This window comes from Mercurialis annua, linkage group LG4 (assembly GCF_937616625.2).
Source record: "Mercurialis annua linkage group LG4, ddMerAnnu1.2, whole genome shotgun sequence".
Lineage (NCBI taxonomy): Eukaryota > Viridiplantae > Streptophyta > Magnoliopsida > Malpighiales > Euphorbiaceae > Mercurialis > Mercurialis annua.
This window is the reverse complement of record NC_065573.1, coordinates 22871791-22943879: the sequence shown is the minus strand read 5'-3', so window position 1 is coordinate 22943879 and position 72089 is coordinate 22871791. Positions and strand designations below refer to the sequence as shown.

Here is a 72089-nt window from a genome sequence, read left to right as displayed (position 1 = left end):
GAAATCAAGCGCTAACAGGAAATTGGTGCTACCACCATGAGGGTAGTCACTAGGACATCATTTTCATTCTAGTGCCGGCGCCAGCTTTCCTTTGTCCCTAGGACATCATTTTTCGGGCGTTGCACCTATTTTCGAGCAACTTCGAGCAGTATTTTGAATATTCAAGCTGTTGAAACATTTATATAATAGATAAATTTGGAAAGACGTACCTCAGACCAAGATTTGGTACAAATATGTCGTTCCAAGCGCAGCAAAAGCGGGACCTCTTAGCCCATCTCCAAACACGAAGTGTCCTGCATGACATGTCGGTCTAGATCCGTGCATGGCTCCTTGAACCTCCATCTTGGTGCTATAGGCAAATCGAAATAAAAATTGTGGCGATCCAAAATCTCGAGTCGAGACCGGCGTTGTGAAATGGGAATGTTAGCTCCGAAACCCGTAGCAAGCCTGAAAATATAATAAATTTTTTCTCTTGTCAAAACAAACTTTTATTCATAAGACAATTTTATAATACAAATGATCCCATTTACAAAACCATCAGAGTTAAAATACTTAACATTAATGCGTGGTTAATGAAACTCTAGTCTATTGTGGATATCTAGAATAAAAAGTATTTTTTAGGTCTTGCATAAAATGACTCCTAAGAAATAAAACTTTGGAACCTTGATTAATTGTGATACCTAAAAAGTTTGGAAAACAAGGTCAGTATAAAACTGAGTGAGCATAAAATTAAGTTATTGAAATTTTACTTGGATATGTAAAACATATACTTTTACCCCATTACAGGACTGGATAAATCTCTAATCCTTAAATCGTACTCATTTGCGTTTTACCTCACATACACACCAAATTAAATGTTCTAGTTGCAACATGACTACCAACAATCACTTATAAGCGATTTACAATCATAATCAAAAGGAACAAAGAAGGCATGTTCAATATTTTCAACATCTATAAAACTCATAATAACATGAACATCATATCAACAATTGTGATATCCATCTTTATAATAATTCACCGAACCCTAGGTCTGTAACCAGGATCATAACACTGGCTTATAGCCTAACCAAACTCTTTCTAAGCCACCTAACGGCTAACCTTTCTACTCATTAGCAGCCTCGGACCTTATCCCTTCACCGGCCATTCGTTCAAGACTTAGCCTGGTGTCATGCGCAATGACACCAATAATTTCATTCTCACATGTGCATATTTCTATCTCAGCACATAATCACAGGTGCATATTACAAACTCAGCACCTCTCGCATACATTATTATAGAGTGGCATATCACCAACATAGATATCAAATCATTTGAGCGCAATTCAATTACCATTTGGCCACCAACCATATCTCAACAACAAACACTTTCATATTTATCAAGTTAAATGATCGTCTAATAGTCAAAAAGCACATCACATTTATCAACAATGATTGTCCAATAGTGACAAGGCATATCACGTTTATCAACAATCAAATATTCATATAGATTCAAATCAACACCTTTTTTATTATAAACAACATTTAGATAAGCACCTTTTAGGAAAAAATTTCAAAACAGCTAAATAACTCATTTCAAATACAATTAATCTTCACATATTGAATATTAAAATAATAATTCAATCTCTATACCAAAAGCTAGCATATTCACTCACAAATATTTTCACATCACACATCGAAACCAATATAACTATATACTTTTACATTAAATATTTAATAATTGTATACCTTTACATTAAACATTTAATATATAAAATAATTATACTTACTTAATATTTAATTGTAATAGCATAAATTCACAGTTCTTTCGTTAATCCAAACTTAAGCGAGAAAATGGTAGGAGCACGACGAACCAAAAAGGACGTATTGGCTGAAACTTGAGTCACTGATTCGATGTGTTTTCTGGCCTAATTTTATAAAACAAAAAGGTAGAGTTGAAGAGGACGTCGATAGTTTCGATTTGATAAAAGAATATCAAATTTCAATATCGAAGTAGAGAGATATTGATCCGAGAAGCTCGATGTATCAAAACAGTTTTCAGCGTTTTCTATATATAAAGACATACATCGTCACGTGTCACTACGCATGTGAGATACGTGCCTCCACGTGTTGCTGCGCATGTGTGACATCTGTCGCCGCGTATGCGAGCCACGTGTCGATGCGCGTACGTGCCATGTGTCGATGTGCATGCGTGTCACATGTCGCTTCGCTTGCACGCCATGTGTCTCCTCGCTTGCACACCACGTGTCTCCTATGTCCTTAAAGTTTTACGTCTAAAGTTTTGTATATCGACGTTTTAATATTGGGGATTTGTCCGAAACTTTTAGCTCTTTATTTAAAGATGCATATTGATATATTAATTTCTTTTATTTTAACCTATATTTTACCAAATGCTTTTCCACACGCGTATTTTACTCGATATGAACGTTTATGTAATACCCCAAAATAATTAATTAGCTAATTGGACCACGTGTCCAGTTTTGAGTCGCGGAAGTGGCGATATTGGAAAGTTTTCCGATAAATAAGTTTCAAGTAGGTCGGTTTTGAGAAATTAACTATGAGAAAATTAAGGTTATATTTCAATTCTAAAGTTAGAGTTGGAATTAATAGGGAAAATGTCAAGAAAAGTCTAAAATGAAGTACAGGGACCAAAGTGGTAATTTAGCCACTTTGTGTCGAAAATAGAAATATTGGAATTTGACGGGAAAGTACTAATATCGAGATTTGTATTATTTATCGGATATAAATAATACGTATAAGTCGTAATAAAAGAGTTTATTGATTTAGCTATGGACTAAATCGTAGGAAAGAAAAGTTTGAAAGATAAATTGTAACAAGGAAAGAAAGAAAGGACCAAAACGGACTTTTAGCCATCTAATATAAGGATTATCATTTGAATGAAGGAAGGCATCAGAGAGTGAGGATCCAGAAGCTTCATTTTATATCGATCAACTTCGTTTCTTTACGGTTTCTTCGTTCGACGTCCGATTCAAGCGATTTTCGCGGCCATCTCTTCGGAATTAAATCCTCTACTGATCTTGAGCTTTATTTCAAGGTAAATCTTCGGATTTTTGGTGCTAAAAGCAAGTTTATAGGCTGTTTTAATGAGATTGTGATTTTGGATTGAAATTGATGTTTTCGGGTTTACTATGACGTTTTTGAAGAAACCGAGATATGGGTATTGAGCGTGGGTATGTTTAGCACGTCGGGATTGTGGCGAAACCCCGGAAAATCTGATTTCCGGGGCTGTGCACGTGGTACACGACCGTGTACCACGGGTGCACGAACGTGTACTGATGTACACGAACGTGCACCTAGCGAGGTACACGATCGTGTACTGAAGTACACGAACGTGTACTTCTCATGGTACACGAACGTGTACAATGAGTACACGAACGTGTACCCCTGAGGTGCACGAACGTGTACTCAGTTGCACGATCGTGCACCCGTCAAAATGCACAATGTGCACCCTAACTCGCCCCCACGCGTATACAAACTATAATTGACCTAAGTGTTTGACGTTTAGGGTAATTGGACGTGGAAAGACGGATTTCGGACTTTGAGAATCATTAATCTCGAGATTAGCTCGACGTTTTAGGTAAATTATAAAATGGAGAACGTCAAGGACGTTAAGCGATTCTCAATTATGAGAAATAGTATTCGCTAAGTCGTTTATACGACTAGAGATATTGAATACGTAAATAAGTGTAAAACAAAACTAAATCCTAAAACTTAAAAGTATTATGCGTATAAGAATATGAGAATCACGTCTAACTATTAACGATTTATCAGACGTGTCTGCGAGTAGTGAAGTCAGTAGAGGCGGACTAGCAAGAGCGTACTATCAGATCGATCATATCATTTCTTGGATTGCGGTCACTGTGAGTTGCACTTTACTTTCGTGTATTATCGATTAATATTATGTTGATATCATACTATATATATATATACTGTTTATATGCATCGCACTATATATATATATGAATTGTTGATATGCTACATGTTTTGATTAAGTTTTAATGTACGAGAACCTAGTATACGATCCAACGAAACTAGCTACCTATTGGGTGTCAATAGGCTGCGTGATCACCAGTAATCGAGTCAGTCTAGTGTGTCTGACTATAAGATATGATTTGAGATGCATGCATGGTTTGATTATGAAAACTATGATATGAATGCTATACGAGAGTGAACTCGGTTACAGTGTAACCTGAGCCCCGTATCTAGTAGGTTGGACCTACCAGTGGGTTGGACCCACCTCTTTGGGATTAAGAGATATGTTCTGACTGACGTGGTTGAACGTGAACGCTCCCGGGTCAGACTAATGGAATCAGTATGATTTGAATAATAGTGAGTTACGTTATGTTTCAGGATTATAGTTTCGAAAGGATCGAGTACTTGTTCATATGTATTTTTATATTGATATTGATTTGAAATGCGATGCTATGTTTTTAAAATAATACCGTTAGTAAACTGTGAACTCACTCAGTATTTCCCCAAATACTGACCCCTCACCTTTGATGTCTTTCAGGTGCTTAGCTTGTGGACTTAGCTAGAGACCAATTTTGAAGTCCATAAGTCAGCTGTATATGTTAGTTTCTGACTTCTGTGAGTGCTGCAGTAGTGGTCCTGTGTCAACAGAATAGTAGCCTAGTCAGCAGTTTATTTTGATTGTATATATCAACTGCTGTATTTGTCTATATGCTTTTTGATAGGCTACGTACGTTGTATGTGATCCACGGCCCCAGATGCCAGTGGGATGTTTGAAACACTAACTGATGTATATAGTACCGCGAGGCCAGTTCGTACAGGGTACGGTAACTAGAGCCCGCGAGGTTTTGAAACAGTTAGTGTACATATTCGGTTATATGTTATATATATGTATATATTTGCTTCCGTTGTTTGTTGTTATTTGTTTATATTATATTTGCGAAAAATAAATTGTGATTTTAGGCTTGCTACGGGTTCCGGAGCTACCACTCCCGTTCCCTAGCGCCGGTTGCGGCTCAATAAATTTTGGGTCGTGACAATGTTGGTATCAGAGCAGTTTGGTCCAGTTACCACTGCTAGAGTTGTCTGATTGCTTGTTTGACCGGGAGTATTTGTCAGTAAGTATACCTAGGAACTACTGCAGCAAGAGTTAGACCGTGGTTGTCTGTAATTGTGTTATGTGTGCATTAGTAGTACGTGGCATTACGCGCGCGGATCAGGACTATTAAGTTAGTAAGTGAATAGTATCTGTTTATACAGACGACTAAGGCAATTAAGTATGTGTTGCTTGTGCTAAGATATAGAAGGTGGTTACATGTTTGCAAATTATGATCGATTGAGAGGGTTAAGTATTTGTTATTCGCACTGAGATTGTTAAGTGATTATCTGCTTGCGAATTACGTGCAGTTGGATTAAATGCTAAATGTTTACAGCATTATATAAGCTGACTTTGGAATTGCGTGTGAAATGGGCTCAGATGGTTGCTTACGTTCGAAATTGTTTCTTTTCAGCATGTCTGGGCAAAGCGGAGCTCAGTCGCATGCTGATGAAGAACGGGAGGAAGCGCCTCCTATATTTCAAAACGGGTTTCATAATGAAGTAGGCGAACCATCTGGGGTCCATCAGAATGGATTCCACGCAAATATTAGAGCATCACCAGAGATATATCAAAATGGTTTTATGTCCGTGTCAGAGATAGGTAGTTCTTCTGGAAACAGAGTTAGAGAACATTCGCCGGAGATTGAATACGGCGAAGAAGAGGAAGAGGAACCGGAGGAAGATCCGGAAGAGGATCCTGAAGAAGATCCTGAGGAAGACGCCGAGGAGGATCCTGAGGAGGATCCAGAAGAAGAATTAGAAGAAGAAGCAGAAGAGGAAAATCCTCAGGAAGAAGAGTATGAAGAAGAAGAGTTAGATGAGTTAGACGTTGAGGAATACAGAGGTGACTATTTCTGGTCAAGTGTGCGGAGATACCGCAATTTGAGGGAAGATGCGGACATAGCTAATGGTCAGGCGCAGATAGCCCTAAATCAGGTTAGGAGGCAAATGCGTTCTTTTTCTAGAGGGATGTTAACTGTAGGAGCGTACTCTACTGATTTTCTGCGGATGGCAGAGGGAGTCCCTAATCTGAACGAAGACAATAGGACCATTAATCGTAGATATGTCAGGGGTTTAGGACCTCAGTTTGATGAGCTGTATGAGCACGTGGACGAACATTTCAGCACGCTTACTACAATGGCCCGTAGGATTGAAACAGAGCATGAATGGTCGGGTGATCCGATACGACCTTATTACTTTAGACGTGAGTACCACCCAGATTACGTCAGTACGTCCTCCAGAACTACAACCAACCCTTATTTTGTGCAAAGAGGTGGAAGAAACTCAGGTAGAACAGTTAGGGGCCGTCATACAGGCATAGTTATTAGGGAACCTAACGTTCCGCGTCAGGCACCCCCAGGTATTAGCAATTTATATGCTTTAAGTATTGTGTTTATGTGTTTGCATTATTGTGTTTATATAATTGCTGCATTGCATAGTGGAATGTCAGTAATAGGTTTTGCCTTTAGAATAATACCTCGGAAAGCGAGAACCTATAGGAAGCGTTGTAGTTAAACACGCGCCTAATAAAAGAACATATAAGCATAACACACAAAAACAATAATACAATAAACATCACAACACATAATTATCGCAAACGTAATTCCTATATTACGTTTTAGTATTTGAAGAAATAAATGGATTGCTTACAAGAAGTCGATGTGGAACATCGGCACTTGCGTTTGTATCTGACATAGAAGAGAATGTTGCAGAAGTGGATATGATGATTACAACAATATAGAATTTTGAACTTAATTGAGTTATCGGAGATATGGAGAAAGAAGTGATGTGACAGACGAACAGTCTGTAAATGACAGCAATACAAAAATATGACAGCAGTACAAAAATTTAAAATATACTCAATAAGTATAAAGAAAGCCGTTAATAGTCGCAGAGCGTATAATCTGGAGTAAGACTTACGATTTTATGAAGATTTTAACAGTTTTTATGATTTTTCAAGGTACAATTGTGCTCAGGCATCGCATATGACATTGCATAACCACGATAGGAATGCATAAAAGAATGATTTTCAAAATTTTAGATCATGCATCATAATTTTGTAATGGAAAAAGAAACTGCGATTTTGAGCAACTCCTTAGTGATGAGAGATATCATCACTCTGAGCAACAATTGTACTAATGATTTCAAACGATTTATGAAAAGTGATTTAAAAGAGCTGGCCAGCCAAAGGATGTTTTGAAATCTTTTGTTTGATGAGTGAACTCAGATGCGAAACTCTGCGACGAATAATAAAAGATTCTTAATAAATAAGAATAAGAGTCGTAAAATAAACCCCAATAACAGAACAAAGCCTTATTAACGATTAATTGCGATAAAACAAACGAGATTAAAGTAAAATTTGAATAAGGAAATATCGTTGGAGAGCATACGCGGTTAAGATGCGATGCACTGGCAATAACTAAGGATACAGTATTTATTCTTATGATAGAATAAAAGATGAAATGAGAAACAGTCATGTAGACGAAAGAAACGTAATGTAAACGCAAGAATGCAGGATATGATGATTATCCTTATACTGAGATAAGTAACATAGCGATCGAGAGACACCGGAGGAAAGAAATTGAAAGTATTAAGAACGAGAAGATGATACTATAAATGATGAACATGAAGTGATATTTAAAGGATATAACTTTATCAATATCAGTGTTCGAAGATACAGAAATAGAAAGAGAAAGGATACGAAATGATGAAGCAGACGATTTCGCAAAATGTGAAGGTGATTTTGCAAGATATGAAAGTTAGAAATTTGATAGATCAAGAGAGATAATGATGCTATATGACTGATATTAAGTGAAGTCACTAATATCAGCATTAAAAGTTATAAGATGTGTTAACAGAAAGGAGAAAAGTTAAATTGTAAAATTCTAGTATAAGGAGAAAGGCACACGTATAGGCATACGTGTCAGTAAATGTTAAGAATAAGCGGAAAACACTTCAAGAAGAAGATGAAAAACATAATAAGGACAAACTAAGAAATGATCGTAATTAGTATTGAGATGATACCTTGAAGAATGAGAATAAAATTACGAAGCTATTTGAAAGTAAGAAGAAGAAGTATAAGACGAGAGAGGAAGTTGATTATATAGTAGGAAGGAATGACGATTAAGGAAATAAGTAAGTTATTAAGGATCTACTGAATCCGTTTCGGATGAAAGTTAAAAATGAAGTTAAGCGAAGATTAGTCAAGAAGAAGGATTCTTAAGAAATTTAAATGTTAAAGGAACATATGAGGTCAACGTGAATAAGGAATAGTGACGTAAAGGAAGAACAATTTTGACAGACCAGTCAATAAGAAACTTGAGACGACCTCTAAAGTAGCAATTAGAGGGAAGTGAAAAGGATAAGAATTCGAATAATATTAGTAATCAAGAGCAACTGTATAAGCCATACAATCAAAAGTTACGTGAAATGAAACGTTTAAGATAATGATGAAGGATGAAGGATCACGACCAACGGAGCGACATGAAGTTCACAATAGCTTAAAAAAAAAAAGCAAAGAAAGGAGAAGTTGAAGAAAGTAAAGGAAGTATCAGGCTTAGTTACGTTAAGAGACGGAGAAGGTGTCAGACATAGTGCAAGTTGAAAAAGATTAGCTAATAAGAAAGGAGATGTCAGATGACAGTAGAGAGAAGTAAGAAACGACGATAACCAGTTAAGGAAGAAAGATGATATCGTCAGATGATAGCAAAGATTAAAAGTCGTAGATTGTGCTTATAAAAGGAAATACTCATAGAAGTACGAATGAAATAAGTACGTCATTAAAGGTGTAATCGATACGTCGTGACTATTCACGTATAAAAGAGACAAGTAGCGACTCGATGACGATTAAGAATGAGACAATAAAGTTGGAAAGTATCAAGTGAGGATTAATCGACGCTAATGATGATCAGGAAGATCACAACCAGTTATACAAGACGTCAGGATTACGATATCGGCGATACGCCTCGAGCCACACTATTTTAGAAAGATGACCAATAAGACAAAGGTAACAGTAAGAAGATTTTCATTTATGCTCCAACAGGAGATTACTATGAGCAAGATAGATAATCGATTAATGATGAGTACGAAGTCACAGCTATACGTGGAGAGCTAAGAGCTGAGTAAGAGAAAGGACATGACTGACGTATAGTAGTGAATAACAAGGAAGGTATAAGAATAATTGTAAGGTCCCAATAAGTTTTATGAAAATTCGAGGACGAATTTTTATAAGGGGGGAAGAATGTAATACCCCAAAATAATTAATTAGCTAATTGGACCACGTGTCCAGTTTTGAGTCGCGGAAGTGGCGATATTGGAAAGTTTTCCGATAAATAAGTTTCAAGTAGGTCGGTTTTGAGAAATTAACTATGAGAAAATTAAGGTTATATTTCAATTCTAAAGTTAGAGTTGGAATTAATAGGGAAAATGTCAAGAAAAGTCTAAAATGAAGTACAGGGACCAAAGTGGTAATTTAGCCACTTTGTGTCGAAAATAGAAATATTGGAATTTGACGGGAAAGTACTAATATCGAGATTTGTATTATTTATCGGATATAAATAATACGTATAAGTCGTAATAAAAGAGTTTATTGATTTAGCTATGGACTAAATCGTAGGAAAGAAAAGTTTGAAAGATAAATTGTAACAAGGAAAGAAAGAAAGGACCAAAACGGACTTTTAGCCATCTAATATAAGGATTATCATTTGAATGAAGGAAGGCATCAGAGAGTGAGGATCCAGAAGCTTCATTTTATATCGATCAACTTCGTTTCTTTACGGTTTCTTCGTTCGACGTCCGATTCAAGCGATTTTCGCGGCCATCTCTTCGGAATTAAATCCTCTACTGATCTTGAGCTTTATTTCAAGGTAAATCTTCGGATTTTTGGTGCTAAAAGCAAGTTTATAGGCTGTTTTAATGAGATTGTGATTTTGGATTGAAATTGATGTTTTCGGGTTTACTATGACGTTTTTGAAGAAACCGAGATATGGGTATTGAGCGTGGGTATGTTTAGCACGTCGGGATTGTGGCGAAACCCCGGAAAATCTGATTTCCGGGGCTGTGCACGTGGTACACGACCGTGTACCACGGGTGCACGAACGTGTACTGATGTACACGAACGTGCACCTAGCGAGGTACACGATCGTGTACTGAAGTACACGAACGTGTACTTCTCATGGTACACGAACGTGTACAATGAGTACACGAACGTGTACCCCTGAGGTGCACGAACGTGTACTCAGTTGCACGATCGTGCACCCGTCAAAATGCACAATGTGCACCCTAACTCGCCCCCACGCGTATACAAACTATAATTGACCTAAGTGTTTGACGTTTAGGGTAATTGGACGTGGAAAGACGAATTTCGGACTTTGAGAATCATTAATCTCGAGATTAGCTCGACGTTTTAGGTAAATTATAAAATGGAGAACGTCAAGGACGTTAAGCGATTCTCAATTATGAGAAATAGTATTCGCTAAGTCGTTTATACGACTAGAGATATTGAATACGTAAATAAGTGTAAAACAAAACTAAATCCTAAAACTTAAAAGTATTATACGTATAAGAATATGAGAATCACGTCTAACTATTAACGATTTATCAGACGTGTCTGCGAGTAGTGAAGTCAGTAGAGGCGGACTAGCAAGAGCGTACTATCAGATCGATCATATCATTTCTTGGATTGCGGTCACTGTGAGTTGCACTTTACTTTCGTGTATTATCGATTAATATTATGTTGATATCATACTATATATATATATACTGTTTATATGCATCGCACTATATATATATATATGAATTGTTGATATGCTACATGTTTTGATTAAGTTTTAATGTACGAGAACCTAGTATACGATCCAACGAAACTAGCTACCTATTGGGTGTCAATAGGCTGCGTGATCACCAGTAATCGAGTCAGTCTAGTGTGTCTGACTATAAGATATGATTTGAGATGCATGCATGGTTTGATTATGAAAACTATGATATGAATGCTATACGAGAGTGAACTCGGTTACAGTGTAACCTGAGCCCCGTATCTAGTAGGTTGGACCTACCAGTGGGTTGGACCCACCTCTTTGGGATTAAGAGATATGTTCTGACTGACGTGGTTGAACGTGAACGCTCCCGGGTCAGACTAATGGAATCAGTATGATTTGAATAATAGTGAGTTACGTTATGTTTCAGGATTATAGTTTCGAAAGGATCGAGTACTTGTTCATATGTATTTTTATATTGATATTGATTTGAAATGCGATGCTATGTTTTTAAAATAATACCGTTAGTAAACTGTGAACTCACTCAGTATTTCCCCAAATACTGACCCCTCACCTTTGATGTCTTTCAGGTGCTTAGCTTGTGGACTTAGCTAGAGACCAATTTTGAAGTCCAGAAGTCAGCTGTATATGTTAGTTTCTGACTTCTGTGAGTGCTGCAGTAGTGGTCCTGTGTCAACAGAATAGTAGCCTAGTCAGCAGTTTATTTTGATTGTATATATCAACTGCTGTATTTGTCTATATGCTTTTTGATAGGCTACGTACGTTGTATGTGATCCACGGCCCCAGATGCCAGTGGGATGTTTGAAACACTAACTGATGTATATAGTACCGCGAGGCCAGTTCGTACAGGGTACGGTAACTAGAGCCCGCGAGGTTTTGAAACAGTTAGTGTACATATTCGGTTATATGTTATATATATGTATATATTTGCTTCCGTTGTTTGTTGTTATTTGTTTATATTATATTTGCGAAAAATAAATTGTGATTTTAGGCTTGCTACGGGTTCCGGAGCTACCACTCCCGTTCCCTAGCGCCGGTTGCGGCTCAATAAATTTTGGGTCGTGACAGTTTATCCATTCATGCCTAATTATAGCTCCAAATATAGTTATATCTCATCTTTAAATTATAATTTATTTATCCCCTTAATATATTTAATTTATTTTAATATCAAACATGACACGTATTTCATCGGATTTTAAACGAAACGTGTTTCACACGTCAGATTCTTACGTGATAACATTGAGGGATGTTACAAATATAGACTTCTAATCTCGCCTATTTATTCACTTTCACACATCACACTCAACTTTAACACTCACTTGTAGATTTCTAATCAAATTTAGACTCTAGTTAACTGTAAGCTACCTCTAACCTCTATAAATAGTCATCTTAATTCACCTGACTAGAGGACGCACACATAACCCCAAAAAGAAAAGCACATAAACCCTAGTTTTGAAGAGAAATAGCCAAAACACACACCACCAAGCACACACACAGTCGATTTTCACCAATCAAACAAGCTAATATATACTTTAATTAGTCAAGAACATACAACTGCACATCGATCCTAAGTTAGATTATACATTTGGACTGCCAGAAAACGAGCCAAGGACTCATAACGGTACTTCTAATGATCCAATTCTTCTTTCCATCAATTTTTCCATGTTTATGCTAGAACTGCTAGGTCCCATATTTTAGGATGCATGTTTAGGTTGAGTTTCCGTAAATTGCCACAAACTGTATTTTTTCCATGATTGTCATACCATGACATTGGAAACATGTCTATGGTTATTTTTCAATATATTCATACACATATTTCACTTATATGTTGTTCCGGATCTTTGCCATGCTTAATTTTTGATACTTAGAACGCATGTTAGGATTTAAACTGCCATTGTTTGCCATACTTGTGTTTTTTCCATAATTGCCATGATTTTGAACTTAGAAACATGTTTAGGATGTTAATTTACTGCTTTTGAGCATATATTTCTAGTATGTTTATGCCCATACCTTTCCCTATGTGTTTTTTTGCTCGTTTTTGTATTATTTTTGCATGAAATCGAACAAAAAACGACAAACTCCTGCTAACCAGTCGCGACAGAACAGCCGCCACTCCGGATGGCGCCACTTTTCTTCAACTCCAGATGTCTCCAGATCTTCCAAACTCGATATAGATCTTATTTTTGTGTTTTTGAGTTCGTTTGAATTTATAATTGGGATCCGTTTGAGCCCACAGATTTGTAATCAGCTGTAGGACCTTATTTTATGTTGTAATGGGCCAGACACAATGTATTTCAGGATCAAAGCCATGCTCTATAATCTTCCATGCCAACCGGACCCTGAAGCTCAAGCCCATCATAGACCAGAATATTCCATAATCTATTCCAGGTTTTTTAAACACATAATCGACTACGGTTCAAACCAGTGGATCCGTATTGACGAGATAATGAACCTCCGTATTCTGAACAAATCCTGATTCCGATTACACAGACTATTACATGGCAGACGAGTGCTAGACACTCCGGTTCTATAAGGTTAAAAAGTATTCCTAATCTTGTATGCATATCCAACTGCCTTTGTGTATGTTTGTAATGTTTAATCGTCTTCCAAAGCATGTCTAGATCCAATATTAACAGGCTAATGAACTTAACCACACTAACTTAACTCTAAATCCAGCAAGTCCAGCAAATCATATTGAAATCATAAGATTGCCATGAAAATATAATAGAAGGTTGTATAGCCATTAAAGATTACTTAAATAAAATCAGTATCACATACACATCTGGTTTAGGATTTGTGCATGCAAAATGACTAAATACTCACCTCTGACTGCTACTTGTTACATGTCTCACATGCCAGTCCAGATCGAGTCATATACGCGTCTTACTTGTTTTATCGCTTTCCAGACTCGTTTACATTTCCAGCACATTATCCTATTGACTGCATGATTAAGATGAGATAACCATATATGTCATGTAAAAATGATGCGGTCGATAAGCCAAATACAAGAATTTTGATGTTGTACATCGAACCCGGTCTTTTGATCTGATGCAAGGTGGTCTCACCTATAAGCGTGAGAGATTTACTCAGTCGGTATAAAAGGCATTTTCTAGCTTATCTAGGTGGCAAATCCATTTTTCAAAACCTTTCCAGATTCGAAGTCAGTCATAAGTCTGGGCGAACGACCCCCCGAACCCCGTTCCGGTCATATAAACATAATGTACATATAGATAGTTATGAATGTTAAATTGTTGCATTTTTAATGCTCATGAGTTATGAATGTTAAATTGTTGTATTATTTAAATTTGATAACCATTCAAAAATATCGTACCTTTTTTTGGTCTAATGCTTTTAAAACTCCTGACCTTTTAGCCCATTTTTAATCCTATCCTGACATTGAAAAATCACCAATTTTATCATATTTTATATTTTTATGTTTCAATTATATCCTGAAATATTAAATTGATGTCTTTTTCATTTGAAAAAAATTTAAAAACATTCTCCATATTAAACATTTATTAATTATATATGTTTAAAATTTATTTAGATTTAGTTAAATTAATTTAAAATTTATATTAGTTTTAATTTGACTATGAATTTTAATTAATTTTTTAAAATAAAAGACTCATTTGTTTATTTTTTTTTGAATAAAAATAAATCTAATTTTATCTTTAGATTTAGTTAATTGAATGATTTCATCATATATGTAAAAAAACTATAAAAAATTGAAAATTAGGATACAATTAAAACAAAAAATGCAAAATAGAATAAAATTGATCAATTTTCAACTTCAGGTAGGATTGAGAAGGGGCTAAAAAGTCGGAATCTTTTAAGGCATTAGGCCATTGTTTTTATATTTTAAATTTTTAAAACATAAATTTAAATTTTACTATATTCATTTTTTAAATCGAAGTGGAAAATGTTTAATTTTTTCATTCCTATTGTTGCACTAAATAAAAAAAATCAAATCTACAAATACAATGGACACAAATTGCAACCAATCTCAAAAATTATACCCACCAATTTAAGAATATGCTCATTTTATTATATTTTAACATAATCAATATTCTTTTGGCCAAAAATAAAATATATTCCGAGCCCTTCTTTCTCCTCCGTCCGATCCGTCTTAAAATGCAAGATCATCAACAAGCACCGTCCAAATCTAACATTCCCGGCCCCATGTTTTTAAGTGGCCGTGTCTCTTAAGAACATGTGTCCAAATTCAGTTTTTTATCAACTTCTTTTTGTTATTTGTTCTGAACAATTTGGTGGGTTAATAGCATTTCGTATAAACATTGAAAGGCCATCACGCAATTACAATCTCCCACCTTTCAATTTCAGGTTTTTGTTTTTGTTTTTGGGTTTATATTTTTCTATTAGTTTTTTCCCATTTCAGTTCATTATTAGCACATTCAATTTTCTGCTTAGTTAATCCATTTCAATCCCTGCAAGTATGTTAATTTTTATATCAGATAATTTAGGACTGTTTCTGGGTACTTGCTGATATATTTTTATCTTTGTCATTCATTTTATTACAGGGTTTTTGTTAAAATTTGGGGTTATATCAGTAATGGATAGGCTCAAGGAACCTGCTCGTTTGATGATAGTTTCTGATCTTGATCATACAATGGTAGGTCTTTATTTTGTTTGTATTTTTATACCCTTGTTTTAGGATTTTGTTTATTACAGTGTGTTTTTGTTCTTGCAGGTTGATCATCATGACCCGGATAACATGTCCATTCTTAGGTTCAATGCGTTATGGGAAGCTCATTATCGTCACGATTCTCTGTTAGTTTTTTCGACTGGGAGGTCTCCGACGCTATACAAAGAACTGAGGAAGGAGAAGCCTATGCTGACACCAGATATAACTATAATGTCTGTGGGTACTGAGATCACTTATGGTACCAAGATGGTGCCGGATAGTGGTTGGGTTGAGGTACTGAATCAGAAATGGGATAGGGATATAGTCACTGAGGAGACAAGCAAGTTTCCGGAACTTAAGCTTCAGGTATAACTAGAATACTCTTTCATTTGGTTCTCTTATTGGAAGATTTGCTTTTGGTTTGTTGTTAATGCTCCAACTTGGGGAAATGATCTTAATAAAGAAATAAATGTGGTTTTAGTAAATTGTTTTCCGTATCATGAATCACCGAATAATGTGAACTAATTGGATTGTCCAGTCGGAAACAGAGCAGCGGGCACACAAGATTAGCTTTTATGTTGATAAAAGTAAGGCTGAGACGGTAACAAAGGAACTTTCAGAGATATTGGCGAAACGGGGGGTAAAATTTGAGTTTTGAAATGTGGAAAATTCAATGTTTGAGTTGCACTACTATTTTATCTTTGATATTACTTCTGAATCATCTTTTATTGTTTTCTATTAGCTGGATGTTAAAATAATTTATAGTGGAGGAATGGATTTGGATATACTACCTCAAGGTGCTGGCAAAGGACAGGCTCTTGCATATTTGCACAAGAAGTTTATCGCCAAGGGAAAATTACCTATCAACACTCTTGTCTGTGGCGATTCTGGAAATGATGCTGAATTATTCACAATTCCAGATGTCCATGGAGTTATGGTAGGATTTTACCAAGTTTTTTTTTACCATAGCTATTGATCGACTATGTTCGTCTGTTGGAAAATTGTGGTTGGCATTCCAAAGCAGGGTCATGTGCACGTCAAAATGTTTCCCTTTTTAACATTTCTTACTTGTGTTTTGGGCAGGTTAGCAATGCACAAGAAGAATTGCTGCAGTGGTATAATGAAAATGCCAAAAACAATCCTAAAATACTTCATGCAACTGAGAGATGTGCAGCTGGAATCATACAAGCTATTGGTCATTTTGGTCTTGGTCCAAACACTTCTCCCAGGGATGTATCGGATTTTTCAAACCATGAGCTTGAAAACATGACTCCTGGTAAAGCAGTTGTGAATTTTTTCTTGTTCTTTGAGAAGTGGAGGCGTGCAGAAATTGAGAACTGTGAGATGTACATGGCAAGCATGAAAGCTGATTGCGTATGTTTTCTATCCCCCTTTTCTCTCATTTCATGATTCTTAAGGTTGCATATATTTTAAAGATCCATTTCATTTTGTTCTCCTTTCTCCCTTGTTATCTCTCTTGTGTGATATGTATTTGCATATTAATACCTATTAGAGTCGTAAGCATAATTTCAGGGTGAATTTATTGTTTGGTAGGTAGTAGGTACATCTGAGTCTCAAAGCTATGTATATGTTTAAACTTAGGGTAGTAGAGTTATGGCGTGAAAATTGATATGGCTTATTAAGATAAATTCATGAATGCAAATTGTTTTGTTGCTTGTCATCTATTGGAGCGAGCTTTTTTCAAAGATGCTGAATTTTTTCTTCCAGGACTGCAGGATTGAAGTATTTTATTCATCTAATGGAATAGTATTTCTGTTAGGTCTATTGTCATCTTAAATATAATCTTCAAGATGCACATGTGTTTTACAGTCATCTGCTATTCTTCAGTTAGCCCAATTTGCTTTTGAGGGTTATGCATGATTTCCGTGTTTGTGGCCTACTGCTTTCATCTTAAGAAAGGTGATAAAGAGCAGCTACTATTTTTAAGTATTATGTTTATTTGCTTTATCAACTTCTTGCACTAAAGTTATAACTTGCAATATTTCGCATGGAATTTGGTTTTTGTGTTAAAGTATGTGTCATGGTCATTTCTTTTTATAGTTCTTGGGTCATTTTTTTATTGTGATTTTTTGCTGGTTCCTTTCATAAAAGCTTTACAATGTGTGGAAACTTGTTAATTGTGAGTTATGTACGTTTACATTGCATGTTGCCAGCAAGGCAATTGAAGCTGTCTGTTTTATACTAATTCGGTCATCCTCTATGTGGCGGCAGGATCCAACTGGTATCCTTGTTCATCCCTCTGGTGCTGAACTCTCTCTTCATGATGCTATAAATGGGATTAGAAGTCACTATGGTGACAAACAAGGCAAACCATATCGGATTTGGGTTGATCGAATTTTATCTACAAAAGTTGGTTCAGATAATTGGCTTGTGAAATTCGACCAGTGGGAGTCAAGTGGTAAGCCTTTTAAACAAAATGATAATGATGATGATATGTTCTTTCTGTTGTTGCTCTTTTATTTTGTGCTTTTTCTGATGAATTTTTTGCTAGACTGCATCTTTTTCATTTTTTTAAAATTGGTTATGCTATATTCTTCTACCTTCTATTTTCAAATGCTCGAGTCTTTTTGCCCCATACTCTTTGTTTATGTCTTGTCTATTGTTGTTGAAGACATTTGGAATATCATTTTATTGCTATGCATGTACTGAATGTTTTAAGTTAAACGCATAACACATCTAGATACGGAGTGAACTGTAGTCTCAAACACCATAATGGAGTAATAGTGACTTGATAAGACACATGGCTATATATTTTCTGTTTAATTTAAGAAAATGACCACGGGTCATTAGGTATTAGGGGTGTAAAATTCGGTACAAACTGAACTGAACAAAAATTTTGATTTTTTTTCTTCAAAATCAAACCAAACCAGTTTTATAAGAACCTTAAATATGTTAAAACCAGTCGTTTCAGTTGTTTTTTTGGTTCGATTTTTACTAAAAGTGAACTGAATTTTTTACTTTTAGAATCGAAGTGAAAAATTGATTGCTTTATAATTTTAAATCAATCCAAACTGAATTTTATTGGTTCGATCCAGTTATTTAGTTTGGTTTTTGAATATCCGTATTGGATATAAATCCTTTCATTGCCTCATCATGCTTTTCTTCTTTAGAATACCACAAGGTTGTAACGTATGAAATCTCTTAAACTTAGATCAATTCAAGATCTTTTAATATAGGTAGGCATTGTAATCATACACAATTTCATATAGCATAGATTTTGCGTATATCATGCTTGAATCTAGGTGAATGTAACTACTATCCTTCAGTTCCCAATCTCCTAAAAAGGAAGAAATTTATGGCAAGTGTAGCCATTTGAATCTGAATACTATTTGATTTTGGAATTTAGGCTAATAATTCTAGAAAAAAAGTACAAAAGGTCTCCTAACGTTTACCTCGGGAAACAAATAAGCCCTTTTAATTTTATTTCTCCCAAATACACCATCAAAATTTTACAAACGACTCAATCATGCTCTCTTATGAAATGGAGGTAGTGCAAATCGTTAACCCGTTTCATATGGAGTATCATTTAGCCTTTTTCAAAACTTTGAGGGTGTATTTGCTGAACGCTAAAGGAGATTTTACGTTTCCGAGAAAATGCCATGGCATTTTTGCCCCCTTTCTATATACCCATATTGCATTACATGTAACGAATATTTGAAGTCGCCCGCTCAATGTCAAGTTGTCGGCTAATACCTCCTTGATTATCTTTATTCTCCATAATGCGGTTATTTTTCAACTGTTGCAGGTGATGAACATGAAGGTTGTGTGAACACTGCTGTAATAAAAGTACAGGTGAGTATCGAGATTAATGATTCAGATTATGTTATAGTACCTGTTTATCTGAGACGATTAAATCGCTTTGGTTTTAGAATGCGGAAGCAATGTATCTGCACGTGCATCAGACATGGTTGGAAGGAGCAGGAGCTAAAGATCAATCAACTTGGCTCTTCTGAATTTTACTCAAAAGAGGAGATGGTTATAAGTTTTTCATTTACAATAAAATATTTTAATGATAATACATATTCCAGTTTAGTAATTTTTACTATCATCAACTCTGAAGAAGAAAATATGTGCACATATAGAGTACACAAGTTGTATATTTCATCTCTTCTTTAAGGCATGATTCTAAATGCAAGTGCATTTGGGTGATAATTGAGTACATTAATGAAGACATGATTTATTATATTCTACATCATATATTTTTCTTGCAAATGCGCTCAAAATTAAGGGAAAATTGGTAGCTTAGGTTACATATATTGTTTAAATTTTAGAATTTTATGTGTTTTCCTCACATTCTAGTATTATTCTTAAAAATAGTGTGCATGGATGTCTTATTATATCTTAACACTGTTTAAGAATAAGAGAGTATAACTAACGAATTTTAGGTCAAATGGTATAAACGCTGGACAACAAACTCTTCGGGTCCTGGATTTAATTTCTCCCACAAGCGCCCCCTTCCAATTATTAATAAAAAATAAAAAATATAGGAGAGTTTATGGTTTGGTTAATGTATTATTAAAATAGTATCCAAAAATGTATTTAAATAAATTTTTATCAATCTGATAACAAATATATTGACTATTAATTTATTTAAAATTATATGTTAAATTATTAAAAAAAATCATTTTGCTAAAGAAGTACTCTTAAGTTTTAATTTGAAGTGATAAAAATCATGTTTTCACTGAAAAGTGAATATATATATATATATATATATATATATATATTAATTTTGATTATTTATACTATTTGTGTTATAATTATTGACAACACAAACCAATTAAAGTAATTTAATTTTTTAATAAAAAAAAAGTAATCATTTTTTGAAAGCTAAAATCAAAGAGAGAATTACAGGTAGGTCCAGTAGTAAAATACAACAAGAGAAGGCAATTATTATACTACTAGTCGTAAGCCCGTGCATTTGCACGGAACAATTAGTATTAATATTTTAAAAATTTATTCATATAAAATGACTTAAATTTAGTATTTTATAACTTATAAAATAATACATAAATATTTTATTCAATTTTAAAAAAGCTAATGACAATTTCTTAGTAATCATAATTTTTTAAAAAGAAAATAAACATATTTTCTAAATTTAAATTTAAAAAAAATACTTATTTAGTATTATTCAAATTGGAAACTAATTTTTTTTTAAGAAAATGGAAACTAATTAGAATTATATATTAATCACAACTTTAAAAAATTAAATAAGTGTTTTATTTAAATTGATAACTCATGAAAATGCTCGTTTGATCCTCTCAATTACATAAGCATATAGATATAGATACATAAATAAATTTACTTTACTATTATGATATGTTTTATAAATAAATAGTATATACTTACATTTAATTATAAAAAGTAATTAATGTAAAAGAAATTAAACAATGATAAGTTTTGCTATCTAAAAATTCATATTCATTAGAAACATTCAAGACAAAATAAATGACTCATAGTAGAAATTTTAGTCCCTAAAGATAAAAACTATTGGGTGATCATTAAAAAGTTAATAAATGAAAATAAATATATTTAAAATTGATATCTATTAATTTGATCAATTTTTTTAAAAAAAAGTTTAACCACTTAATCGAATCAAAATATTTTATCAATCGATTCAAATTAACCAAAACCTTTGAGCCATCTTCACGACATTATTTGTTTTGTTGCTTATACTATATGTTGATTGTGATGAACCTGGTATATTAAAAAGCTATCACATTCAGACACAATAATTGTGTAGTATACCTATATTATATTATGTGTCTAATTAATATGCTTTAAGTAATTATACCATTCTAATAATAATTATTGTGTGTGCATAATCTTATAGTGATTTTTATACATGATCTGCATTTATGTGGAGAAAATAAGGATTATAATAGAATTAAAAAAAGATTATAAAACTATATAATTTTATAGTTTGAACTTTGAACAATTACATATTTTATCAAACTCTTCCTTATTCAACTAACTTTTATTTAAATTATAATCCTACTGAAATTAAACTTTTATTAATTATTTATTATTTAAAAAATACTTAAATAAATTGATCTTTTATAATAATAATTATCTATTAATAATAACTTTATTAAATTAAAAATTATTTTTCTAAATTTAAAACTCATGAAAATACTCTTTAAATCTGCCATATATAAATTACCAAATTCATATATCATATATATCTATGATTATCTAGTAACAACAACCTAAACAAATTAATATTTTATCTAAGTTGAGAATTCATAAAAATTCCAAGCAGTTAAACTTCCTTATAAATAGGTCTATTCAATTGCATCGTAAGTGTTACAAATATCAAATATCGTATAATATTTTTATTTGATTTTACAGGGAGGTTACAATGTCAAAATTGATTAACAAAATGAAACTCTTTAATTTGATTTAATTAAATTTGAAATTATAAAAAACTGTTGTTTAGTTTGATTTTATTGGTAAAAAAATTAATTTATTTTAAATTTAGAACAAAAAAATCAAATTCATTAATTTTAAAAGTTAATTCAATTCCCAACTAATTAAGTTTATTGGATGTTACTCGTCATTCACTCATCTCCATTATCGATGAATTTTCAAGTCTTTATTATGATACTAACACTGATGAAACCATTCTAAAAGGTACTTATTCTGGCAAAATAGTCAAGGGTAATTTTTGTGCATCTGCATGTCGATGGTATCAAAAATATATTTTAATGATCTTTCTTATTTGTAGATATGAGTTTGGAAAAATTATTGCACACAACCGTTGCGCTATGTCATTCGTGCAACAAACCAATTATGCGTTAATCATGTGGAAAATTGAATGATAAAAAAAATAAGTAATAATTAAAAAATTCCCTATCGCAAATGCTCATTGGCTTGATGTAAAAATAACGTGGCGCAACGGTTGCATGGGATAAACACTCATGAGTTTGTGTTCATCTAAATGGCGTCATTAGTTATTGGTTTGTGAACTTCACTTATGCTTCTGGCAAGAACAAATCAATTCACTTAAAGAAAGGTTCTTTTTCATTAGTTTAGTCATATTTTGAGTATCGGTAAATAAAAGGTGTGATAAAATAATAGTACCTGGTACATTTTAACCAATGAAATGGATCCAATTCCCAAAGAGTGAAGCTGCCTCTAGGGAAGCAACTGAAAATAGAATTGCACAGTAGAGCATAATAACAATTCATATGACAAATGTTCACCATACAAACAATTCATATGGCAGTTGATTTTTAATTAAAAAAAATCACACAGATATGGTGCACAAGCTCAAGTTGTATAATTATATTAGCTTACAATAAGTAGAAGTTCTCGTCGTGGTTTTATGAATAATTGATGTCGATGCACAGTTTATAATAAAACAACATAATTGTTATACAATGATATTCAATAGTTTATTGAAAAACAAATACTGCAAAACATAGTTATCTTAAACTGAAGAGGATAAACTTTATAGAAATATTAGCTTTAAAGATAGATATTACGTTAAAAATCATTAAAAATAATAAAATAAAATTAAGTATTTTAAAAAAATGGAAACTCTAAGCATCCATTGGTTCTTTCAATTATATAAGTATAAATAATAAATTTATTAAAAAAAAAATGTGAAAAAAATTATAATAGATAGACTAATAAAATAAAAATTTATTTTAATGTTAATAATAGATTATTTAAAAATGCTGAGGTTCTTCAATATTGATACTCTTTTAATAGTAATAATTTTTATATTAGGTAAAAATCAAATAAAATATAATGTTAAAATAATAAAAATTAATCAAATATTTTTATAACATGTGAGTTTGTCAAAATTCTAGATTAATTTTATTTTTTAAAAAAATAATATTCAATAAATAAATAATTTGTAAAAATTAGAAATTTTTATAAATTAATATATACTGAACACTATAAAGTGTAGAGGAGTTATACTTTCTTAATTGTTTCAATTGGAGTTGTTTCAATTAATTTGAAGGTATTTCTTATTTATTTCAATGAGTGATCATAAGAAGGTAAAAATTAGTTTTGCACCAAAACACAACTCTTCAGTATTTCAGAGTCAAAACCCATAAATGAAAAGTAATAAATATATATGAAAAGATTATATCATACCTTCAAATCTAAGCTATAAGCACTTTCCACTTTTCCCGTAACATACCACCTGATGATAAAAGTAAGCAAATTTTAGATTGCAATAATCAGGATACAGTGAGTAAAATATCCGAGAACTCAACAAAAGAATAAAACAAACTGTTTGAGTATTTAACTAACTAAAAGAAAACAATTGCCGTGATAACAAAAATTAATGAGCAAAAGTAAAATCCTAGAAATAACAATGCTTGAAATTATAACGTGAAAAGGAGAATGGATATTATGGTGGTATTTATATTGATATATTGGGTAGTTCATTTAGATTAGGTTGCTAAATGTCATGATAAACTCTAATTAAACTAAGTATTTTATAAAAAGTGGGAACTGATGTGATTATCTATTAACATTGAATTTTAAAAATTAAATAAAAATGAAGTAGTTTATAAAAATTGGAGACTATGAGAATTCTCTATTTTATGAGAATCAATGAGAGGCCTCCGTTGATCCTTTCAATTATATAAGTATATAGATAGATATAGACCCTACCCAGCAATTTTAAAATATTAATTACTTTAATATTGTTCAATTAATGAAGGTTTCTCATCATACACACGTATCCTTATTAATCTGCTGCTAAAGAAAATTAACTAAAAGGTGCATGCTCCTTTAGTAAGGAAGGAAAATTAACTAACAACTACATGTTCTCTAGCAAGGAACATAGATTTACATTAGATGATAGCACAATTAATACAAATAGTATATACATTAGTAGGCACGTATTCCATAAATCATTGGGAGGGGATCAAATCTGTAAGTATAGCACACTTGGTGAACAAAATAATATTAATTATTCACATTATATATTACCTCTACCGTACATATGACTTTGCTGCAAAAAAAAACAATTTTCCTTCTTGTGATATCAATCGCACCAGTAGAATAGAATTATTGAGTAGAATTATTGTTCATGTAAGTTCAAAATAGATCGGTAGAGTTTATATTAATTGAAATTGAAATGAAGCAGATTGTGTTTTACTTGAAAGTTATCACTTTCTCAACAACTAAATACTTATCTAAACCTAAATTAGATTAATTAGATTAAATAAATGTTAAAATAATTAATTTAAAATAAGTGTTTTTAAAAGAATGGGAACTGATGAGAATGCTCTATTTGGTGAGAATCGATGAGAGAGCTCCGTTGGTCCTCTCAATTATATAATATATAGATACATTAAAACTGAAGAAAAACGACATAATGCTTAAAACGACATATATCATGAAACGAAGAATAATGGGTGGAAATATAAAACAATAGAAACGCTTATATGATGATGAAGCAAAGCATAATAGGTGGAAGTATAAAATAATACAAACGACAATAATAGGATGAATTATAGATTACATCATATTCTAGGCTTTATTTTTTGACCACAGCCTGATAAGGTCAAAATATAATGGACAATTAACATATTTACTCCTTATTTGTATCATGAGTTACATTTCAGTCCTTAGAAATTGTTTTTAATGGTTTAATGGCTCTTGGAAAAGAAAAATTAAATTGTTATATTATGATATTTTACTATTTTATTATTAAAAAATATATTTTATCACTATATCAAAATAAAAATAATTTTTTTAATTTTTTTACAATAAATTTTATATTATTTTGTTAATTACATAGGTAGGTAAAATAATTGATAGGCTTTAAAAAAACTAAAATTATTAAAAATATTTATATTTTATTTTGTATTTTATAAAAATACATTTTTATACATGTTCTTACCCTGCATTTCATTAAAATAAAAATATAAAAATATATATAATTGATATAAATAAATAAGGAGAAAAATACAAGTTTCAGAATAAAAAAAAAATCTCCTCATAGATAAAAATTTTACTAAAAAACATGAGTTTTTTTTATTTCTTTTGATCACCAATTGATAGTTAATATTTTAAAATACAAGTAAAATATGAATTATATGGATATTTAAATACATATAAAAAGAGATAATAATGTTCAACCTATTTAATATGATCACTTTAAAAAAAGTATTAAAATAATTATTAATATAGATATATAAATAAAGAATAAAAACTTATATACAAATTTAAAGTAAATATCTTTCTATTACTAACATTTTGTATCATATTAGGTAAAAACAATTAAATAATTAAGTTACATATTTTTCTACAAAATAATATAAAAAAAACAATAATTATGTAAATATCAATTATTTCATTATAAACAAATTATAATTTTTAATTTATGCAAAAAAATACAATCAATATTAATGTTTTATATTTATCAAGAATAATTTTATAAAAATTGATGTTTTTTAATCGAATAACATACTCCGTCAATTTTATTTAAGAAAACTCACTTTTTTTTTCTATTTTACCTTTATTGATGGCAATGAAGTTTTTCATACAATTGCTTTTAAGATGACTATAAAAATTATAATTTGAAATACTCTAAAATAAAGATAAAATTTTAGAATAGGACATCTCAAAATAGAAAGAAGGACTCCTAAAATGAGACACATATAATATTTATTGAAATTACATTTAATCTATAATTATGTTGAAATATTATACTCCTAAAAGGAGTAGTATTTAATTTGATAATAATATGAGTCATAATAATTTAAATATATTAATATTTTTTGTACTTTAAAAATAATAAACTTTTATTGATGTTTTCCAAATGCAACCCTTATTAAGATGTAAAATTATATTTCTAATAAAATATTTGATTTATAAAATTAATCTTCTGTATTTCCAAAAAAAAAATTGGAATTCTCGTAACATTTAATTTTAAATAGCGTATTAATCTAATATTAATTATTTGACTGAAATAATTACTAGTAAAAGTTGAAAGCAAGAGAAGTAATTAAAATTTGAAAAAAACATAAAAAAAAGGGCCCAACCGGGTTCGAACCGGTGACCTCTTGATCTGCAGTCAAATGCTCTACCACTGAGCTATGGACCCTTAAGTTGTGAGCGACTGGAGCAATAGAAATATAAATAAATTAACAAGTTACAGTTCAGTTTTTATCCTAAGTACGAAACAGTTTTTCATAACTCGAATAATTCCCGCATTTCACTCTCCCATATCCCTCATTTCACTTAAATTTTCACATCACTATAACCAAACAATCACACAGTTATTACAAACACAAAAAAAAAATCTTTAAAAACCATTTTTTACCATCTTTTTTATTCTCCAAAAAACTTTGCAGATTTCTAAAAATCAATTGCATTTAAAGAAGAAAATTAAAAGCTTCAATGAGTGCATTTTATCAGAATATGTCAAGTACCCTGGACTTGCTTTCTGTTCGTCCATTACCATACAAAGCTTTTATCACACTCATTGCCATCTCCATCTTTCTTTTCATATCAACCCATTTTCATACTCACTCCAAGCCCAACCAATGCATTAAATATCATCATCGTCATCGTCATCACCACGTTTTCTCTAAATTGATGATTCCTGCCATGCCAATCACCTTAATGCTGGTTGTGCAGTGCTTAACTTGCAACTCAAGAAAGGGTTTGATGTGGTCTCAGTTTTTGCTATCTTCAAGAATTATGCCGTGGGTTGTGTTTGCTTTTATCCTTCAACTGCTTGTTATGGCGCGGTTACGGACAGTTATATATTCGAGATTGTTTGTTTGTGTTTGATAAATTTGCATTTTTTAGTTTACTGTATTTTTTTCATTATTTCTTTTGCATGTGTACAGTTTCTAGAATATAAAGATGGGTTTGTGGCTAATTATGCTATTTCATATTTATGTTTTTGTGAGGTTTATTTTTTTATTTTATGTTTTATATACATTGTGTATTATATATGATAATGTAATGATGCAGTGCAAACTTGATAACTCTGTAGATCTGTTGATTTATGAATTACAACTTTTATTGAGTTTTAAAAATTAGATACTCAAACAATTTGTTGATTGATTTAAGTATTTTTTAGCAGAAGCAAACCACGTCATATCTGAAAAGTTCTTACCTAGACCCGGTCCATGAAAAATTCATGGATCTATCCAATGAAGTGTTAGAGAAATGAGAAAAAAAAGAAAATAAAAAGAAAAAGAGAAAATTGTGTTAAATTTTCTAACGCCTCATTAGGTAGGTGTATGGAAAATTCATAGACCGGGACTAGGTAAGAATTTCCCATAAGATATTATCTATTTTCTATAAATCTTGTAGTAAAAGATTTTCTTATTCTGGATTAGATTTCTTTTTTCTTTCTAACAGCCGGATTAGATTTTTTAGAAATCTGGACTCTGTTTTTTTTTTCGCGATTTCTTCTGTATTCTTCCTTTTTTTTAGAGTCGTAGTCTTTAATATGCTTATTTTTTGTGTGTCTCCTGCGTAAGCTCTGGATTAAGGAGTTTTTTCCATTTCTCGTGGCCTTTCTAATATATTTTATTCATAAAAAAATACTTGCAACTTTGTCAATGTATGTTTTATTAATTAACACATAAGGTACGAAATAACAGGAGAGTGCATAGTTCAATATGCAGTTTGTTTTAACTCATCTCTGTATTCAGCAATATGCAGCCTTTAATTACTTGCTTTCATTAGATCATCAGTATCAGAAGAAGTAAAATAAGAGGATTCATCATCAGTATAAGAAAATGCGGATAAATTAATTTGATTCGAAACCTCTCTGAACATATAATCCAGCAGCATTTCAGAGAATACAGGTGAGAATATTTGATTGAAGACAAACCTAATATGATATATCAACACTTAAACAAAGAAATTGGAGTTCTTGCATTGTTTTTTGCCTTTCATCTATACCAGACAGGAAAGCCACAAAATGAAGTACTAAAGTGTTTCCTTGCCAATCCTTTCTACCATTTATTAATAATACTGATCTAGGTAGCACGGACAAGAACACGGATATATGGAAACGGGACACTTGGACACAGTGAAACGGGGTTATTTTAAGGTTTCATATGTAAAAAATGAAGTTTCGTGTCCGAGACGTCAAGTGTCCAAAATGTTTCCGAAAGGGGACACGTTAATTGAATAAAGTGTCTGTGCTACCTAGATACTGATAACCATGTCATTCGTTCCACTACATTTTCCTTTATCATTCTAGTCTATACAACCAATGCCTCTCCATTTGAAAGACTCAATGATCCTGAAATGAATAAACACAGTAATCTGTCAACAATCAACAATTCAACATCAAGCAATGAAAAGTGTTTGGTATTATTGAGGAGAGCTAGTTTTATACTGTAATTTCGAATTTTAGATATGGCATGTAGTCTAAAGATAAGGGCCATAATCTTCTGTTCATATATCAAAAATATTCTTTTGTTTACATCATTTTACTATCTTCAACAGCTGTATTGATAAGTAAATTCAAACTCTAAATTCAGAGTTGTGAGAACTAAAGAACTAACAAATGATTAAGAAGTCAATTAAGCACAATAAACTAAACTATACATTTTCTGTTGTATAACAATAAATCAATGAATAACCGGAGAGGCATAGAGTGCCGCATGAAGCAGATCATGATCGGCGTATTTGCCAAGCTTGCTCGTTTCTCCATCAGTCAAGGAAGAACCGAAAACAGATCCTGAATGCTCGTCAGAAAAGCTAAAACCGCAAGACTCGTCGTCACAGTCAGAGTCACACAATGTGACAACTGAATTCGTCGACTCTTCGTCCTCGGATTCGTAGACTTCATAATCACACCCAAGTCCTGATAAGAATGGATGATCTAATAGCATCTCAGAAGTAAATCTAAAAGCAGGCTTCTTCACTAAACATGCTTTCAAGAAATCCTTTGCATCCTTTGAAATCTGAGATGGAATTCTGGGTAATTCGTAAGGATCGCCAATCTTTTTCAGAATCTCAGCATTTGTGGTATCAACATCTGATGAATCCCAAACCTTGTTGCCTGTTAACATCTCAAAAACAATGCATCCGAGGGCCCAAATATCAGACGGAGTCTCCTGAATTCCATCCGCCACAGTCTCGGGCGCCATATACGAAGTAGTCCCTCCAATGTAAGAATTACTTCTCACAATTTTCTTCGCTAACCCTAAATCGCCAATCTTGGGAACAAACTGATCACCAACAGAGGAGACAAGCAGAACATTCTGAGGCTTCAAATCACAATGCACATAGCCATGAGTATGAATATAATGAATTCCTTTAAGAATAAACCTCGTGTACCGCTTGACATCAGATTCAGGCAACCCACGGCCACCGGATTGCTTGATCAGAGAAGCCAGGGTTCCGCCGGAAGCGTACTCTAGAAGAATATTATAGAACATAATTCCAGAGTGATCAGTTGTAGTTTCTTCACCAAAGCATTGAAGAATAAAAGGAGAATCATAAAGATTGTTGTAAACTTCCTTCTCCTTCTGCAATGAACTTGATTCTGAAACCTCCGCCGATTTAACCGCCATAATTGGAGGATAAACCATATTTCTTGATTTGGGTTTCTTCAAATTAGCAGTATAAACCGACCCAAATGCTCCTTTTCCGATCAAAGAACCTCTCCACCAAGAAATTCATGGTTATAAAAAGCCTCTTCTCCGTCCATCGCCGCCGAATCAAATTTCCTCTTCATGATTACTGACTCTGTGTTACTTTCTTCTAATGAAAATAAGCGAATTTTCTGACAACTGAAACTCTTATTAAACTGTCAAGCTGAAGAATGTAAGATCAGTATGTAAAATGGGGGAGATAGGGTTTTGGAATGGAATCCGAATTGGTTTTCCAACATCAAACTGGATTAGAAACTTGCCGCCTTAAAACCTGAATCTGTTATTGTCTCGTGTTATTCGTTTGTTGGTAAAAGAGGTAACTAAAAGCCCTATAGGATGTTTTATTACAAAACAGATACAAAATGTTTAAATTATTTCCAAAGAAACCCTCCAGCTCTAAATTGTTAGAGATCTCCAACGGAGAATGATAAATTCGCACCCTAAATGTGTAACTGTAAATTAAGTAATTAAAAGTTTTATTATTTTTAAAATTAATCTACTATTGCGTTTCAATAAAATAAAACTAGTATTAAGCTAATGTTCAAGTTTTTTCTCTCTTTGAGATAGTTTTTCTCTCTCTTCTTGAGAAAGTTTATTCCATCGTTTTTACTCTGAAAGCCATGGATATTAACATTTTATGTCAAAATCTATCCCTCTCAGATGAGGAAGATGAGTTTGTTTGTTGTGATTTGGGGACAAAGCAAGACTGGCGGGAGAACAGAAGGTTGCAAACTCGCTCATAGGCAAAGTACTCTCTACGAAGAAGGTGAATAGAGATGGCTTTATTGGAGCAATTAATTTTATGTGGAGGACTAAGGCACCGTTGAGAGTGGAAACGGTAGGAGACAATATCTTTGTGTTCCATTTCGGAGCACAGGAAGACAGAAGGAGGGTCATTGCAGGAGGTCCATGGAAATTTCAGGAACTTCTTATAGTTCTGGAAATACCAGAAGGGTTGGGAGATCACTCTAATATGAAGTTTGACAAAGTTCCCTTTTGGATTCAGATTCATCATTTAGCTTTGATGTGTCTGAATTCAGAAGCGGGGCTATCTCTAGGATCGCAAATTGGTGTAGTAGAGAAGGTGGATCCTGGAGCAACAAGAGACTGTATTGGAAAATATTTGAGAGTAAAGGTTAAGGTAGATATTTCTAAACCATTAAAACGAGGCTTAAAGGTGAAAGTTCAGGAAGGTGTTGTGGTGATTGCAGGATTAAGGTATGAACGACTACCTGATCTGTGTTATAATTGTGGGATCCTTGGCCACCCACTACTTGAATGTGGGGTGAAAATGAAGGGGGATGGAGCCTGTCACAAATATAGTGAGTGGATTAAGGCAGGTCCTTTACTGATGAACAAAGGCAAACGATTCAGAAGTAGGGACAGGGTTGAGGAGGAAGGAGATGGAAATGGTGAGGAAGAGTTGTCAATTCGCGGCGGAGATGGGAGGAAGGTGATGACGGCGCATGGGGAAAGCTCTGATAAGAATGGCAAGAACCAAAATCTCGGAGATAATTCTGGAGAATTCCCGGGGTTTTTAAATTTTGTACGGGGCAGATTTTTGATCAGCACTCAGATAAGGAAGGAAGCTGAAATTGAGGAGAGGATAACGGTTACTGATTTAGTAGAGATTGATGTAGAAAAACAAACAAACCCTAAGGGTATGGCCACTTTGGCGCGAATCAGCATAAATTTAAACGAGGAAGGGAAGGGTGTATATGGGCTGAAACTTAAAACAAGGGATAAGGGCCCAAAAAGGCCTAATTCAAAGGCCTTGTCTTTGAGGAAAAATCAAGGGCTGAAAAGGGGAAAGAAATTACCGTTGGCTGACATCTCTAATCTTGCGGAGAACATCTTATGGGAAGGAGATCTGCTTGGTAAGAAAATTGGAGGAGGAGTTGCTCTCTCAGACTCATTAGCTCTATCTCAGTATGAAGATTGTGCTAGTGAGGTGGTTCGTGATAATTTATCGGTGGAACCTGCGGAGCAAGTCCGCCAGTCGCAATGATAGGCCTATGTTGGAACGTCCGGGGATTAGGCTCTCCCAGGATGTTAAGGTCACTTGGTGATCATATCAATAAATGGAAGCCTATGGTGGTGTTTTTAATGGAGACTAGGATGAAAGTGACTCAATTAGAGAAGGTGAGGAGGAAATTAAATATGAAAGGGTACTTTGGGGTGGATTGTATTGGGAAAAGCGGTGGCCTAGCTATTTTGTGGAATGATTCAGGTACTGTCTCTATTCTTATCTCTTCTAAGTATTATATTGACTGTATGGTGGATGATGAGAATCATGCTAGATGGAGGTTTACTGGGTTTTACGGGGATCCTATTCAATCTAACAGAGTCCATTCCTGGCAACTGTTAAGAAGGTTAAGTAAACTGTTTGTGGGTTCTTGGGTAGTAGGAGGAGATTTTAATGAAATTTTACATGAGAATGAGAAGAAAGGGGGCTTGAAAAAACCAGAGTATCTTATGCGCAATTTTAGAATGGCCCTGGAGGATAGTAGCCTTTTTGATGCTTGTGATAGAGATGGAGATTTTACTTGGTGGGAAAAAAGGGGAGAAAATGTTATTTTTGAGAAATTGGATCGTTTTGTAATGAATTTAGATTGGAAGACGCTCTTTCCTGAGTGTAATGTCCAATGTTTAGACTATTGGGGGTCGGATCATAGGCCTATTGGCATTTGGGGGAGTAAAAGCAAGCTAACTAAGGATAGGAGAAGTAGGTTCCATTTTGAGGAAGCGTGGACTACTAAGAGTGATTTTAAAGAAGTTGTGGAAAGCAGTTGGGGGAATACAGGCCAGATTAGCAGTATTGCAGATGTCCCTAGAAAACTCAAAGTTTGTGCTACAGACTTTAAAAGTTGGGGAAGAATTAGTTTGGGAGGTCTGAAGAAGGAGATAGCAAAGACCAAGGACAAGCTAAAGGTTCTAATGGAATACAGAGGAGCAGATTTTCCATTAAATCAGATTAAAATGGTCGAAACCACACTTGCTGAGATGCTGCATCAAGAGGAGATTTTGTGGAAGCAGAGGGCCCGAGTTAACTGGTTAGCCCATGGGGATAGAAACACAAGATTTTTTCACAAAAAAGCCAATCAGAGAAGGGCTAGGAATAAAATTTCAGAGCTGAAGGATGAGAATGGCTGTTGGAAAGACAATCCAGGAGAAATTGAAAAGGTAATCCAGGATTACTTTAATGGATTGTTTAATTCTACTAACCCTTCCCCTAGTGACATGGAAGAAGTGCTGCAACATTTTTCATACTACTGTTTCTCCTGAAATGAATAGAAGTCTGTGTGCCAGTTTCAACTTTGGAGATATTGAGAAAGCAGTTAAAGATATGGATCCTTTAAAGCCTCTAGGAAATGATGGCTTCCCTGCAATGTTCTATCAAAAATATTGGCAGATTATTGGCAATGACATCTCTAAGGTATGTATTGATTTTCTGGACAATAATACTGATGTTAGCAGTGTCAATGAGACAATCATAACTCTTATACCTAAAGTCAAAGTTGCTACTTGTATGCCTGAAGTTAGACCCATAAACTTGTGTAATGTTGTTTATAAGATCATTTCTAAAGCCCTGTCTAATAGATTAAGGCATGTGCTTAGTTTGATTATTGACGAAGCCCAAAGTGCATTCATTCCCAATAGACAGATTGTAGACAATGCTCTAATAGGTTTTGAATGTATACATGTCATAAAGAACTCTACTAGAAAGATGAATGGTCCTTTAGCCCTTAAATTAGATATGTCCAAGGCGTATGACCGCGTCGAGTGGTGTTTTATTGATGCTATGATGGTTAAAATGGGGTTTGCAAGGGATTGGATTTCTAAAATCATGAACTGCATTTCTACTGTCAAGTTCTCCTTTTTACTTAATGGGGTTGTGAAGGGTAATATTAAGCTTGAGAGGGGTTTAAGACAAGGGGATCCATTGTCACCCTATTTGTTTTTAATTTGTGCTCAGGGACTGTCCAGTCTTATAAATAATGCAGTAACTACTGGGAAGATGAAAGGGGTGGTTTTTGGAGAGAATTGTACTGTGTCACACCTTTTTTTCGCAGATGATAGCTTAGTGTTTGCTAGAGCTAATCTACAGGAGGCAGTGGTGATTAAGAATATGCTGCTGTGTTATGGAAGAGCATCTTGACAGGTTATAAACTTTAACAAGTCTGCCCTGTCTTTTGGCAAAGGGGTTGGGGAGCAAATGAAAAATGAGATTCAACAGATTTTGGAAGTTCCCATTGTGCATTGCCATGAGAGGTATCTGGGGCTTCCATCCATGGTAGGGAGAAGGAAAGGTGACTCCCTGAAAGACATTAAAGAGAGAATTTGGCAAAAATTGCAATCCTGGAAGGAAAATCTTTTTTCAAGTGGAGGTAGAGAAGTCTTACTGAAAGCGGTTATTCAGGCCATTCCCACATATTATATGAATTGTTTAAGGATTCCTAAAGGCCTGAGTACAGCTATTGAAGGTCTCTGCAATAAATTTTGGTGGGGAAGCAGTACAGAGAGCAGGAAAATTCACTGGGCAAAATGGAAAACTTTGTGCAAACCTAAATGTATGGGAGGTATGGGGTTTAGGGATTTAGAGTGTTTTAATAAAGCTCTCTTGGCGAAGTAAGGATGGAGAATTCACAGTAACCCAAACTGTTTGTTGGCCAGAATATACAAGCACAGGTACTTCAAAAACTGCTCCTTTTTGAATGCATCTTGCCCAAGAATGGGGTCCTTTACCTGGAGAAGTATCCTGTGGGCGAAGGATGTTTTAGTAGTAGGCAATAGATGGAGAGTTGGTGATGGGAATGATATCAATATTTAAGCTGACCCTTGGATCCTAAGGAATCAACATTCAAAATCCAGAACAATCACAAGCTGCCTGAAGATACTAAGGTTAGTCAGCTAATCTCTGATAATGGGTTTTGGAAGGTTGAGACCATTGTTGACAGTTTTGATGAAATGGATGTAGAAAGCATTCTGCAGATCTCTTTGGCAATCACACGTCAAAAGGATTTACTACGCTGGCACTATGACAAAGATGGTGAGTATTCTGTGAGGAGTGGATACAGATTGGCATGGAATATGAAGGGGATAGCTTCAAGCTCTACTGTCTCAGCAAACTTAAAGTGGTGGAAATCATTGTGGAAAATGGTTGTTCCAAATAAGGTAAAAAATTTCATATGGAGAGCTTTTCAAAATTGGCTTCCTGTGAAGACAAATTTGGTTCAGAGGGGTATGCAGGTGAACAGCTTGTGTGAAGACTGTGGAATGGATATTGAGAATCAAATGCATGTTTTCTGGTATTGCAAAAAGGCGAGGAACACATGGAAGCTTTGGAGCTTATCGGAGAGCATTAAACCTGAAAGAAATTGGGGAGTTCAGGACTTCTTCTTACATGCTTTCAGAATTCTTAAAAAGGAGGAGTTCCAGATGTTTGGTGCGATATTGTGGTTAATTTGAAGTAATAGAAACTGCTCAGTTTTTGGCAGCATTGGCAAACCAGCAGACCAGGTAGTCCTTTGGGCTCAAAACTATATTGAGGAGTTTGAAAAGGCAGGGAAAAAGGGAAAGTATCTGGGAGCAAGAGCAGGAAGAAGGAATTTGGATGAGGATAAGAGGTGGATACCCCCAAGATGACAGACATACAAAGTCAACGTTGATGCAGGTTTTGACAGCATTAACAAGTGCTATGGTACTGGAGCAGTAGTTCGCGATTGGCAGGGACAAGTTATAACTTCTGGCTACTACAAATACAGGGGTTTAACTGATGTGAGCACAGGAGAGGCAGTGGCAATCAGAGATGGAATTATGTTGGCACTAGAGGAAAATCTAATTCCTTTTGAGATCAATTCTGACTCAAAAGTTGCAGTGGATATCTTCAAGAATGATGTGGTGCCTGCTAATGACATTGGTCTGCTTGTCCAAGACTGCAGGAGTATGCTACCAAGTTTTGCAGTGTATGAGTGTGAAGTATGCGAATAGGCAATCAAATAGGGGAGCACATCTCCTTGCACGAACAGCTCTTAAATGTGAGAGACACAATGTAAAATGGAAAGGAAATATTCCTTCCAATATCCATCATGTAATTGTGGCTGACATTTCAGCTTTTGATTAATGCAATTCTGATTCTCAAAAAAAATTAATCTACTATTGCTATTTGAAGTTATTAGTCAATTCAATAAATAGTAAAATTAGATTAGGAATGAGTTAAACAATTACGTCATGGATTAAGCAATATTTTATATTATATGGAGACTATTGATGGAAGCATGTGCCCGCCGATCTCCTCATGATTTTTGATTCATAAACAAAGCTTGAAACTGAAGATTAAACACATAAATAATTAAATAATCCCCAATTTCATTTCCAGGTGCTCTCAAATAAACCTTCCTACGTGGCATTCCTATCAGATCTCGCACGTGGCAACTTCAAACCCTGCCCATTCCCTCTCTAGACACGTGTAACTCAAAACCCTTTGAATTTTCAAACCCAAACCCAGCAAAAAGAAAAAGAAAACCTTATCCACTTTTTCTTTTTAATTCTTTACATTTTAAAATTCAAATTTCAAATCTCAAATCTCAAAACCTCTCTCTCTCACTCTATTTATACCAACAGAAAAACAGTAGTCCACGGTGGTCTGAATTGAAGATCAAGAATGGGTTTGAGATTAGTCTATGGAGTGGTCTTCTTGTCATTATCATGCGCCTGCTTCAAGCTCCTCCATCTCTTCCTTCACCCTGTTTTTTACTTCATTTCTTGAATCTGAGCCCTACCCATTTCAGATTCTGAAGAAATGTGAAATGGGTTAGTCTTGTTTTCAATTTATATGCACCATTTTGGAGCTGGGCGGGGAATACATTTATATACTATAATTTATACGTATACATATTCTGAATTTTGTTTTTGGTTGATTATATGTAAGGGAAACTCAGATCAGATCTGCATATGTTATGTTGTATTGTGGTGTAATGGTTTCTTGATCTTGTTGTTATACTGTTATATTATACCCCAGCATCAGTTATATTAAAGTTTTTTAATTTCTCTTTTATTTATGTTTTATTTATTTTGGATTTAGTTGTTAATCCGTATTAGGAATTCGATTTAGAATAGTAATAGCGCTTCCTATCAGTATTTGGTTTGTCAGATTTGTTTTTATCCTATTTTATTTATTCAATGGAGTTTGAAAGTAATCAACTTTCTAGAATTTTGGCTAACAAAAAAAATCAACTTTCTAGAAATTATTTATTACTTTCTCCCTCTGTTTTCAAATATTACAAATAACAAAATTTATTTTTAATTAATATCATGATTTTTATGTGGTGTAGAAATTATATTGAAAGAAAATAATTATAATAGAGGTAAGGAAAATTCTTACCTAGTCCCCGTCCATGAATTTTTCATGCACCTACCCAATGAGGTGTTAGAAAATCTAACATAATTTTCTCCCTTTTTTTATTATTTTCTCTTTGTTCTCATTTCTCTAACACCTCATTGGATAGGTCCATGAATTTTTCATGGACCGAGGTAAGAACTTCCCGGTAAGGGAAATTCATGAACTTTTTTATCTATTTGACTAATTTTACAATTAAATAAAAATAATTGTAATTTATCTAATTATAATAAATGAGTGAGTAATTGTCTATATAAAAAATAAAATAACTGTAGAAAAATAAGTATGAAACTAGATTTAAGTTATTTGGCTAAAGAAAATGGACTAAAATTATAGTGTGACAACCGCATCGAACATCTCATGACCATATCAGCTCTGAATTCAGAATTTATAAAATGTAGTAGATCATAATGTAAACTTTCAATTTATGTCGCAAAAATTTGTATAGTTTAAATTTTTCAATCCTCATATGTTTTAAATTTAAAAATTTAATTTTTAAAACTTGGTCAACGAATAAAATCGATTAAACCTAATAAGGAAGATTTAAATTAAAATATCCGAATCAAAGGTGGAAATCTAATTAGTATAACAAAAGGATTAAGTGGACTTCTCTAGTCCTACAAGGATTCGGACTTGTCTAATTTTTCACTATAAATATAGGCTATGCCTTATACACTAAACAGTACTACCAAATTCCTAATACTGAATTAACATCTAATTAATCACCATGTCTTCTTCTTCAAGATCAGCTTTAGTATTCTTCTGTTTCTTCTTCTTGTTGTTTGTTTCTGCTGCACAAGCACAGTCCTCTCCGTGGCCTCGGTTTCCCTGGTTTTTTCACAGATATCCGCCCCACACAGCGCCTCCTCTCAACAGCAATTACCATCAGATCAATCTGCCAGGACGGGTTCTTGGTCCGGAAAGTCTCGCTTTTGATTGCAATGGACGCGGACCCTACGTTGGTGTTTCAGACGGCAGAGTCCTTAGATGGCACGAAACTACGCAGAGTTGGGTCGAGTTTGCTGTCACGTCGCCTCATCGCAATAGGCTTCTATGCGACGGATCCTCAAATAAAGCATACGAGCCAATCTGTGGGAGACCATTAGGTCTGAAGTTCCATCCGAAAACATGCGAGTTGTACATCGCTGATGCCTACTTCGGACTGCTAAAAGTAGGAAGAAACGGAGGTGTTGCTACTCAACTCGCTACTTCTGCTGAGAGCATTCCATTCAGATTTCTTAACGACTTGGATGTCAATCCTGAAACGGGAGTCGTTTATTTTACGGACAGCAGTATTCGCTACGAAAGAAGGGATTTCAACCAACTGATTAATGCTCGAGATAGAAGTGGAAGGCTACTAAAATACGATCCAATAACTCGAGAAGTTAGCGTGTTATACAGAGGATTAGCATTTCCAAACGGGGTTGTTTTGGCCAAAGATAACTCGTATCTTTTACTTGTGGAGTCTACAAATAATCAAATTCTCAAGTTTCTACTCTATAATGATCATCACTATGGAGTTCCACAAGTATTTGCGAGGGTTGATCGATTTCCTGATAACATCAGAAGAACCGAAGACGGTCACTTCTGGGTCGCATTAAACACCGAAAGAAATCTTCAGAGCGGCGTAGCAGTTCCTGTTGGAGTTAAATTTGATGAATATGGAAGGCTTATTAGAGTTGTGAATGGCGATGGTCGCAATAGTTTGGAATTTGTTAGCGAGATTGAAGAACATAACGGACGATTGTGGTTCGGATCTCCCAAGCAACCTTATGTTGGAACCATCCCAAATTAGCCAATTTCATATGTGTAGTTTGATGAGAATTTTTATGTAATGATTAGCATTGTTAGTTTCCGGATAGTTTATGAGCTTTAGTTTGTTGTTTTTAGTAATTCTTTTTTACATTTTATCATGTTTTATCCGAATTTAAGAAAAATAAATAAATTCATGGTTATGTTATGTCATTCTATTGTTGGCACCATCAAATAAATAAAAGTTAGCTTTTATTTCATAATTTGTTGAGCTATTATCTGACTCCGTTATTTATAATTACCATTTAACAACTTTTTAAAATAGTAGTAGTAGTTATTTTAAAATGGATAGATGGCTCATCTCAATATCAATTACTCACTAATAGTTGTAGTTAACTAATTTTATTTTATGATTATTGCATGCGATAACTATAAATAAAACTAACAAAGCAATACACAGCATAAGAAATTAAGGTAATCCATTAAAAATAATAGTTATTTTCCATATAAAAAAAGATTGCACATTTCTATTATAAGGTATCTTTCTTGTATAGACCGTCCATAATTAAACTCTTTCTCATTTTTCACATTATAAAACCACCAACTTGTTATTTTATTTATTATCATCATCATCATTATTATTTTTTCAATCTCAAAACTGAAATGTTCCTTGTATTTTGCTCTCTTCTCTTTGCAAATTTGTCATTTTCCCATGTTTATTTCTACTATATATTTCATGAAATTTTTCCTTCTTGTCACCTTATAGTATAAGCTAAAGAAAAGAAGGAAAATAAAAAGAAAATGTCAAGTTCTAATAGTAATAATATGGGATTTGGTTTCATAACTGCCTTTGCAGTTTCCGGCAGTGTCGTGTTCATCGCTCGTCAAGTTCATAAGCGTCTCATCTCCAACTTCATGAAAGAGATTGAACTTGAATTAATGGGTAATGTTTCATTCAACTCGAATTAACTAATTGCTAATTTCTCGAATTTATTTTCATGTGAAATATTGTTTTTTTTTTTATTAGGGCAAAGGAGATCATCAACATGCCAAGAGAAGAAAAGGGTTCGATTTGCAGAAGATGTTATAAATCACGAAAATGAAAATAGGAGCCGAAAATTGTTGAAAATGGAAGATTATGTGAGAAATTATAATCATGGTGCAAAAAAAATGGAAGCTATGCCTTTGAATAGGCAAGTTTTGTATAAAGGAATTGTTGAGTATAGAACTCTTAAAGGTTGTAACAACTTGACATCAGCTTGAAGGATGTAACAACTTGACATCATATGATCATCTTTTAAATAAGAAAAAGAATCAAATTTCATTGATTTTTTATATGTATGATTTTATTTTGGCTTGATGATTGTAAATATTAGATGACTACATTTTATAGTTTTGTATACTATAAGTTGCTATGCAGTCATAATTGTAATTGTACATATTATAAGTTTTGCAGTTTTAATTGTAATTATATATATATATAATAAATTGCTCTATCATTATATGAGGGTGTTTGGCTCAACTTTGCTTATGAAAAAACTCTGATTTAGAGCTTTTCTCTAACAGCTCATAACTGCTCTGACTTTATTAATGGTTTAAATAAATAATCACTATTGTAATATTTATTTTTAAAATGTATATAATTATTTTTTAGTAATCTAAATAATTATAAATTAATTATAATATAATTAATTAACTAATCAAATATGATTATTAATCGTGTCATGTTCATAATGATCTAATTGTGATTCATGTCTAGACATATACCAAACACGAATTAAACCCTTTTAGGGATATAAGAACAAACGATGCACTCATTGTTATAGCTTTAAAGGGCTTATACGCGACAATTGTAATTTTAAGAGGATTTCTACATTTTTTATAAAATGTTAAGACACATTTTCCTTTCTACTATTCGCAATTAAGCAAAAGAAAAGGAAGTTCTAAAATAAAATGGTCCATTGATAGAACAAAAGATTAAAGAAAACACTACAAAACTATACATGATAAGTACCACTATTTGGGGTTAAACATTTTTAAGTTCATCAAACTATAGTGTCTTTATAAAACGGTTACTGAACTATAAAAAGTTATAAAATGGTTATCAAATTATAACTTTTTAATAGAGCGGTTATCAAACCTTTTTTTATGAAAGGGTTATCACCTTGATGATGATGATGTGGACAAGGAAAAAATTCGGTAACCGTTTTGCAACTCTTTATAATCCGGTAACCGTTTTATAAAAAGGTTATAATTTGGTAACCATTTTCAACTTTTTATAATTCGGTACCCATTTTATAAAAAGATTATAGAACCTCAATACTAATATTTAAACCCCTATGTCATAAAAATCGTGTAATAAAATTATCTTGAAAATGAGCTATCATGCTCTGACTTTTCTAGAATTAAATTACATGAGCGTGGACTAAAAATTAGAGGACTTGTGTGGGAGTGGGTGGGTGGATCAACTGAATTAATGTGATGCACAGTTTAATGGGTGTTAGACCAGCCCACTAAACCCATCTCGAAACATGGTTCGAAGCGTACATAGGAAGCGCAAAAGTCAGCGTATTTGAATTTGTAGAATAAATTTGTAGGTTCCAAATAATGTTTATCTTTATACATGTCACATGCAAATAATGGTCTACTTATGTAACCATAGTAGCTAACAGATGACAAGACCTTTCTGCAGAACAAAGCTTCCTGATGAAGGAGCTTCCTTAATAAGCCACAGTGTTTTATATTGATCACAATTACTGCAAGCTAATCCTTCAAAAATCTTCCAAACCATTGTGTTTAAGGAGGCTTGATTCTCTTTGTAAAGTAAGTTTTCTGGTTTCTTTGCTTTTCCTGTTACCGTGTTTGCATGGCGCTAACCTATAATGATTGTAGGTTAATTCTATACATGGGAAACCGTCAGTCTTGGTTAGGTAGTTTAATCAAGAAAGTTTTGAAGCCATCAAATGGCGAAGTAGCAGCTCCGGTACGTCTTGAAACCCTAATTAATGAGTTTGTTCTTGTACTGTATAAACTACTTCACTTCTCTTTACTGTTGCATTTTATCTTTTGTTAGATTTCTTCAGATGATGTATCCACGGATTCTGAAGAAAACACGGCAGGTAAGAGCTTCTCAGCAATGTTATACTGTTGTTTGTTTCTCCGTCTTCAATAAAAAAATTGTGCAGTTTGTTTTCCAGGGACACGAATTATAAGCTCTGCATCAGTAAGCAAAGCTTCCCAGACCATATCTAATTCCTCCTCGCCGAGCGTTGGATATCCTTCTTTTCGTCAAAATTTGGAGGCTGCATTGCTGGATTTCCGAACTATTTCTGGCCATGGGGAGCAAGATGCATATTGTGTATCTGTGGCGGCCATGTTTACACTCAACCAACAGCTTTTATATGCCTACATGAATATGGGGAGTGCTGCGGTTAAACTACAATTTGTGGACATGTGTGTTCATTATTATGAGAGGAACAAGTGAACTTGTATAATCTTTCTGTACGTTGATGCTCAATTGACATAAAATTAACCTTGTTATCCATTATAATTAGTTCTTCGTCTTGTCAATTTTTATCAAATTAATGCTATAATGAGTTTATTGGTGATTCAATTTAGCCCTTCAACTTATTTTTAGTGTAAATTATTTTAACATTAGATTAAAGATTATATATCTCTGAAAATAGTTTATTTGTTTGTTATAAATTTTTCCTATATTAATTAATAACGGATAATTATATAACACAACCGTTACTTCATCTTATTCGTGCAATAAATCAATTATGGGTTAGTCATATGTGGAAAATTAAATAATAAAAAATTAAGTAATAATTAAAAAAATTTCTATCGCAAATGCTCATTGGCTTGATGTAAAAATGACGTGGGGCACCGCTTGCATGAGATTTTAAACACTCTTAAATAACAAATGCACACTGACTTGTAGTGTTTTATACTTTGAATTAAATCATTTATTAATATAAATGTTTTAAATTTAAAAATATTTACTATAATAAATCCCATCGCCACATTTTTCTTTTCTTATCTTTATTTCAGAGTCACGTGTTTTAACATATAAGGGCAAACTTGTCCTATTTTATCATAAAATCAACCTATTTTAGAGTATGGGTGATTTACGTAAATTTTTTAATCCTTTTGAGTGAATTCTACACATTTTTATTGAATAAGGGGTCAGTTAAACCCCTAATATTTGGCTTATAGGTCAAGTAGGTCACTAACGTTCGAAAAGGTGAAACTAAGCATCTAATGTTAAATCAAATCGTATCATATAAACCCTTCTACTTAACCTTTTAAAATCAAAGCCAACTCCGTCTATTTTTTTCCAGCGTGACTCATTTAAGCGAACATGTTAATTAATCATTGTTGACACACCATTTAAAATTCAACTTACCCTTTCTCATTTAATTTCTCTAATTTTAATGAAACACATACTTTTCTTTGGCTTAATCGCCAAAAAAACCCTCACCTTCTAGCCCCTTTTCAGTTGCACCCTGACATTGCAATTTTATCAGTTGCACCCTAATTCGCACCTTTGGATTTCAATTCCACCATCAAAATCAAATTGGACTTTTTTCACTCGAGAAAAATTCATAAAAACCCTTATAAAGTACTCATTTGAACTCTTTTTCACATAAAAGGTTAAAAATGGATGACTTCTTTTAACTTTTTTCAAATGAAAAAGAGATCAATTTAGTACTTGAGGGTGGAATTGAAAACCAAAGATGTGAATTAGGGTGCAACTGACAAAATTGCAACATCAGGGTGCATTTGAAAAGGGGCTAAAAGGTGGGATATTTTTTGGTGATTAAGTCTTTTCCTTGTATATCCCTCACTCTTCAACAACCTCTCCATCTTCATCACCACCGTCTTCCCTAAATTTCAAACATCCAGGTTTGGCGCCTACCTGCGTGTTCATTTCAAGCTCTATCAAAACTGCTTCAATCAACGGTTTCAAGAAACAAAACAGAGTATTTTAGGTAACAATCGCAAAAGAGCGTGAAGATTAAAAGGAGAAACGGTTTGGTTTCCAGCTTCGTCGCCGTGAGATTGTAAGTGTCTTGATCTGAAAATTTTGTTATTAGATTCATCACCTTCATCTTCAGATTATACGCCATTTTCTCTGATTTCACAGTGGAGATGGAGATTTAAGGTGGTGGTGCTAGTAATAATGGCGCTTTTACTCTCATGAACAGACTCGGCATCGCCGTGTATAAAGGTATCAACTTTGCAGGCGTTGGATTTTTCGCTGTATTAGTAGGGATCACACTCTCAAATGGGTTAAATTTGAGCTGGAGATATCAAGCACTGTTTGAATTTTTGCTGGAGAAATGGCTGCCTCCATTGGCTTTTAGGAGCTCGGTTGTCGTTTTGAGATGCTCGAACAATGTTGTTGGTGGGATGTCGTTTGTTGTATTGGTGAGGATGACTAGTTCACAGAGTGTAGCTGAAGCTAAGAACTTCTGGTTTTTTGACGGCGGAGAAGGAAAAGTTGGTGGTGGATGATGGAGAGATTAAACGGAAAAAGAAGAAGTAATAGGTTATTGATTCCACACCGGCACTTCACAAGTACACGCTGGAAAAAAAATAGACAGAGTTGGCTTCGATTTAAACGGTTGTTAAATAAAAGGGTTTATATGATACGATTTGATAACGTTAGAGGTTAAGGTGCACCTTTTCAAACTTTAGTGGTCTACTTAAACAATAGGCCAAACGTTAGGTGTTTAACTGACCCTTTTTCCTATTATTTTTACCTCACAAATGACAAACTTTAGTTTTTGGCCAAAATCGACAAAATTGAAAAGTCAGGACTTTTGTGAAATTTTTGTGAAAGGTTTGACCTTTTTACAACATTTGTGAGGTAAAAATAATAGGAATGTGCTCTTTTAGGAGATTTGTGTAAAAAAAACCCTTCATTTGACAATTGTTGGCCCGTGGCAGTTATATAATGAATAAACCGATCTCGGATTATTGTCGTAGAATCTGAAATTTTCAAAAAATAAAGATGAAATCATTATCTAGCAATTTTCAAACTTTTTCTAGTTTGTAAATCTGTCGAATTTAAAACTTTAATACTCGAATTCGACCGGGTCAATTCAAGTAGCGCAAATTAGAATATAATTTGATTAAAATGAAATTAATTTTAATATTTTTTTTTAAAATTTATTTCGAGTAGCTGGTGGGGTGGCTCCATGTCCATTTCGCGGTTTCCGCCTCTAGTTTTGAAGTATGCAGAAGATGCTTTGTATTTATTGGTGTTTATATATCTGAACACAAACATGTGCAAAGAGTGTAGGGACATAAATTTGGCATATAGTAATGGCAAAATCTGGAGAAACATTGTTCACTGCCAGCATAGGGTCCCGACGGTACTGTTACTGCAAAATGTTCATGTTCTTATAATAAAGCTTCACCACCACAATACTCAATTTCTTACCTTTACAACAGTCATTTAGGTCACTTTTTTCCTTAATTAAAACCCTAAATCTTTGTCATTTTCACCTAAATAAGGCTATTCATACATTCTTCCTTACAAATTGTCAAATATTTAATTAATAGTAAATAAAAGTTTAATATAAATTTACCTTACATTCAATTTCAGCATGACTGCCGTATTTGAACATTTTTCCGCTCCAATATGAGCAAAAGTCTACAATTGAAATTACAAATTGAAAGAAATTAACGACTTTAAAAGTTTAGACCATGAATGAAAAAATAAAAAATATAAAGTATTTTTTAATGATTAAGCGAGCCTAATAAAAATGAAAGAGTTGTTATCACGTTAAGCCAAAAAAAAAAAGTTCAGGAGAAATCTCAGTTGCATTTTGCTTATTTGAAAGCTATGTGCTATATAACACCAAAATAATTTGCCAAGGCCCATTATGTGGCAGACTAGATGAAAAGGATTGTTATGAATCAACAAAAAAATAAAATTGTTAGTTTCAGTCATTCAATCATGATTTTATTTTAAATAATCAATTAATCGACTCTTCACCTTATCATTTGTAATGACTAATGAGGTCGGTCGAATATAATAAACTCGATTAAGATAAAAAAAATTATTTTAAAATTTTAAAAAATTCATCATCATTCAAAAAATAAACATAAAATCAAATAATAATCATTACATATATTATCTATAGTGTTAGAATAAAGATTATGGAATTCCCATTTTCAACCCCTGAAATCATTATCAAAATTAACTGATAACATTTTCAATAGAAATTTTCAGGTCGACCGAGTATATCACGTCATTCGTGAACTAGCTTTCACATTATAACACGATATTTCAAAGATTGAAACTCTTCAGATTATTTAATTTCCTTTAGAACTGTACATTACACAAATCACACATCATCTTCAAATTCCAACATTATCATCAACCAAGAACAAGAACAGAACAGAATCCAAATTCAAATTCAAATTCAAAATTAAAAAACAAAAATATATGTACTAAATTGTTGAAAGAAATGAAGAAAACTAAATTGATTTAACCTTAGCCACACTGTTAGATGATGATAAATCTTTAATCACAACCGTTGATTTCTCTCTTTGTGAAGGACTTCGCCAAAATCCAGTACTGTAAAAAGTTTCCCACATTTCCTTCTCTAATTTAACCATAGCGTCGTCGTCGTCGTCGTCGTCTTCTTCCTCCCCGTCATCTTCCTCCGACTCATCTTCATCGAATTTTATATCTACGCCACCGGCGGCGGCGGATTCAAGTATCCCCGCCGCAGGATGAATCTGTATCTCCGTCTCATCACATCCACAGACACACCGTTTCGCTTTCGGCGGCAACAACCCTTTCTTTATCAAATGTTTTCTCTTTTTCCTCCTCCACGCGCGGCGGCAGAGACCCGCCGGAACTTTATATATCGTTAAGTAAAGAAGGTTTACCAATCCACACGGACAGCAGCAGCAGATCGCCGCGCATTCAGCGGTGGTTCCGCCTGCTAACTCGGCGAATCGGCTGGTGCAGCGGGAAGAGTTGTTGTTGGCGGAGGTGGATGAAGCGGAGGCGGAGGAGGAGGTGGAGGAGCTGCTGTGTTTTCGAAGTAATGGGCGGCGTTTGCGTAAAGAAAACGACGACGAAGATGATGATGATGACGAAGACGGGATTGGTATAGGCGAGGGTTGATGGATAAAGAATTGACGAGATATGAAAGACTTTTTCTTTGTGGTTTTCGTTACGGCGGTGCTGGTGGTCACGGTGGTTGCAACGGTGGAGGTGGTGGTGGTATTGTCCACTTCAAAGAACATAGTATCACGAAACTGCGGCTTTGATTGAAATGCAGGTTTTCTTTTGATCGTGATCAGTTTTCCTGGATTTACATGCATTTTTTCTCAAGAATCAAAACAACCCAGCAATTTTTTTTCAAGATTAAAATCAAGAAACCAAAACCAATCTTGAAACACCGACAAATAGAGGCGGAGGAGGAGGAACGCGGCGGCGGCTCAGCCTCTGGAGAGGCTGAGATAGAAGACCAAGGAAAACAAATTGGTCTTGAAAGTGAGAAAGCGAGTAAATCGGAGACTTAAAAAGAGGAAAAACAAAATAGTATGTTTGTTTTGCCTGATTTAAATTGTCCTCTTTGATTAGCCTTTGCTGTTAAATTTGACGGGTTCTTGGTTGATTTGGGGTGAGGGGGATATATAGTAAGGAGATTCAATATTTTTACATTTTTATGTGTGGATATTAATTAATAATGTAGAGAAGAAGACCCACAATTATTATAAAAATTTAAAGAATTCAATTTTTAGATACCTGAAAGGACAATTTTGAGAGAGAAACCCAATCAATAGGTAGTCAAATAGCATGATGAAAGATGGAAATGGAGAATAAAGTTTGAATTATTTTATGGAAAAGTTAATTTTTTTTATTGGTATGTAAAAAGAAATTGTTTATTTTATAGTACATGTTTTTAAGATTATATTATTTAAATTATAATAATTTATTTAAAATGCTATAAAAAATTAAAATAAGTAACCTAAAATATCATGAAAATTAAAACAAACTTTTAAATATTAGAAAATAAACCACTTGTTTTTACTGGCGTAATATCTTAAAAATACCTGATTTTTTTGCAAATCATGTCATATTTTAATCAAATTTTCCGATTAAAAATATTGTTGTCTTTGAAATTTTATTAATTAAAATAAAATTATATTAATGGTGTATGAATTTTCTCAATTTTTTCATTTAGTATTTTTTTTAAATATATCCAATAAGTATTTTCTTTGTCGGTTTCCGGTTATTAGTATGCTAAAAGATAAAATAAACTCAAATTTATTTAAAGTTTACTCCCATACTAATAAAATAATAAAATTAGCTTGAATATATAATACATTTTATATTTGACATCAAAATAGAAAATCATATAAGTGAATTATAAATTTATTTTATTGTTTTATTATTAATTCTGTGAGTAAATAAAAGCTAAAAATACTAGTTTGATGTAATTATAAAAAGTTAAAATACTAAATTAAAAAAATAATATAAGCATTGAACAACAAACTGCTAAGTCGTGGGTTCAATTCGTCCCATAAGCGCTCCCCCTCCCTAATTATCAAAAAACAAAAATAATATTTTAATTAAGTAAAAGTTCAATAATTTTTATAAATTAAGCATTCAATAATTCAAAGAATTTAATATTCGTAAAATGTGTGCATACCACATATTTCCTATTTTAATTTAATATCTTTTTGTTAGATGTGAATCTAATGATTTTAATAGTTAAACAACTTGCCATATTGCTCGAAATCAAGATATCAAAAATGTACCGGAAAACTTTAGCCACTTGAAATAGACATCAATAATAACTTAAAGTTTAATTTGGATTCAAGAAATATGCGATAGTAAAGCATTGTTGTTGTTCAATTTCATTTCATGGATTCTTATTCTTATTTTTATTTTTTTGAGGAAGGATTCTTAATTTTATTACTACTAATGTTGAATTTTATTAGGAGAATTTTCATTTTTATTTCATTTTAAATCAATATAACTAAAATGTACCCATTTTATTAGCAAATAAAGTTGGGTGTTTTTGGAAACAAACTAAATCAATCAATTAATATAAATCTCGAGAGTGGATGGTTGACTATCACACGCATCTTTACTCCGGAAGTTATTTGTTCCGGTAGGAGTTTATTATACGTATACAATTTTATTTTATTTTGGTGTATGTGGAAAGAGTGACGTGTGTGGTTTGTTAAGGAAAAACAATATTATTAATTTATTTATGTAAACTGAATCAAGAATATACTAATTTAAATTAAACGGTTATATGTTTTGGTTAGATTTTAATTATATTTTTGGTAGATGAATTTTAGAGATTTTAGTTATCTAAACGAAACATATCAATCAAAGAAAGATATAGATAAAATTTTGTCAATGGCAGCAATTTGTGGGTTCCAATTAAGTTAAATTAACTTATAATTTACAAAGACGTGCATGCACAGTTGCTATCCTTCATGCCTCTTCTTATTCTTAAGTATATTCCAAAACAAAACTGTACTAATAAAATATATATTACAACAATTACTATTTACAAATATCAATTATCACGTCGTTTTACGATTGCATCGATTACGGTTATCGTCATTTTGATGGAGGATGTTGAAGCCGAGTTCGTAACTCTGAGTTCTATTGTCTTCCATCTTTATCCTTCGATTGTATAACCTTCTGTCTTCAATTTTAAGCTAGAAATCATTGGTATTTCGAATTAAATTGTATAGTAGAATGTAGCCAATGATAAAATGGTAACGACCACAATTTTTCACTATTATTAATAGTAATATGAAGAGAAGAGTATGAGATTGTATTAGCTTGTTACAAGCCTTAGTAAAGGTCTGTATATATACAGAAAATAAAGAGCTAGAAATAGAAATAAATATCACTAAATCAATCACTTAAAATCAACACCTCTAAATTGTGGGTCAAAAAAAAAATCACAATAGTTTTGAAGAAAATGGGTTTTTGATGAAATAATTCATCTTTCAAAAACATATTTCATATAAGTACCATTTCAGAAATTAATTTCCAAATGGTGTTTGAGCCCACACATTTCGCAAGTATGACCAATTCGCAACTATGACTTGCGAATTGGTGTTAATTACCCAATATGGATAATTAATATTGATTAGTACCGATTCACAATTCATACTCAACACATTCGAGGAACGGCCCCCATCACCTTTCTGCCGTTGGGTGGAAACAGAGAAACATGCAAGAGTTTTTCCTTAGATTTATCACAGTATGATAGCCAAATTGCTAGAACAATTTCAAAAAAAATATGGACAAAATAGCAGAGGAAGCAAGACAAGCGACCAAAACCCACATCGAAAGCATCAACTTACAACAAGAGGAATTGATGACCCCTCCCCTAACTGGGCGTAGACAAAATCCAGGAGCTGGGAGAGGAATAGCGAAAAAAACACAAAAGGGAGAGCCAATGCTAGGAGAAACGAAGGGAGAAACACAAAGAGGACGAATAAAATCCAGAAAATCACGAGAACCAGGCAAACACCGCCCGACAAAATCAGACATGTGAAATAGTTTTATTAAAATAGGGTGATATAGTAATTGAAATTGATGTTTAAAATGCCCAAGTTTCTTTATGTAATTTTTTGGTTTATTGTAAAAGAGACTAATAAATTATAACCGGTTTTATATTACGTGAAAATTTATAGTGTTTTTAGGCTCGCTCCGGGTTTCGGAGCAACCAGTCTCATTTCCTAGCACCGGTCTCGATCCAAGATTTTGGATCGTGACAAAGTTGGGTTTAGAGCAATAATTTAGAATTAAAGGCCATTGTTGTATTGTGTTACGGAGTATGTGTTTTAGGTACCTAGAAACTACTTCAACACATAGGATTCTAGTCATGTCATTGATAAGTAATCATTTGTTTTCATGTGCTCTCAGCCTTTCTTTTAGGTGCGAGTTTGTGTCTACAATTTAAATTATACGTTCGAAAGATGATATGCGTATATCTGTGCGTTTGAATTTGATTGATCGCTAAGTGAGTGACTCGATTTGGCCATGATGAAAGACCAAGGACAAGTGGAAGCTCATGCTACAGAGGCACAACATGAGGAGGAGGCTCATGATGAGGCCTTAGTTTAGGGTGGTTGTGTTTTAGTTCTTTATTAGTTTTTTTTATCTCTATTTGTATCATTTTTAATAGGGAAAAGGGTCATTCATACCCCTAAGGTTTGGGGTCTGAATCAAGTAAGCCCCAACGTCAAGAAAGGTTCACTCATGCCCCTAACGTTTGTAAAAATGGACTATCAGCCCCTTTGATTTAACGCCGTTTCATTGCTCATAAGACTCCGTTAGTGTGATCCTACGTGGCAGAGATAAAAAAAATCATTTATGCCCCTAAGGTTTGGGTCTGAGATCAAATGAGCCCTCAACGTTTAAAAAAGGTTCATTTATGCCTCTAACGTTTGAAAAGGTTCTCTTATGCCCTTCAACGTTTGAAAAAAATGAATAGTTAGGCCCCCGAACATTGTATCATTGCTTCCCAAATTCTAATAGTGTGATCCTGCGTGGCTAATTTTTAGTGTTTTTCATTAATCGAACCATAGGTAACCAACGTCGAATATTGAATCAGTAATAATTATCCGCTATCATTGAAGACGATTACACGTAATTAATAATAAAACGTAAATTATAAAAAATCAGTTTATTCATGTATTTCGATTCGACAATTATATTCCTTCAAAAATTAGAAACCCAACAATTATATAAAAAATATTAATTAAAAGGATCAAAATTATATTCCTTTTCATTTATTGTTCCATCTCATGTACTGCCTCCTTTTACCTCACCAAACACTTCCTTTTTTCCGTCTATGGCATTGTAAGTTTCATCAAATAAGATACTGATTAATGAAAAAAAAAATTCGTATTCGATTGTTGGAGAAGGATAGTCTATCGGTTTAGCTCGGTCTTGTAATAAAATGACTTTGCAACAAGGGACTATTGTTTCTGAGAGAAAGCCCGTCACCGTAGAGAAAAATTTGACGGTAAAATTAGCCACGCAGGATTACACTAACAGAGTCTGGGAAGCAATGAGACGATGTTAAAATGGGGGCCTAACTAGTCATTTTTCAAACGTTGAGGGCATAAGTGCACCTTTTTCAAACGTTGAGGGCTCTTTGATCCTGGACCCAAACTTTAAGGGCATAAATAATCCTTTTATCTTTGCCACATAGGATCACAGTAAACGGTTTTAGGAGCAATGAAACGGCGTTAAATCGAAGGGCCTGATTGTCTATTTTTACAAACGTTGAGGGCATGGGTGAACCTTTCCAGACGTTGAGGGCTTATTTGATTCAGACCCCAAACCTTAAGGGCATGAATGGTCCTTTTTCTTTTTTAATATTGCACGTGATATGTTTGATTAATGCTTCAACTGTATATTTTCACAAAATATTGTAAAGTTTCATAAATGTTTTCGTAATTAGAAAATATGCATACATTAGCTGAATTTTATATTTATTGTTGATTATTTGTGAATTGATATTTTTGTAATTTGTTTTTGGTTACTCATCAGTTTTTCATCTAGGATGAATGAAATGCATAGTATAATTTCATAAAGTTTTTTTAAAACTTCCTAAGTTAATACTTTCCTTCTATGTAGTTTCATAAGACTTTACATCTTTCACTTGTTTTCAAAATGTTTTATTAAAATCTATATAGAAGTTAATTATAATTAGTTTATTAGATTTTATAACATTTTAATTCATTTTAAAATAAATTTGTAGAAAAACTCTAATTCGGTTTTAAACAATTTTATGTAGTTTCAAAAAGATTATATAGTTTCACATATATTTTTTATGGCTTCACTTCATTATTAGTTTCACAATATATCATACAGACTCATAGATTTCATGCAGTTTAACATGGTTTCATATGATTTTTATTTATTAATCAAGATTTTAGACGTAAAACAAAAATAGGGTATACCAAAACAGCTGGAATAGGATCTTATCTTCTGGTATGAAGTCGAGTGATTTCTTTCCACTCATTTTGCTAAAGCGGCCGTAAATAAAATGGATTTAAAACCTATTCAAAGTCACTAAACAACCTCTGTGTGATAAAAACAAACCCGTATGACTAGAGTACAGAAGGACGTCGCTTCCATAAAGTATAAAAAGACCCTCATATGAGATAAAAAAATAATAAATTTTCCGTTTGTAGGTAGGAAAAATAAATGATTCGGCCAAAATGTACTTTTAACTAACAAATTTTTAAAGTAGATAAATATGTCAACAACCTAAATTTTAGTGTTTGTAGAAAAAATTTAGATTACAATTTTAGTAAAATGTCGTTCAGCGCTTATACCGTTTAGGTTAATAGTTCATTGGTTTTGATTATATGAACAAAATTAAAATTCTGATCAAATATTGCCAAGGAAAACTGTACATTTGAAATATTTTAATTTGAAGAATTTTATTCATATTTTATCCTACTTTAGAATTTAAATTGATTAATATTAAAATTGATTATATTCGAACAAATTTCATATCAAATAATTAAGTGGACACGTAGATTTAACAAAAAATAATTCAAAGGGGTTTTATTATACTGTACCCTATTTTAAGATTTAAATTGATTATATCTCTATATTAAACTTAAAGAAAATATACTGTAAACAAATTTGAAAACACCAATATTTATCCAAGTCAGTAGTTAGAGACTCTTTAATAATTAATATATATGATGATACAATTATTAATTATTAATTTATTAAATTTGTATATAAAAAATTATAAAAAATATAAAATACACTTTAATTCATTTTAATCTATAGACTTAATATTTATATTATATTACAAAAACATCAACTAAATACATTTCATAATGGATTTTCTCTTTTAAAAATTCTCTCTTTTCTCTCTAATAAACTCCAGCCACCTAAAGCTTTTTGTTTTATTTTTTCTTCGGCAGCCGTCAATGGCTTAATTTTTCTGTTGACGGTAGCCACCCTTTTATTTATATTATTTTAATTTCATACAATATAATAAAAAGCCAATTCTTTTTCATTTTTTTTGATAGATTAAAATTTATTACGAAGCGCAATTCAATTATCAAGAAGCGAAGATAGATCAAAGATTTTTCATTAGCAAAATGGATTCGTCTATGAGCTATACTAGTTTTATTTATTTTGTGTTGTTTGTCTTTTTTTATGAATGTTTTATTTTGTCTTTTTTATGAAAGGTTTGTTGTCCTTTCTCTATGAAAGGTTTGCTGTATCTTTTTTAGAAGGAGTTATCAAGTGTTGATTGAAGCGGATGTTGTGAGTTTTCGGGTGATTAGAGAAGTTTGAACGAAGAGTGATTGAGGATTGCACTTAATTTGCGAAACAATTAGTAATTTTTTTTATTTTCGTAATTAAGATTTGTGAATCAGACATTATGTTGTATGTTCCATGTCAGGTCATCGGGTTTAGTTTTCAAATTATCCCGAATTTCTTACAAATATAACTGTTTCATATTCAATTTAATGAGATCCGATAAATTTAAAAAAATTACATTTCATAATATTCAGCTCAAAAAAATAATAATGTTATATTTTCAAAAATATCAACTTAATATTTAATAAAAAAATAATTATTAAGATACAATATTTACAAAATAAAATAATCTAATTTATATGTAACACATATTAAAATAAATATGGGATAAAATTTAAAAAAAATAATCTACTTCATATTATTTATATATCTTATAAAAATCTCTCTAATAATTAATATTTATATGGAATATATTTTAATTTTTACAAATCATTAAATAATAAAATTATTAAATATTTAGCATAAAACAAATTTATTTCACTGAATTATTAATAATTAAAATAATTAATTTATTGAATATAAATATTAAAATATTTACTGTACAATCTATTTCAAACATTCTTTTAGAGAATTAAAAGTTTAAATCCAAAAAAGAAATCATAGATATGTAAAATAATTAAATTAGCTGTCAATATCAAGAAAATTGAAAGATGTTGGTTTGCTAGATTGGTACTTAAATCCAATATTTATTTTGTCTGGTCAAAAATATGAAAAGATGCAAAAATAAAAAAGGATTTTGTACAGTTTCATGACATGTGCTTTTACAGTGAAAGTTTCACTCACACCTATAGCCCTTCCAATGACATCATGGTCATACCAATGCATTAAATACGCCCAATTTATACTCTTTTTAGTGTTTGAATTTATTAATTTACTTTTAGCCTCTTAATTTTTTTATCAATTTACAATTCAATACTTATGTTTTTATTCATTTATAATAATTTACAGTATTTATGATTGAATTTATAGATTAAGTAACTTGTTTCTAATAGTAAAATTGTTTAAATATTCTTTTCTTATTATCCATAGTTTATCTTTCCAATTTAAGAATGATAAGTATAATAAGGAAAGAAACAAGAAGAAAAAAAATAAATACTCCCTCCATTCTGAAATAGTTGTCGCTTTAGCCATTTTCACACAAATTAAGAAATCAATAAATATGTCTAAAATTATAAGTATTTTTACTAAATTAGCCCTTCTTGAAACTTGTAAATATTAATTACTATGACTCTTTATTTGTATTTTTGTATTCTTTCAATGAATTAATAAGGGATATATGCGGAAAAATAGTAATAAATGCTTTCTTGGTATTCTAAAGTGACAAGTATTATGGAACAAAAAAATCTCCCTAAAGCGACAACTAATTCAGAATAGAGGGAGTAAATAAGAAAGATTAATTAAATAATTGTAGAATATAGATATACAACATATGTATGCTGGTAATAAATACTATTATTTGACTATTTTAACACAAAAATTCAGTCACTGGCCTTTTTTAAAATTTAATACATATTAATATTTAATAAACAATAAACAATAAAGTAAAAATAACTAAAAATAGTAAATATCATTACTGCATTTGTTTTGATTAGTTTTAGGAATGGACAAAAACATGTTAAAAGTAAATAATTAAATAAAAAATAAAAATAAATTTTAATCTAGGTGTTTAGATTTAAAAATTTAAAAATTTAATTTTTTTTTCTAGACTTAGAATAAAATATCTAAAATCATGGTTAAATGATCCATATATAATATTGTGTAATATAAATAAAATAAAAATGTATTAACTAATATATTATTTATTAACTAAAATTACAGTATTATTTTTAATCTTTTTTGTGTTATTTTATTACAAAAACATTTGTAAATAATTGATGATTACTATTATAATTTTTTGTCATGGTTACTAATAAAGTTTGCCTTCTAATCCGGTGAGTAAACTTGTAAAACAGGGTAAAAGCTAACCGGACGGTGGGTGTCCGATTAATTTTCCGATACTAAAGTCAGTTTAGACTTTGAGCAGCATTTTGTGTATGTTAATGTAATTGTGGTGTTAATATAATTGTGTTTTTAGGTATAACTCAAACTAATTATATAGTAGTTGAGAGAATACCTAATAGACTTCAAATAAGAAAGTGATTCCTATAAAGTAGTAATCATACTTGAATAGAAAAGGAATTTTTTATTTAAGAGGAAGCCTTATTCAGAAATATCTTCTTGAATAAGTTTATCTTCCTAAATTGGAGTTTGTATCCGACTATGAAAGAGAATACATGTATTCGGTCTTTAATAATAAAATTCTTCGTATATTTGGGATCTTAACGACTCCCTTTGGCGACGCGTTTTCTCCAGTCCTCAGGGATGTTGGTCCTTTTAGGAATTCGGAAAAATCTACTTTTGCTTTTCAGACTTGGCAAATCTCATGGACTCGAGCGCTGATATTATCAGGCTTTCGCCTTTCGGGCTGGCACTAGGATTCTCCAGTGGGGTATATCCTATGCGACTCGGTTACACTATAGTTATGTTTGAATTCGGTTTGCGTCATTAGCCCCCGGCAAGTAAGCTAATATCTTGGTATTTATGCCTTGGTAAATTTTAGTTTTGTTTGAGGCGAGTCGTTTCGTCTTCTGGCGAGTTGTTTCGCCTGCTAGTTTTGTTTTCCATCTTTCTTTATTTGACATGTATTAGTCATCCGTTATTTTGTATTTCCAGACTTGAAACAAGTGTCTCCAATCGTATGGCTTGTCTGTGTTATAAAATTTCTATAAATAAGCTCTACTTCTTTGTATTTCATTTTTTGTTTTCGTCTCCTTGTATTTTCTTCAAATTCTGCTATTTGTATTGTTTCAATCTATACTTTCTTTTGTTTTGTTGGATTTTTAGGTATATTTGTAACCTTATTTGTGTTTTTTGTCGAATTTATAATCTTATGTAATCTCCTACTGCTTTTTCCTTTTTCTGAGTAGTGTTCTTCATTTTCCTCCTTTGTTTCCTTCGTTTGATCTTCTTTGTCCCTTGAAATCCCTGTTTTATTTATTTGTATTATTCCCGCCTTTAGATGGCAGCTAGACGGGCAAAGACTGTGTTTGCCTCTATGGCCCTTAGTGAGTCGCGTCTCGATCCGAAAGAGATTCTAGATATTTCTTATAGATATGGCTTTCTCTCAGTGTATAGAGTTAGACAGCCCGATTACCGAATACGGGCTTTCAGATATCCTAGTTCGCCTCGGGAGGCGGTTATATTCGAAGAGCAGTTGGTCTTTGGTTTCCTTTGGACCCTTTCGTAGTCGAATTTTGTAGGAGTATAGATGTTGTTGTGGGAGAGCTTCATCCTGGGACTATTCATGTCATTGTTGCCTTTGTAGAGGTGTGTAGGCTTCGGGGGCAATCCCATTCTTTAATTGTTTTTTATCATTTTATTTCTTTAAAAAAATGTGATAACTATTTTGTTTTCACTCTTGATAGGAAGGGTCATTCTATTATTTACCTGCTCTGTCTCAACAATGATTGGAGGAAGAAATTCTTTGTAGTTATTCATAACTTCGTTTATTCCCATTTCCCGAATTGTTTTTTGGTTCATTTAATTAGTAATTATCCATCGCCTTTAAGCTTGTATGAGTTCATTCTTGCTTTTGACTTGTCTTTTCATAGTATTTTTCAACGTCTTTTCTTTCGAATTTTAGTAAATAGTCACATCCGATGTCGGTGGTCTCCTTTGGAGGATCCTTCAAGGGGTTTGGTTGATCTGTCATATGAATTCATTGAAGGTATTATTCCTAATTTTGTTCTTATGCTTTTTCTTTTATAAGATGTCTTTCTCTTATAATGATCTATTTTACAATTTTGAAGTAGATATGAATATTCCAATGAGCGAAGTTGCTCTTGTTCCTGTTGGGGCGATTCAGCCCACGATGACCCGGTTGAATTATCTCGAGACTCATGACTAGAATATTGGTGTGATCTGGATGTGACGTTGTGTGGTGCGATATGAGTTTGACGTTGTGTGGTGTGACCTAGGATTCATAGCTAGAATATAACTCGATTGATTTATATCAAGTTCAATTGTGGTGTGTTTATGTTCTGTGGGAATATGGAAATGCGCTATATGGTCAAAAAACTCAGTTGAATTGTCTCAGGACTGAACCATTAGGATTATAATAAGGATAACAGATAATTGTGTAAGAGCAAGTTGGAATCATAAGGATCCAACTTAAGGATTAAAGTTTCATCTGGAGACTTGTATTTGGATGCATGTATAAAACTGTTTATGCATTGTTTTGTTTTGTATACTCATTTGTAAATTATGAACTCACTCAGTGTCAATTGATTCCCCTACAGTGTTTCGTGTCAGGTGAGAGTATATGAAGTGCCAGACTTCCACTCTTGTTTCGGAAGTCTTTAAGTACAGTAAAGAGAAGTCAATCTGTAGTGATACAAGTAGTCAAGTCCTAGCTTATATGGTATGGATAGTCTGACAAAAACCTATATGGTATATGCACTTTCATAGTTTATTTCTTTAGCAATTATCTATGAATGGAATTGGTTATGATTATAATTTGTATAAGTTGAAACAGGACATTACTGGATATGAGATATGATATCGCTTTATAAGACTCTGGTTTCCAAAAAAATTTGTTTGGTATCATATTGAAAAGACGTTGGTATACATTAAACCTTGAAAAAAATTATGAAAAATTTTGTTTTTTGACTGATAGAATGTTTGCGGAAAAAAATTTATACGTGTTTTTAAAGACTTGCTACGGGTTTTGGAAATGTCATTCTCATTCCCTAGCATCGGTGGCGGTCCAAGATTTTGGGTCGTGACAAAAAATTTCATTTTATATCAAAAAATAGAGTAAATTTGTCTTTGTTATAAATATCATAGTTAAGAAAAGAAATAAATTCTGTTGTGATCATTGTAATGAAAAGGTTAAACCCATTCTACGGTGTGAGCTATAATTGTTGGATTATAATCTTTTTTGAAGCGGTGTATTTATCTAGAGAGAGAAAATATTTTTAGAGAGAGAAAGTGCGATTTCTTCAATTTCGAGCGCAGGGGACGGTGATCTTCGGCTTTTAGCCGTATATCATCGTTTCTTAGCTCGTTTCTTTCAATGTTTTGTTGTTTGTTTGAATAAATTACTCCGTTCTTTGGAGTTTTGGTGTGTTTTCGTGTGTTTTGTTCGTGGTTTTTATAGATCCTTGGTTCGTTCAAGACTTTTGAACGTTTGTTCAAGATTCAGCTTCACGTTCTTGAAGATTCAAGGGTTTTTTTATCGTTCGAAGTATCTTAGCAGCGGAATAAGTGGTTAATAGAAGTTATGAGATATGATTGGTGCCAGGAAATTTTTACATTGGAATTCATCATGTTTTATTCACCTGTTAAATTTGTATCTTTAAATTTCTATTTTTGTTTCGTTTCTTTTTGTAGATCGATATAGGGTTTCAGTTGTTTTTATTTTTATTATTTTGATCTACGATGTACTTCGACCGTAAGATGTAATCTGTTTCTATCAATATTACTATCTTTTTGACAAAAAAAAACCCATTCTACAGTTTTTGTATATCGAGTTTTATCATACTTGGTCTTCAATAATTTTTTTTATTTAGTTAGTTTTTTAACTATTTATTTTATATACATATAATTTTTTTGGCATAAAACGTCGTTATTTTATGTCAATTAAAACGACGGTATTTTTTTGTGATTCCGTCTATAAAAAGACTATAAAAGTACAAAATAAATAATTAAGAGTTTATTTAAATGCAAAAAAAAAATGAAGGAGTGTATGAATCAAAGCTTGTTAGCTAAACAGGCTTGGAGAGTTCTAAAATGGCCAGATAACTTGCTGTCCAGAGTTTATAAACACAAGTATTTCAAGGATAGATCTTTTATGGAGGCTAGATGTCCTAGAAATGGATCATTTACTTGGAAGAGTATTCTCTGGGGAAGAAGCATCATTGAGAAAGGAATGAGGTGGAGAGTGGGAAATGGCCAGAAGATCAGAATTTTTGGAGATAACTGGCTTACTTCTGAAGGAACTTTCAGACCCATCAATCTAAATATTCTTCATGAAGACTGTATGGTGAGCTCACTGATGACTACAGAAGGTAATTGGAATGTTGATCTGATAAAAGAATCCTTTACTGCTATTGATGCTCAGAACATTCTTAATATCAATTTGGCTCAAACTTATCAACCTGACTGTATTAGATGGCATTTTGAGAAGACAGGTATGTTTACAGTTAGAAGTGGATATAGAGTTGCTTGGGAAAGCATGAACCCAGCTTCTGGTTCAAATGAAATAGAGATGCAGAAATGGTGGAAGTTTGCTTGGAGTCTTTCTTTACCTCCAAAGATCAAAATTTTTCTTTGGAAGTGTTACAATAACTGGCTCCCATGCAAAGTTAATCTCATCAATAGAGGAATGAGCATTGATAGCTGCTGTCCAGTTTGTGAAGGAGAAGGAGAAACACAGATTCATGCTCTCTGGTTTTGTAGAGCAGCAAGGAAAGTATGGAAGATTTGGGACAAAACTTGTTTGTTAAAGCCAAGAAAGCATTGGAATATGCAGGATTTCATTTTTCAGGCTTATATGAATCTGAGGAAGCAGGATTTTCTCTTCTTTGTTGTGCTGCTGTGGTTGATATGGCATGAGAGAAATTGTGTGGTGCATGGAAAAGGTACTAAGCCGAGAGATGTTCTCTTCCAATGGGCAGAGCACTATATAGAAGACTTTGTGAAAGCAAAGGGAGCCAAATTAAAGGATAGAGGGAATCAGAGAAAGCTGCAAGGAGATGAGGACAAAAGATGGGTACCTCCTGAGAAGGACCTTTACTGTATTAATGTTGATGCTGGATTCAATAAACAGAAAGGTTTGTTTAGCACAGGGGTAGTAATCAGGGACTGGAAAGGGGAGGTAAAAGCTGCAGGTTGTAAGTTGTATGAAAAGTTAGTTCCAGTGGAGATAGGGGAAGCTCATGCAATCAGAGATGGCATCATTCTAGCAGTAGAAGAGAATCTTATTCCTTTTGAAATCAGGTCTGATTCAAAAGTAGCAGTGGATATCTTCAATCACAAGGTACTGTGTTGTAATGATGTGGGTTTAATTGCTGATGATTGTAATAAGCTCAGTAATAGCAGGAGCAAAGGATGTTTCCATATCAGCAGGAATGCAAATTCCTTGGCTGACTATTTAGCTAGGAAAGCTCTTCTTGATTCTAACCTGAGTACGAAATGGAGGGGGCATGTCCCCTCGGATGCTTATGTCTATGTAATGGCCGATCAAATGGCTTTGTTTTGAGTTAATGAAAACTTATTTTTTTTTTTTAAAAAAAAAGCTAATAATATAAAGATTGTATAATAAAGTTCAGCCTAATAAAAAGAATATGTATGTACAAGAAGAGGTCATTATGAAATTAATTAGCTTTGACTATTTTCTTTTTTAATTTATCTTTAATGTAATTTATTTGTAAAAAGTTAAACCTAATTTTTGCGTCTTAAATAGGAAAGATAGGTGGCATTTTTGCCATCTGAACATGATTGATGGAGACTTGTCCGTTTATTGGCAAGTTCTACCAAAATAAAATTCTAGTTCAATTATATCGTATGCGCAATTAAAACCTATTTCCAATTTAGAATAATATTATAGATGTCATATTTAATTGCATTATACATTTTCAAAGGAAGTGATAATTATATAATGAATGAAAAAACGCAGACGTTGTTTTGATTGACAGATTTTGAATGAACAAAAATTTATCATTTGATTAAAAAATTGTCATAAAATTTAAAAATTTAAAATTCTATCTGCTAGATAGAAAAGTTAAAACCCATTTTTTTAATAATGGATTGTTCAATTCAATTTTCAATTGTTAAAGTAAACAACTGTGAAATATTAGTATTGAATAATTAAGTTAATTATATAGCCCAATGTTATGTTTTTTATTATTGGATAAAAATAGGGGTGTAAATGAACCAAATCTAGCTGAGTTTTGGAGTGTTCATATTCGGCTCGTTTAGCGAATAAGGTGTTCATGTTCGGTTCATGTTCAGTCGAGTTTTAAACAGAATGTTCATGATCGGTTCGTTTAGATTTTATAGTGTTCATGTTCGGTTCATGTTCAGCTCGTGTTCGTTCGTTTAACTGCTAAACGAACAAGTTCGCGAACAAGCTCACGAACGAGCTTGATAATTACTAAACGAGCTCGTTCGAGATCCCGCTCGTTTAGCAGATAAACGAACGAACACAAGCTGTTAAACGAACAAACATGAATATGAACTGAATAAATTAAAAGCAATCTAATCGAGCTTGTTGATATGAGTATTTTACTATGATGAATATAGGTGATTAAAAACTCAAGATTAGTGAAAAGAAAAAGTGAACTACATTGTGTTTAAAAAGATAAAGTTTGCGCCTTGAAAAACGATTGACAAAGAAAAAAAAAGAGATAGAAATTTGCAAAAAAAAATCTGAGATTGCAAAAGGCAATGAGTAAAGCGTAATTAAAAAAGAAAAGAAAGTTATGAGTTCATATAAACGCAAAAGCGGAGTTAGATCAACCTAGAAGTTAATAGTAGTAATAAATAGTTTATTAAGTTGATAATTAACCTTTATTTTATCTTTTTTACCTTCTCTTTACCTTAGCCACGTTATAACCCCATTAAAGACCAAATGAATTTTGTTGATTACCGAATCAAGTAGCGGAGTCCGGGACTATGAGCAAGCTTACGGTGAATATTCATGTTTTCAATTGTGAGCTTTTCTTTGTTATATACCCTACTTGTTGAAATATTGATGCCATTAGCTTAGTTTTTACTAAATTGTGCTATGATTTGCCTAAGTGAAAAATTGATTATTTTCCATGGCACGATGCTTATATCGTTCCTAAAACCTTTTCGGAAGGGTCATTTGTCTTGCTCTACAACTCACGCCTCAAATTATTTCCCGGGAAATTGAAGTCTCGTTGGAGCGGTCCTTTCAAAATTCGAAGTGTGGCAAGTCATGGAGATTTGGAATTGGAGAATGCTAGCGGTGAAGTTTTCAAGGTAAATGGATAACGGTGCAAACCGTATCTTGGACCTTTGACGGATCAAGTGGTGGAAAAAATCATGTTCACCACTCCTCCATAAATTCCGGGCCACGGTCTAGCTTTTGACTAAAAATAAAGCGCACTCTGGAGGCAATTCCGAGAGGTTCGTATTATTTTTATTTATCTTTTAGTTTCTTTTATTATGTTTTAATTGACAAAATTGATTGATTGAATGAATGACTTCTCACTTATTGAGAATTCCATAAAATAGAAATCTTGTAACTATACATGGGAATTCCATATATGGAATCACAGCTGTGTATATATTTACAGCAATTACAATCAAGCTAATAAAGGAAAGCTAATGTGTACAGCTAATGTAAATCATAACAAATAAAGAGGTAGATCCCATTGACATCCCCCCTCAAATTGATGCGGGTTGATCAAGAAGCATCAATTTGCCAACTAGAAATTGATGTCGTGGTCGAGGCAAAGCCTTAGTGTAGATATCAGCAGTTTGGACATCCGTAGATATATGAGGCAGAGTAATGATTTTCTCGTCATATGCCTCGCGAATGTAGTGACAATCGACTTCAATGTGCTTGGTGCGTTCGTGGAAAACTGGATTGGAAGCAATCTGAATGGCGCTAGTATTGTCAGAATGAAGAGGAGTAGGTTCATTTTGATTGAAACCAAGCTCGCGCAACAACCCACGAAGCCAAACAATTTTAGAGCAAGCAGAGGACATGGAACGGTACTCGGATTCAGTAGATGACTTGGAAACCCGAGTCTGTTTCTTACTTTTCCAGGAAATAAGTGCATTTCCAAGAAACATGCACCAACCAGTTACTGATCGACGATTATTAACACAACCTGCCCAATCAGCGTCACAATAGCCCACTAATTGAATTGGAGATGCAACAGGAAAGTAAAGACCGCGATTAGAAGTACCCTTTAGGTACCGAACAATGCGACGTACAGCTGCCAAATGTGGATGTCGAGGGCTCTGCATAAACTGACTAACCTGCTGAACTGCAAAGGCAATGTCAGGTCGAGTGATGGTTAAATAATTAAGGCTGCCAAGCAATTGTCGATAGAAAGAAGGATCAGATAATAGCTCGCCCTCATCCTTATGATGTTTGACATTCACCTCCATGGGAGATTGCACTGGATTTCCTTCTTGAAGACCTGCCAATGTAATCAAATCTTGAATGTACTTATGTTGATGTAGAGAAGTACCTGTAGAAGTGGATTTCACCTCAAGACCCAAAAAATATTGCAAAGGGCCTAAATCTTTCATATGAAAAGATGCTTTCAAATGTTGTTGCAACTCGGATATCAATTTTGAATCAGTTCCTGTTATAACGATGTCATCAACATAAACTAGAAGTATCACAATTCCAGTAGTAGTCTTGCACAGAAACAAAGAAGAATCATATTGGCTCTGGACAAAGGAAAAATTAAGTAAAGTAGATCGAAACTTATCAAACCAAGCCCGAGGAGCTTGTTTCAACCCATAGAGAGATCTGTTTAACCGACATACATCTGAAGAAGGAGTAAGGAACAAGCCCTGTGGTGGAGACATATAGATCTCTTCCTTAAGATCGCCATGCAAAAAGGCGTTCTTAACATCCATTTGCAATAGAGGCCAGCTGTTGGATGCAGCTATTGCCAAGACAGTCCGTACTGTAGTCACTTTAGCCACAGGAGCAAAGGTTTCTTCATAATTCACCCCATACTCCTGTCGGTTACCAAGTGCCACTAACCGTGCTTTATATCTCTCTAGGGAGCCATCTGATCGCAGCTTAATGGTGTATACCCATTTACACCCAATGGGCTTAACACCTAACGGACAAGAAACAATATCCCAAGTATGGTTCTCTTGTAGGGCCTGTAACTCTTCATCCATAGCCTTTACCCAACAAACTTGTTTAATTGCCTGAGAGTAAGAATTAGGCACACTAATTTGGGATAAAATTGCATTAAGCGATGTGTGAGAAAAGCCATACCTATCTGGTGGATGATGAGTTCGAGAAGACCGTCGAGGAGCAAGAGCTTCTGGAACAAATGTCGGATCAAGCATGGGAAGGGATGGTGATATAAGTGGAGCTTGCCGTCTCTTATAAACAACACCTGGTTTAAAGCGTTCAATAGGTCGGGATGCATCATCAAAATTAGGAAGAATAATCAAATTATCACTCGAAACAGTATTGTTTTGAAAGAAATATTGATGCTCAAAGAATATCACATTCCTAGATATACGAATACGATTAGCGATAGCATCAAAGCACACAAAACCCTTTTGAGTCCCACTATATCCTAAGAAAGCACATTGAACAGATTGGGCAGCTAGTTTGTGACGTTCATGAGGAGGTAAATGAACAAAGCACACACATCCAAATATATGCAATGCTTGATAACTAGGATGTCTACCAAACAAACGATAATATGGCGACTCAAAATCCAAAATTTGCGAAGGCAAACGATTAATCAAATAGACAGCAGTGGATAAAGCTTCCACCCAGAATTTAGAAGGAACAGATGACTCTAGAAGCAAAGTACGCACAACATCTAATAGATGACGATTTTTGCGTTCAGCAATACCATTTTGTTGAGGTGTATGGGGGCAAGAACGTTGAGAAATAATACCTTTTTGCTGTAAAAAGGCTTGTAAAGCATGAGACATATATTCACCACCATTGTCAGATCTCAAAATCTTTGGACATGTAGAAAATTGGTTCTCAAGATAAGCAACAAAAGTCTGGAAAATATGAAGCACCTCTCCTTTAGAATGAAGAAAATACACCCAAGTAAAACGGCTGTAGTTGTCAATAAATGTCACAAAATATTTATAATGAGCATGCGAAGTAATTGGTGTAATTCCCCAGATATCACTATGAATAACATCAAAGCATTTGGATGCACGACTACCATGTATAGGAAAAGGAAGAATTTTGCTTTTGCCAAGTTTACAAGAGGAACAAGTAGTCAAGCCATGAGCAGAAATATGATTTTTATTGCCAAGAAAATCATGTTTAAATAAATGATGTAAAATCACAGAATTTGGATGGCCTAATCGCTTGTGCCAAATGTCATTTTGATTGCTTACAGTACTACAAGCCAAAGCCAAAACTCTAGGAATAGAAAACTGTAGAGGAAACAATCGCCCCACTTTAGGTCCCTTCGCGATCACCTTCCCCGATGCCCGATCCTGCACAAGACAACCACCACGAGAAAAGGAAACATTACAATTATTATCCACAAGTTGTCCGACGGAAATTAAGTTAGTAGATAATCCAGGAGACACAAACACATTTTGGAAGGAAGGACCAATATCACCAAGTGCATTAATAGATAAGTGGCTGCCATTTGCAATTTGAATGTATTGAGGACCATTATACTTTCGAACATTAAGCAATAATTCAGACTGACCAGTCATGTGATTGGAAGCACCTGAATCAACCAACCAAGGAGATGAGACTGTCTTACCATTACCTTGAAGCCCAAATGCAGAAAATGCTGAGACAATCATTTGCTGAACCATCTCAGGAGTGAGGACAGTAGCTGGTGTAGTTTGGGCAGCAGCATGAAAAGCTTGCGCGGCTGGTGGCCTTGGTGCAGTAGCCTGAAAGGCTTGTGTTTGTCGATTTGGAGGACGAATTGTGCACTCTTTAATGATGTGCCCATATTTCTTGCAATAATTACAATATGGCTTTGTGCATCTCGTAGCAATATGGCCAAATTCCTTGCAACTATAGCATTGTACTTGACTCCTCCCTTTTCCTCTTCCTTGGGCAGCATATGCAACATTCAGAATTTCTGAATTCAGTCTCTCCTGCCCCATTCCTGCTTGAGTAGCCAATCTTTGTTCTTCTCGCAACAATTCTCCAAGACAAATATCCAGTGCAGGGACTGGATTTCTGTTTAGTATTCCAGCCCGTGTAGCCTCATATTCTGGCCTCAATTTCATCAGAAATTGATCGCGCCTACTCTCCTTATGTACTGCTATAAGTGCAGACAACGCCTCCTTGGGTACCTTAGCATGTATAATACCCGAATACTCGGTCCATAAGTTCAAGAAACCAGAGTAATATTGCTCAATTGAAAGGTTACCTTGACTGAAATTTGCTATCTCCAATTCCAATTGAAAACGACGAGCATTATTGTTTTGATTGTAACTCTGCCCTAGATATTCCCACATCTCTTTTGCTATAGAAAATGACCTCAAATTGTTCACCATGTGTGGTTCAATGGATCCCAACAGCCACGAGACAATCCGTGCATCTTTCGCCTCCCATTGTTCCAGTTCATTGGTGTCCCTAGGGGCTGATGATGACCCATCAATATGCCCCCACAATTCTTTTCCTTTCACATACATCTTAAACTGAAATTCCCAGCTGAGATAGTTCTTGCCATTAAATCGAACAATAGAATTTTCTTTAGCCATGGTGAGATCTGAAAACAGCCTTAAGGAAAAGAAATTCCTTTCAAACAATCAAAGACAATCAAGAATCAAGAGAACTCTGTGTGTAGCAGCAAACAAGAACCCAGGAACTCAAAAATTTTAACAAAAATGATGCCACAACCACCAGAAAACAAGAACCCAAAACTGGGTTAGAGTTGAAAACTCCTAGGGCAAGAAATATCAAAGAATAAACTAGAATATTAGCTCTGATACCATGACAAAATTGATTGATTGAATGAATGACTTCTCACTTATTGAGAATTCCATTAAATAGAAATCTTGTAACTATACATGGGAATTCCATATATGGAATCACAGCTGTGTATATATTTACAGCAATTACAATCAAGCTAATAAAGGAAAGCTAATGTGTACAGCTAATGTAAATCATAACAAATAAAGTAAGTCAATCATATATATAAGGTAAGGTAGATCCCATTGACATTAATTTGATGTTTTTTTTTATTTTTTATTTTTTTATTCCTGTTTAATTCTGGGGTGAGTTTTTGTTTTTGATAATACAGGTATTTAAAGGGTTTATAGCAAGTTTCAAAAGGGTTTCCAGATGATATTTGAGCCATTTTGCCTTGGTCTCGTTCGAAATTCTTATTTTTCGAACGAGACCCTTGCAAAATAGCTCAAATATTGCTCAGGTAATGGTTTCTCGTTCGAAAAAGCAAAGGTTTCGAACGAGAAACGTAAATTTCCTCTTGGTCTCGTTCGATAATCACATTCTCTTTCGAGACCAATGGAAATTTTCAGAGCCAAAAGCTCTCGGTCAAAGGGTTTTTCGAACGAGAATGGACTTCTCGTTCGTACCCAGGCAGAATTTGCCTTTTTCACGTTCGAGAAAGTCTTTCCCGTTCGAGAACCAAGGTAATTTTGCCTGGGTTCGATTAGATTTCGAACGAGAAAATAATGCCACAAACAAACCTGATTAAAATTTATGCCTTCTCGTTCGAAAAACCCATTTCCCGTTCGAGAATTAACCAAAAATTGTGGGAAATTTGAATTTTTCATTTAAAAGCTTTTGAATTAAAGTGTAGTAGATTTCTTGGGACTTGTGTTTCTTTTGAGACATGTGTTTTTTTGAGATTTGTGCTTTGAAAAATTTAAATTTTTCACTTGGATTGATGACTTGACAAATCTGAACCATTCATTAGTGCTTAAATTTCACTTGGATTAATTACATGGTTTCGATCTAAACCGTTAAATCAATTCAAAGTTATTAAATTGAAAGTTTGAATTTAGTGGTGGGAAATCTTGAGATTTGTTATATTTTCCCTATAAATACCTTGCATTGTTCTACTTTTTATTTCACACACATTCTTCTTCTAATATTCTTCTTTTCTTATTCTCCAAATTTTTGCTTAGAAAAATTCTCATTCCGCAATCATGGTGCGAAGCAAGAATGCCGAAAATCAACCAATCCGCCGTTCAAGCACAAGAAATCAAGAAGCGGCTACTCCATCTTTACCGGTCGTCGGAAGAAGCCGCTCCAAATCAACCGCTCCCTCCGCCGCTAGGCCTAGCACCTCGGCGATTTTGACATCTCGTTATCAAGCACCTTTCCAAATCCATACGGAGGAGGAAGGTGACTTGTATTTGGAAATTAAGGAGCGGGATATTGCGGTTCCGTTTGAAATTGATTTTGATGATATGGAGCGCCTCGGGATTAAAGATGAAATTGAGAGGTACTTAGACATCTTGGGTCTAACGGCGTTGGCCAAGGTAAGTCACCATTCTTACGATGAGATGACTTTTGAGTTCTTTTCTACTCTTCAACCGGTTCGCGGTTCTCCTACTTCCATTACTTTCCGCATCAACAACACTAGTCATACTCTTATTGTTGAAGATTTAGTGGAACTTTTTGGAATGAGGGGAACGGGATTGGTCAATTGGGCACAAGAGTTCGATCAAGTGGCAATTTGGAGGGAATTGACGGATCGTGACGATTACAAGTCCAAGGTGTCGAAGATGAATGAAGTAAAAGACATCAATATAGTGGTGTTCTTAAAATGGTTTGGGCATTCTTTTGGCGGGCGTAATGAGTACTCCAAGGTGGCGAAGAGTGATCTTTTGGCATTAAATTCCATTTTACATCCGGAGATCGATACATACCAAGTTAACACGGCTCATCGTCTTTTGAAGCGATTAAGAACGGTTCCACAAGAATCGTCAAAGCTTGGTTATGGATGGTTCATTCGAGCATTAGCCGAGAAATACAATTGTATGCCCACGGCGTCTATCTTGGCTACCTTCGAGTCCACTCTGGCGCGGATAATCAACATTTCCCATTTAGATGTGGCCGGGTACGTGAAGAGGGGGAGAATTATTCCCTATCATAGAAGGATGCGATTGTTGTCTAGAGCCGAAAGAGAAGCGGCGGCACAAGAAGAGAGAGCGGAAGAAGAAGGAGTAGAAGTGGAAGGAAGTGTAGGAAGGCGAGCGGGGAAGGAACCCGCGGAAACTTCTCAAGCCGGAGAAGCGGCCAATGTTTCCGGGTTTGATCAACGGTTTTCTGAGTTGGTTGAACAAAACCGGACCGGATGGGAGAAAAACTGGGTTGGTTGGGAAACTAACCAAAAATTACTTGAAGACATCCGATGTGAGCAACATGTTGGTCTTGCACAACTTCAATGGAGGCAAGATCGAATGCGGGCACGGCTTAATTGGCAAGAGGATTTTCTTCGGAGTTATTTTAATGCCGCCGGCGGAGCACGTTATCCATCACCAGAACCATCACTGGATCCTCCGGCCTTTGACTAGAGCGAGATTTGTTTTTCTAACCCAAACTCCTTTAATTTTCTGTTTTTATTTTTTTTATTTTTTAGCTTTGGGGACATAGCTAGAAATAGTGTGAGGAGGGGGGAAGAAAATTTTATCTTTCGTTTGGGTTATTTTCGGTGATTTATCTTTATTTTCAGCTTTATTTTTAATTTATTAGGGTGTTGAAGTAGTTATTTTCAGCTTTCTTTTTATTTTTAGTAAAATGTATTAGGGTGTTAAAGTAGTTTATTTTCAAAGTCTTGTATCGCTCCAATCTTTGTCTTTAAATATGAAAAATGTTAGTTGATTTCGTGTGTATCTTAATTAATTTGTCAATTTTAAATTTCCCCGAATCGATGAATGTATGAACACGACTTCTTAATTCGATAATTGATAAGCGATGCTTTCTTAATGACTTAATAAATCGTTGATATAATCCGATGAAATAAGGGTGAATTCAAAATTTAGACTTGTTCAAATCGTTGAAACATAATTGAATAACTTGATGCGGATTCATGACATGTCGATTGTTTATTTTTATAGTCGTTTTTAAACTTTTGGCATAAGTAGCATAATTCTTGTAAGAATTAAGTTTATGGCATAACACTACACACTTTTGAGAGTTTTGAGCTTAATTTCCTTGTTGTGAGTGTTGATTTCATGTTTTATTCCTAGAACTTGCTCGGTGTCCGTTTAAAGTTACACGATTGAGTTTTCAACAATTAGATAATTATGGAAATTAGGTATAACCTTTCTTTTAGACCACTTAAATAGACTACCCTTTATCCCCTAAATTACACCAATTTGAGCCTTAAGACTTTTTATTGTTTTTACCATATTTTACCCTTTACCGTTCTATATTTTACCTCTTTTGTTTACCTTATCGACTTTATATATTATTTGTTATCACTATGATGAATATAGGTGATTAAAAACTCAAGATTAGTGAAAAGAAAAAGTGAACTACATTGTGTTTAAAAAGATAAAGTTTGCGCCTTGAAAAAAGATTGACAAAGAAAAAAAAAAGATAGGAATTTGCAAGAAAAAACTCAAAAAGAAGAAAAATTTTGAGATTGCAAAAGGCAATAAGTAAAGCGTAATTCAAAAAGAAAAGAAAGTTATGAGTTCATATAAACGCAAAAGCGGAGTTAGATCAACCTAGAAGTTAATAGTACTAATAA

General features: G+C 33.4%; 5 protein-coding genes, 1 non-coding gene and 1 pseudogene across 7 annotated transcripts; 4 read left to right on the top strand and 3 right to left on the bottom strand.

Moving 5' to 3' along the window:
- Positions 1 to 15081: 15081 nt before the first annotated feature.
- On the top strand, positions 15082 to 19704 carry LOC126678221 (sucrose-phosphatase 1-like). Of its 2 annotated transcripts, none has more exons than XM_050373126.2 (9): positions 15082 to 15199; positions 15397 to 15488; positions 15567 to 15866; positions 16039 to 16140; positions 16243 to 16437; positions 16584 to 16874; positions 17733 to 17919; positions 19267 to 19313; positions 19391 to 19704. In XM_050373126.2, exons 2-9 carry the CDS (start codon positions 15429 to 15431, stop codon positions 19472 to 19474), a joined length of 1266 nt encoding a protein of 421 aa, XP_050229083.1. In that variant the 5' UTR covers positions 15082 to 15199; positions 15397 to 15428; the 3' UTR covers positions 19475 to 19704. The 2 variants fall into 2 exon arrangements, with proteins under 2 accessions (XP_050229083.1, XP_050229084.1); XM_050373127.2 differs by lacking the exon at positions 15082 to 15199 and adding an exon at positions 15233 to 15309.
- Positions 19705 to 26523: 6819 nt separating this feature from the next.
- TRNAC-GCA (transfer RNA cysteine (anticodon GCA)) lies at positions 26524 to 26595 on the bottom strand. Its single transcript has one exon. It is a non-coding gene; the product is annotated as a tRNA-Cys (tRNA).
- Positions 26596 to 28890: 2295 nt separating this feature from the next.
- On the bottom strand, positions 28891 to 30459 carry LOC126679017 (mitogen-activated protein kinase kinase kinase 20-like; annotated as a pseudogene).
- Positions 30460 to 38136: 7677 nt separating this feature from the next.
- LOC126678878 (protein STRICTOSIDINE SYNTHASE-LIKE 10-like) lies at positions 38137 to 39485 on the top strand. Its single transcript, XM_050373791.2, has one exon. It carries the CDS (start codon positions 38248 to 38250, stop codon positions 39313 to 39315), a length of 1068 nt encoding a protein of 355 aa, XP_050229748.1. The 5' UTR covers positions 38137 to 38247; the 3' UTR covers positions 39316 to 39485.
- A 420-nt stretch (positions 39486 to 39905) lies between these two features.
- Positions 39906 to 40608, top strand: LOC126678918 (uncharacterized). Its single transcript, XM_050373832.2, has 2 exons — positions 39906 to 40215; positions 40300 to 40608. Exons 1-2 carry the CDS (start codon positions 40074 to 40076, stop codon positions 40533 to 40535), a joined length of 378 nt encoding a protein of 125 aa, XP_050229789.1. The 5' UTR covers positions 39906 to 40073; the 3' UTR covers positions 40536 to 40608.
- Positions 40609 to 41911: 1303 nt separating this feature from the next.
- Positions 41912 to 42868, top strand: LOC126679265 (uncharacterized). Its single transcript, XM_050374257.2, has 4 exons — positions 41912 to 42095; positions 42165 to 42255; positions 42346 to 42391; positions 42470 to 42868. The coding sequence occupies exons 2-4, from the start codon at positions 42178 to 42180 to the stop codon at positions 42754 to 42756; spliced, it is 411 nt and encodes a 136-aa protein (XP_050230214.1). The 5' UTR covers positions 41912 to 42095; positions 42165 to 42177; the 3' UTR covers positions 42757 to 42868.
- Positions 42869 to 46573: 3705 nt separating this feature from the next.
- On the bottom strand, positions 46574 to 47957 carry LOC126679489 (uncharacterized). The gene has a single exon (XM_050374530.2). The coding sequence runs from the start codon at positions 47622 to 47624 to the stop codon at positions 46767 to 46769; it is 858 nt and encodes a 285-aa protein (XP_050230487.1). The 5' UTR covers positions 47625 to 47957; the 3' UTR covers positions 46574 to 46766.
- Positions 47958 to 72089: the final 24132 nt, after the last annotated feature.

Bases quoted from the DNA above. Each gene is read 5' to 3' on its own strand.
- LOC126678878 (XM_050373791.2), top strand. From the start codon at position 38,248: ATGTCTTCTTCTTCAAGATCAGCTTTAGTATTCTTCTGTTTCTTCTTC.
- LOC126679489 (XM_050374530.2), bottom strand. From the start codon at position 47,624: ATGCATGTAAATCCAGGAAAACTGATCACGATCAAAAGAAAACCTGCA.
- LOC126679265 (XM_050374257.2), top strand. From the start codon at position 42,178: ATGGGAAACCGTCAGTCTTGGTTAGGTAGTTTAATCAAGAAAGTTTTG. The intron at 42,256-42,345 runs GTACGTCTTGAA...ATCTTTTGTTAG, and splicing joins ATGGCGAAGTAGCAGCTCCG to ATTTCTTCAGATGATGTATC. The intron at 42,392-42,469 runs GTAAGAGCTTCT...TTTGTTTTCCAG, and splicing joins TTCTGAAGAAAACACGGCAG to GGACACGAATTATAAGCTCT.
- LOC126678221 (XM_050373126.2), top strand. From the start codon at position 15,429: ATGGATAGGCTCAAGGAACCTGCTCGTTTGATGATAGTTTCTGATCTT. The intron at 15,489-15,566 runs GTAGGTCTTTAT...TTGTTCTTGCAG, and splicing joins CTGATCTTGATCATACAATG to GTTGATCATCATGACCCGGA. The intron at 16,141-16,242 runs GTAAAATTTGAG...GTTTTCTATTAG, and splicing joins AGATATTGGCGAAACGGGGG to CTGGATGTTAAAATAATTTA.
- LOC126678918 (XM_050373832.2), top strand. From the start codon at position 40,074: ATGTCAAGTTCTAATAGTAATAATATGGGATTTGGTTTCATAACTGCC. The intron at 40,216-40,299 runs GTAATGTTTCAT...TTTTTTTATTAG, and splicing joins GATTGAACTTGAATTAATGG to GGCAAAGGAGATCATCAACA.